The 72089-nt window shown below is 34.1% G+C and overlaps 1 long non-coding RNA gene across 1 annotated transcript; it reads right to left on the minus strand.

Moving 5' to 3' along the window:
* Positions 1 to 6934: 6934 nt before the first annotated feature.
* LOC136274846 (uncharacterized) lies at positions 6935 to 48396 on the minus strand. The gene is made up of 3 exons (XR_010713270.1): positions 46012 to 48396; positions 13675 to 13837; positions 6935 to 7128 (listed from the first exon to the last, which is right to left on the minus strand). It is a non-coding gene; the product is annotated as an uncharacterized lncRNA (long non-coding RNA).
* Positions 48397 to 72089: the final 23693 nt, after the last annotated feature.

Raw genomic sequence — 72089 nt, forward strand, 5'->3', positions numbered from 1 at the left:
ATATAAACGTACATCAACCTATGAACCTTCTCGTAAGGCCAAAGAATTGTCCTGGGGCCAAAGTCTTAACAATTATAAAGAATCATCTGGCTGATAAGTTTCTGAGAAGATTTTTAAAGATTTACCCTATATATTCCTTTGTAAAACTTTGACCCCCCCCCCCCCATTGTGACCCCACCCTACCCTGGGGATCATGATTTTCACAACTTTGAATCTATACTACTTGGGGATGCTTTCACACAAGTTTCAGTTTTCCTGACTGATAAGTTTCTGAGAAGAAGATTGTTAAAGATTTACTCTGTTTATTCCTATGTAAAACATCGATACCCATTGTTGCCCTAACCTACCCCCAGGGTTATGATTTTCACAAATTTGAATCTACACTACCTTAGGATGCATCCAAACAAGTTTCAGCTTTCCTGGCTAATTAGTTTCTAAGAAGAATTTTTTAAAAGATTTACTCTATATAATCATATATTAAACGTCAACCCCCCATTGTGGCCTGACCCTACCCCCAGGGGTTATTATTTTCACAATTTTGAATCTACACTACCTGAGGATGCTTCCACACAAGTTTCAGCTTTGCCGGCTGATTAGTTTCTGAGAAGAAGATTTTTAAAGATTTGCTCTATATTCCTTTGTTAAACTTCGATCCCCAATTGTGGCCCCACCCTACCCTCGGGGGTCATGATTTTCACAACTTTGAATTAACACTACCTGAGGATGCATCCACACAAGTGTCAGCTTTCCTGGCCGATTAGTTTCTGAGAAGATGATTTTTAAAGATTTACTTTATATATTCATATGTTAAACTTCGATATCCCATTGTGGCCCCACCCTACCCCTGTGGGTCATGATTTTCACAAATTTGAATCTACATTACCTGATGATGCTTTCACACAAGTTTTAACTTTCATGGCTGATTAGTTTCTGAGAAGAAGATTTTTAAAGATTTACTCTATATAATTATTCATTTGTTAATCTTCGACCCCCCATTGTGGCCCCACCCTCAGGTGAGCTAAAAAGGTTAAGTTTACAATACAATAAGTTGTTAAAGTTGGTTTCTGGAAGAACAGACTTTGAAAATTTTCTTAATAAATATTGACAATCTTTTTACTTTTCTAATCTTTAGTTTTTAAGATCTGTGTACAAACATAGAGAATTGTGAGCAAATCTCTGTATCTTGCTTATAATTCGAACCTTAACACTCAAATATGGTTAGTAAATAGAAATTGTAAACAATTAAACACAAGAAACAAGCACTAAATGTAGGCCCTATAACAAATAAAGAACACAATTTATTTTTTCGAAATGAATCATATATATACATATATATACCTACATATTTCCGTCAGCGATATCAAACTCTATCTAAACTGAATAAACTCGAGAAAATGCCGAGCTTCTCAACAAAACCTATTGCATTAATCTACCATTACGCAAAAGATAATGCCGAATTACCGATAGAATGAATTGTATTTCAGTACTTTTTTTATACATCAGATTTTGCTTAATTTGCGCAGGTAAACAGTTAACTGTTTGATTTACCGAAGTCTCTGTTTGATTTGATACGTAAAAATCACGAAATACAGACGATACTTTCCAGGTTACAAAGCATAAATAATGAAAACGAAACGAAAAGCAGAACAAGCTAACACCAACGTCATGTGTGAAAACTGTCAACGCATTGAAATATTTAGCCTCAATTTACTTCACAAAATCGGCACCAATATATTTTGCATGTTTCAAAAATTTCCCTTCATACGCGAACTGTTGCACAACAAGCAAATTCATCATAGTCAGATCGACCCTTTTTCGTATAATGTCATGGCTGCTTTAAACAAAGAACCTCGTTTTAGAAGTATGGAATACGAGTCTTGGTAAAATGGGTATGCAAACCCGGGCCGTGGCAAAATAAAAGCCGGGGCAGATCGGCAATCGTCAATTCCAAATACGCATTATTTTGCAGCAATATTTACAGCGAATACAAATATACTAGTCCATCAAATATCCTGAAATTTTAATGAGATTGGCAGATTGATAACTGCCAATCTTTTGTTTTGCCCTGGCCAAGTCTTGCCTACCCATTTTACCGGATGCCGAACGCGAAGCTAAAACACGCCTTTCCTTTATTATTATTTTCGTAATAACTCTGATTTGAAACAGAATAAGCACTTAATTTTTGCAATTTATATTTTCCTTCCCATAAGGATAATTTATGCTAAACTACGTTGAATTTGCCTCGGTAGTTCTTGAGAAGAAGATTTTTAAAAATGCACCCCCCTTTTTCTACAGTGTCAAAGTTTTCTCCGCTTTGAATAAAGATCAGACTTTTATTTCTGCAATTTATATTCGCCCTCCCATAAGGATGCTTTGTGCTAAATTTGGTTGAAATTGGATTAGCGGTTTTAGAGAAGAAGTTCAAAATGTAAAAAGTTTACAGACGGACGGACGGACGGACGGACGGACGGACGGACAGACAGACGGACAGACGGACGACGGACAAAATGTGATCAGAATAGCTCACTTGAGCTTTCAGCTCAGGTGAGCTAAAAACTGAAGTCAAATTTTTTTTCAGAAATTAGTTTGTATAACGTAGATTTACACATTGATGACGTCATGACTAAAAGTTGAATGTCGTGTGAATTTGATCGGAAAGCATTGTAAACATATTCAAAATATAACTAATCTAAGAACTCTAATAAAATATTGTGGTGTGATTTATTGAGAATGGAACATAAGAATACTGGGAGAGATAATAGTTTTATCAATCATTCGCTAGAAGGTATGTAAATTTGCTTTTATTTCTCGGCCAGGCTTTCCTCTGTTGTTGTTTATGATATAAAAATCCGACTAGAACAACACTACCCGACATATATTGAACTTGGAATTTTATATGTATCGTTAGTTTGATCAATGCTTCAATTGAAAGTGCTGCTAGAATCCCATGCTGTGTGTTGTTTTGATGCAACTTGCCGTTTTCCGTACAAACTTTATTAAAGTTGGGAAGGTTTTACGAGAACTGGATGAATAACTATTGAATTAAGAAAAACATAGGATTCTAGCAGCAGTTTTGATTAATCTGAGATGTTTTGCCTTCACTTGGTATGTTTATTTTATTTTGGAAACTGCGGGGTAGTGTTGTTCTATCTCATTTTATGTTAAGGAATATACGTAAGCTATTTATAGTTGTCAGGTGATAATGCACCAATGTGGCAGTAATGTACTACCCGATTTTATTGCACTGACATCTATTTCAAAGGATAATACTAAGTTTTTGATCGTATTTAAAATAGTTATTTAATTTCCCGATTTTGAATATAACAGTCAAAATAAGACGCTAAATTGCCCATATGCTTCCTTAACACCCCCGCGCAAACAGCTCTGCTTAAGTATTAGCCAAATAGGGCTTAGTAAAGAGTATTTATATATATGCTCTTTTGTGTGATCCGATATTACCTTGAAACATGACCTACAAATATCATTTAAGGTCACTGTATACTCTTTGATCAAAGACAGAGAGTATGAGCCAGATTGCAGCAAATCAAAAGGCACAACAATTTGTAGTGCACCATTTTTCTTGTTTTACAGTATCTAGGAGAAACAAACTCATTCTCATTGCAGATGAGTCTCCGGTCGATTGGACCACAGTGCGGGAATCTGAAATTGATGACATCACCTCTGACACAGACAAGAAACCCATGTGTCAAGCTGACATCTGTGGATATCCTATTGAGTCAGCTGTGGCCATAAGACATTCACAAATGTTTTCATTTGTTCATGATTTCACTTACGTCTATAAGCTTTGAAATCTTCAACTACAGCAACCACACTTATGAGCACCCACTTGTTGCTTTGTAGGAAGCTAAAATTATTTTATCAATTGTTTTAATTTTTTACTCACCAGACAGAAACACCACTTTCCCAATATTCACTGGTAGTCTCTTGACAAGTACTCTGCACACTTTTAACTAAAACATTGAGTGATGTAACAGATTACACACTAGCAGGTGTATCAATACCAAAATAAAATTTTTAAAAATCTTGGAAAATTACACAAAATTAAATTAAAGGTTGCTTAACATCAATATTTTCAAAACCATTGACACATTTATCATTGAATATTGATTTAACTTAAATAAATATCAATATCAATATTCTTCAGTATATTACAAAATAATACAGTAAAACACGGTTATAGCGAACACGCTCATAATGAATTGACGCTTACAGCGAAGTGAATTTCATTCCCCAAGTCTCTATTTCATGTTGTAAACTTGACGGATATAACGAATTACGTTTATAACGAAGTTAAATTGGCCGTCCCTGGGACTTCGTTATAAGCGTGTTTTACTGTAGTTGTGATTGAAAAAAAAATTCAAGATAATATACATGTATACTTACTGGCAAATCTTTTTTCGCACAAAAAGTTTCTTTTTTTCCTTTTTTACATTCTTTACCCTAAGAAAAAAAGGAAACCAAATAAAAAAGAAAGAACTAATTCTAATTGTATTCAAATATTTTTAGAGCAAATGTATCAAGTAAAAGTTGAAAAATTATTTTAGAGGTGTTGGCGCATTTGATAGCATTGACCGATTTAGACACGGTAGCCCCAGGTTCTAGTCTGGTCTGTTGCTATTGCAGTAACATTGTAACCTTGGGCAAGTTACTTTACTCTACTAGTGCACTCTCTCCACCCACAGCTTAAATTGGGTACCTGGCACATGAGACGAGCTGGCTATGTGAATGTAAAGCATTTGCACCAAAATTTGGCAGCTCTGCTTGTATGCTTCCCAGGGGGTTGAGGATCCTATGGATTGTACAGGTAATATGTAGAAGTTGTGCGAGGCAATGTACTTTGTAAGCAAGACTATAAAGCCCTACCTCTACATTATACCTTTTTATTGTGTAACGGGGTGGGAGAAATAATGATGGACCAGACCGGGATTCGAACCCTCTAGTCAGGTGCTCTACCAACTGAGCTATCTAGCGTCGGTATTCGAACTGGTCTGACAGTCACATTCCTACCCCCTTAAATGATCTTTGCCCTCTAAGATCACCCCAGGCTCTTCCCCTGGCAGGAGTTAACCTGTCAGTTGCAGGGGTTGGTCACTGCACCAAATGTAACGGGATGGTAAAAATAATGACGGACCAGACCGAGATTCAAACCCAGGCCTCCTGAATATCTAGTCAAGTGCTCTACCAACTGAGCTATCTGGCGCCGGTATTTGAACCAACCGGTCTGACCATCACAATTGCTTTAAATATCATCTAGATTTTATGTATCTCAGCAAAAATTATACAGAATTATTTTCTTCCAAATTTTTATAGCGATATAAGTTTTAATATAATATTTTCTGTCATGTAGATATAATGATGCTAGATTATATAATGGCGTTTAAAAAGCTTAATTAGTGGTTTAGATAGACTGCATGATTAAAACACAGCTGTTAGTAAACATTCTTGTTCTTGGACAACTGTCAATATCAATGTGGAAAAAAGCCCATTATAATCAAAATTCTTTTACTGTTTTAGAAATTTTAATTTTACAATATTTAATTTTTTTTTGGAAATAAATGAGGTCGAAAACGGGTTAAAATTTTTAAATGGCATGTCTACTATAGAGGGAAGCAATCAAGATTTTGCACTTTTTAAATAAACAAGAGATGTTTGTGAAACACTTATGCCCCCCTCCCTTGGAAACATCCACAAAGAAAATGAACTAATAATTGGAATTTTTCTTAAGTCCAAAGGGCATAACTCTGTCGAAATTGCACAATGGTACCCAATATCGAACTTGACCTATATATTATCATAATTAATCTGTATACCAAATTTCATTTCAAATTGTGCAACCTCTGCGAAGAAAATGAACGAAAACTGCAAATTAGTAGATTTCTTCTACGTCCAAGGGCCATAGCTCTGTTGAAAATTGCTCTATCATACCCAAAATCATTCTTGACCTAGATATGATTTGGATAAACCTGTGTATCAAATTTCATATCAATATGTGCATCCTCTGCAAAGAAAGTAAACAAAACTCCAAAAAAAAAAAAATTTTTACGTCCACGGAACTAAACTTTGTCGAAAATTGCTCAATCATAACCAATATCAAACTTGACCTAGATATTATCATGATATACATGTATATCAAATTCCATTTCAATATGTTCACCCTCTGCAAAGAAAAGCGGAAACTGCAAATAACTGGATTTTTTCCAAGTCCAAGAGCCGAGATCGTACCTAATATCGAACTTGACCTAGATATTATCATGATAAACCTGTTTACAAAATTTCATTTCAACATGTTCATCCTCTGCGAAGAAAATGAACGGAAACTGTAAGTGGACCGACGGACATACTAACAGGCAGAAGGACAGCAGCAAAGTAATATGCTCTCCGTTCCTCGAAGTAATAATATATGAGCAGACTGCTGTTCCAGTTTCTTTCATAGATGTGAATCACATATTAAAATGACTGTTTCAATTACAAGTTGTAACATTAATATGCTTAGGTAGAAAACAGACTTTCAAAATGTGGGTATGGCCTAAAATCTACCAGAAACCAATGTAAACAACATCTCCCTGCTATATTAATTGAAGTAATGTGTAATTACAGTGTATGAGGGTAAATAAAAAAATAAATGATTTTAAAAAACTTCAGTGTTTGAAGAATATAAGGATAGTGCAATAAAATGTTGAAAACTTTCAATTCGATTTTTACTACCTTGTAAAAATTGGGGGGGGGGGGGGGGGGGGTTAGATTTTGGATGTTTAGAGGATTTATTTTTTATAAGGTTATACTTGATTTTGATTTATTTATTATGATATAAAGTATTTAGTGACCCAAGATGTGGGAAGGTGTTCAATATACCACCTTAATTAGGTTAAATTTACACAGAAAATGTTCAGCCCTTGTGTTCAAAGTACCTGCTTTCTCCATGGAAGATCTGGAACCCCGTAGTCATATCTTATTTCTTCCCCGATTTCTATTTCTCTATCGGCAAAGAGAGCCAAATATGGTTTTCCTTCGCTGGATAAACACTTAACTGAAGCATTACGATGGACATCACCAGGTGCTGCATCATTGGCAAATCTGCCTTTTCTGGATGATTCTGTTGCATCCAAACTGTAAATAAAAAATTGTAATTACTAACATGACTAAAGTAACTCTATAAAATCAATATATCTATTTTGTATTGCCCGATTATATGCATCCAGGTATACAAGCATCATGCTAATTACAAACTAAATTTTTTAATCAGTGGAAATATGATACAACTTCTATGGATCACAAAGGTTTTGTCACATTCATGCTCTAGCTATAATTTAAAACATTTGCAGATAAAACAAACTTTTATTTTCCATTTAATGAAAGTACAGTATTTAAGCTAAGTTGATCGAGCAACCATCAAAGTATAGGATATACTGTAGATTCCCTATTTTACGCGAGTACTTAATTCCGCTATTCAACGATTATCTATCAAATCGCAAGAACATAAAATTGCAAATGCCGAAACTTTATCATAGTTTCATGTAGTTTACACATGTCCGAAAATTAAAAGCGAAATTTTGAAATTCGCGAGACTGGCTTCTCGCGGTTTTACGCGGATATTAATTCCTCGCATATAATTAGGAATTTACAGTACTGTTACAGGGATATTTCCCCCCGTATTATTTTCACCCTTCTACACTTGCAAACGCTTTCACACTGTCTTAAATTCGCCCAGACACTTGTTTACTAAAGAGATAACTTAGAACATTTGAATTCGCCCAGTCTTAACCTTTTGTGTGCGGCAACCCAACATATTGGGTATGGAATAGCCGACGTTACCGTGCGGCAACCCAACATGTTGGGTTTGAGAAAGAAATCAGCGCTTAGTTACTTTAGCCTAAAATAAGATAAAAACTGTCGAGTGTTTTTGTTGTGAATCAATAAATTTAAAGACAATAAATGATTTGTTTAAAAAATGAAAAATATAAGCCTATTTTTAAAAGAATATAGCTTAAAAGATGATTTTAAATTCGTCATCTAATTTTGGAAATGGGGAAATTCCGTGCCATTACTTATCTCTAAAACAATCGCTCAATCTAAAACTCTAACAAAGAAAACAAAATCAATAACATATATAATCAAGAAAAAAACTATAATTTTGATAAACAAGAGGCCCAGGGGCCACATCGCTCACCTGAGCAACAATTGCCTTAACTCTGATCAAATTAGCATTACAGTATCAAAATATCTTGACAACTAAGTACAGTAGATCTTGCTAAAAAAAAATTGAAAATCTGCCAATTTTTATCCACCTCTTTCTTTTGGTAAATACCAAGCCCCTTTTGTTGTTGTACCTGTAAGAAGATTTTTCTCTATTCCTATATACCCCCACCGCCCCATTTTGTGGCCCCACTTTTCTCTAGGGTATCATGGTTACATCAAACTCAGATTTGGGCTTTCCTGGCCTAATAGTTTTGAGAAGAAGATTTTTTAGAGATTTTCTCTATGTATAAAAATGTATCCCCCATTGTGGCCCCGCCCTACCCCCAGGGACCATGATTTGAACAAACTTGAATCAACACTACCTGAGGATGCTTCCATTTTAATTTGATCTTTTCTGGCCAAATTGTTTTTGAGAAGAAGATTTTTATAGATTTTCTCTATATATTCCGATGTAAAACTTGATCCCCCCATTTTGGCCCCACCCTACCCCCGGGGACCATGATTTGAACGAGCTTGAATCTACACTACCTGAAGATGATTCCATTATAATTTGAGCTTTTTCTGGTTTAATAGTTTTTGAGAAGAAGATTTTTTAAGATTTTCTCTATATATTCCTATGTAAAAATTCATCCCCCTATTGTGGCCCCACCCTACCCCCGGGCACCATGATTTGCACGAACTTGAATTAACACTATCTGAGGATGCTTCCACTCAAATTTGAGCTTTCCTGGCCTAATAGTTTTTGAGGAGAAGATTTTTAAAAATTTTCTCTATATATTCCTATGTAAAACTTGATCCCCCAATTGTGGCCCCACCCTACCCCGGGGACCATGATTTGAACAAATTTGAATCTACACTACGTGTGGATGCTCCCATTTTAATTTGAGCTTTTTTGGTCCAATAGTTTTTGAGAAGAAGATTTTTAAAGATTTTCTCTATATATTCCTATGTAAAACTTGATTCCCCAATTGTGGCCCCACCCTACCCCCGGGGACCATGATTTGAACAAATTTAAATCTACACTACCTGTGGATGCTCCCATTTTAATTTGAGCTTTTCTGGCCCAATAGTTTTTGAGAAAAAGATTTTTAAATATTTTCTCTATATATTCCTATGTAAAACTTGATCCCCCAATTGTGGCCCCTCCCTACCCTCGGGGACCATGATTTGAATAAACTTGAATCTACACTACCTGAGGATGCCTCCACACAAGTTTTAGCTTTTCAGGCCAAATAGTTTTTGAGAAGAAGATTTTTGAAAAATACCAACAAATTTTCAATAATTCTCAATTATCTCCCCTTTAAAGAGGGGGGGACCTTCATTTGAACAAACTTGAATCCCCTTTACCTAGTGGTGCTTTGTGCCAAATTTGGTTGAAATCTGCCCAGTGGTTCTTGAGAAGAAGATGAAAATGTGAAAAGTTAACAACGACAACGACGACAACGACAACGACGACAACGACAGACAACGGACAAATTGTGATCAGAAAAGCTCACTTGAGCCTTTGGCTCAGGTGAGCTAAAAAGTAAAAGATTACTTAAGTTAATGTATAAAAAGAAAGAAGAAGAAGAAATTTGGAGACTTTCTTAACATTGACCTTAACTGTGTTAACCTTGCGTATTTAAAACGAAAGTTGCAGGTTGTTTTTGTTCATTCGTGATATTTTCGCTAAAAAATGATTACACCAATGTGATTTATTGTTTTTCGGACTGTGTGTAATTTGATTGTTTCATCCTTGCTGTAAGTACGACATATGCCTTCATGATAATTATAAACACGTTTTAAAACGCGCGAGATATCTCCAAACAGAAAACGCGAGTTATTTACATGTTATCAGTGTTTTAAAATAAAAGTTTAACCACAATTCTTTCATCTTTTGTCTTTATTATTTATACTCTTTTAAGTGAAAAGTTATTATTCATGAAAATATTATTTAAACCTAGTATGAACACAGCAAAAATCATGGAAAATGCTATAATGAATGTTGCTATGCATACGTCAACAACAGCACTCGGGTGCCAAAAGTATGTAAGTTTTATCCCATTTCATTATATATTTCATTGAAAACCAACATTTTTTTAAAGAATCATTAAAAAGTAAACCCTTGACCGATTTTGAAAAGACCTAGATTGATAAATTCAGAATTTCTCTAGCTTTTTTGCATCATATTTAAATATTTTTTTCAATCCTTTGTTTCTGAGATTTGGAGTTACATGTAATAATCCAAAGGCTTGCATATTGCAAAAGATATATTGTATAGCTCTTAAAAAATATCTTTGTGTTGTGTTTGAAATATCAAATTTTACAAATGAGTCATAAAAAAAATATTTCAATGAATGCGAATTCAATCTACTTTAATCAATATAAATTTCTTCAAAATCTGTCAAAAAATAACAACAGAAAACTTTTCTAAAAAATAAGTCTTGCTTTCAATGAAATATATAGGTAAAAAATAAAAAAAATTGACATACTTTTGACACGCAAGTGTACATGTAAATACTTATCTTATGAGTGTACTGAGCAGAAGATAATTTAATGGCAACAACAAGGAGCATTGATTTTGAAGCATTTTTGAATGGACAGTGATTTTGAATTTGACGATTTTGATTTGTGAGTAGACCTACCGAAAACTTAGAAAATTTTATAGATTCAGACAACTGGGTGGCAAGAGACGAGGAGCCCCCATCCCTTGACTATGCAAAAACTCCTGGCTTAATACAAGCAATTAATGAACAACAAAGGCTCACCTCAAGAATATTTAAATCATTTTTCAATGACAGTTTTTTTTAATTTCTTGCACAACAGACAAATCTGTATGCACAGCAATTCTTGAGCTCTGCTCAATTGACAACATGTAGTAGGTTTCACAAATAGTATGAAACAAATTCCTCAGATATGAAGTAATTCATATCACTTCTCATGCTGGTGGGACTTCTGCATCAACTAGACATCAAGAAGTACTGGAAAACAGAACTGCTTACTGCAACACCCTTTTTGTGTTGTGTTGTGTCCATATGAGGCATCCGGCAAATGCTTCCACGTGCGCACACATTCCGCTTGCATAAGTAGTTCTTATAAAAACTTGAAGTTTGGTTTAGTATTTATATAACATTTTACCCAGTTTTATTTCAATTCATTTACCTTAAGAAATGCAAACATACATAAAATACAGTTCGACCTGTTGATTCAAGAATGCACATTTTGTCTCACGCGTAAGAATTTCGATCGAAAGATTCATTTAGTAATGCAGTTGACCTCAATGAACTGACCTCAATCATAAGAAGATACTCCATGAACTGACCTCGATCTACGCGGGTAGGTTAAGGCAACTCCGAGTTTAATGACCGTCAAAATTATGATCAATTTAAAAACTGTTTATTTTTATGAAAACAGTGCTGAATATTAATACCAAGTGAATGTGTTAACCAAGATTTTATTTTTCTACTTCGGAATCGACTCGATCTTTGAAGCTGCCGTACCATGGTATCACTTGACAGTTAAAAATAAATCACTTTTTTACCTTAACAAAAATTCAAAAAGTGTAACACCACCCCGAAGTTCATTTGTATGTTTGCTACAATAATTCGATCGGCAATTAGTTCATGTTTATTAGTATTACTGCTAGAATCCTATTGTAAATATTTATCGGAAACCCTCTCAACTTCTATAATTTCATTGAAAATACTAGTATGTATTTTTCGTTTAAAACAACTAGCACAGGATTCTAGCAGCACTTTTCAAGTACTTTAGGTCATATACCGTTGATATTTACTAAAGTCATCTTTCATAATATCCGGGGTAGTGTTACACTTTTGCCTTTTTTGTACACACTGGCAAATGAAAGGCTGTTCAAGCCATATAAATGTCAATCTGCTTACCTTATAAAACACGCCGCCTGAATAAACAAAATATCCATGCCTGTATTATCCTGATAATATCCTAACTGATACTCATCTAAATCTTATGTATCTGTATTGAATAAGTCTTATTTCGGCATTGTTTACACTGCATTCCGATGATTTGTCTCCCGACATGATCTTCTCTCTTAAACATGCTTCTCATGACGTCATCAATGATAATTATACGTAATAGAGAGAAATCGAAGATATATTCAGTTAGAAGAGTTTCTTGTGATATTTAATGCCTGTAGTTTTTATAATTTAAACCAGAGATAAAGTTAAAATCGTCAAGTTTCTGAGTAAAATATGACATCATGCTGCTTATTGTGACGTCATATTGATCAGAGGAATTTGATCGCTGAAAATTGCCTTATCATACCCGCGTATTGATGTTGCATAATAGTAGCTAGGAAGACGACTTGATTTATAAACAAGGTTACCTTATAATGCGACCTCAATAGCGCAAGTTATGATGGCATTCAATGTTTTTCAGTCACATTAAATTATTTTAATACAACTCTTTCTTTGTACACGTGTTAATGCTCTTTGAAGAGCCCTACTCAGTATTCTGTAGAAGAAGAAGAAGATACATTAACATTTAATAATTACGTTAAAAATATAAAACTAGACAAGGAGTTTAATTTCAAAATTAAATTTGTTGACGGTTTATAATGATGAAATTATGGTGTACAGATTCACAAGAATAGAATTCCTGGGTCCCCCACCGGTCAAGCAGTATCGATAAAGGCTTATTTAGAAACTTGACCAAGGTATTAGTGGTATAAACATTTGGTATAAATTTAATGAAAATCCGTCAAAATTTGTAGGCATGAAAGCGCTTACAAGGTCAATTTTTGGATAAAACGGAGTCATTATTGTGGTCAAAGTCCCATAACTCCAACAAAAACTATCGACCACTGCTGATTTTCGAACTTGACCAAGGTAATAGTGGTATAAACATTTGGTATAAATTTAATGAAAATCCATCAAAATTTGTAGGCATGAGAGCGCTTACAAAAAAGTGTGACGGACGGACACACGGACACATGGACGCACGCCCGGCATTTCTATGTCCCCGCACCGCGTTGCGGTGGGGGGCAAAAATATTTTGTAAGAATACAGTACTTTTTTAATTATTTTACATCAAACTGATCATGTTGATTGCTTCTAGCTAGTATCAATATATCATTATTGCCGATCATTCCTTTAAAAGGAATACTTGTTTCCAAATGTCATGCCAAGGGACAGGTGTTTGTCTTTGATGACTGTTTGTTCATCTCAATGACAACTCCGAATATGTGCCACATGGGGAAGATGGCTATGATTCTCTCTTTAAATTAAACTGGGTCCATTGTATCAAAAGATTTTGGAGGAAATACAATATATCTAATCGTAAAATTGCAAAAATTATATAAGTAATATGGAATCATTCTTTGAGTATTATGAGATGTTAGATGATTATTTTGGTCGGGGTTTGATAAAATGTATCATAAAGCCCTTCGAGATTAATTGTATTTGATCACGCCCAGACCAAAATTATCACCTCAAGAAAACCTACCAGTACTTTTTGCTGTTCCAGACAAAAAAGAAGATATAACTTCCTCTCCTGGCAGGGTAAGACTTTTCTCGTCGGAGTCCTTCTTTGCGACTGATGAGGTCCCCAGCATATTCCACTATAAACTCTCCTCTCCGATAGGATTTTTCAGCAAACAATCCCTTTCCTTAAAAAAAAAATTTAACCCCTCTCAGTGATCTTGGCATTATAAAGTGCAAACGCTCTGTGACAAATACCATGATATGCATCAGCAAATCATGGAAAACTGACAACAGAGCAAATGCAATTTATAATGCCAAGATCACTGAGAGGTATTGATAGAATAAATCATTTATTTTGAATGTTACAGTTTTTTAAATACATTGCAAGAATTATATTACATCATTACAATCACAGTTTAGAAATAAAGCACTTAAACAGATGAAAGTTACATGTATGTTACAAAAATATCACATGATTAAAATGAAAACAAAAAACCTAAATATGCATCTGCATTACCATAATATTGTTACATTGTTCTCAATTATTGCTGACTTATCTAAAATTTCTTTGCACAATTAAAGGTTAATCGAATAGTATGTATACACATTGTTGCTCGAGATATAGTTAAAATCAATTTGCCAATTCATCATTCCATTGAAAGTATCAGATTTTATAAACAGTTTAGCATGTAGTTGTAAGGTTAAATTCAGCCAATTCTATGAAATACAATATATGTCATATATAACTGTTTTCAGGTTCAAATTATACAATTTCCAGGTATTGTATAATATGGTTTTAATGTTGTAAAAACATCCAGTGGTTTTCAGACTATCAAACTATATGGTTTCAGTAATTTAAAACCATTGAATACCATGTTGGTTTTCAGTAACACAATATGGGTTCCTGGCTGTGGTGTTTTATCGAATGGCTTCATTACTGGTGTTTAGGTTTTCATATCATATGGTTTCCAGTTTGTTATATCATTGGTTTTAAGGATGTTATGTCAAAAAGTTACTAGGTGGCTAAAATATCAATTGGTTTGTAGGTTAAGTGAATTGGTTTCCGTTGTTGATTCAAATAATTTCTGGTTGTAACAATCATATGATCTTTCTTTTGTATAACATTTTTTATAAGTAAAATTGTATGGTTTTCAGGTTGCTAACTCACATGGTTCAATGTTGTAAATTCATTGGTTTTCAAAATATCAAATATATTCCAGGCTGTTAAGTCATTCGTTTTCAGATTATTGTATATCATATGGTTTCTAGGCTGTTATATTGAATAATTTCTGAGTTGTCATATAATATATGGTTTTCAGGCTGTAACAAAATAAAGTTTCCACATTGTGAAAACTTTGGTTCCATGGTTGAAAAAGCACATGCTTTCCATTTTATGATATTACAGTAAAACACAGTTATAGCAAACTTATGATGAATTGACGTTCCCCGTGACTTATTACATATTGTCAACTTGACATTATCGTGCATTATGCTTATAACGAAGCAAAATTGCCCTTGTCTGGCACTTTGTAATAAGCTTGCATATTATGAGACAACTTCCAACATCAAACAACAGGCATATATGTGGAACTTTGCTCCTGTGCTCCAGAGAGTGATACGATTGCATCCAGATCATAAATGTAAAAATATCAGCTAGTTTTCAAGTATCCTCTTCCTAATGTATGGTTACGAGTGATCATGAACATGGTAAGTATCGCTGAACGTAAAAGCAACAGATTATTCTTTAACTTTCCCTCATAATTTACACCACTACATTTCAAACTTAACTGTCTTAAACTTCATGACAACAAATAAAGCTCCGAGATCTATGGTCGATAAAAACGACCTTGTCAGCAAATACAATCTTCCTCTGTGTCTCGCATGCTGACTGACCTTTTTCATACTAATTGTTAGACCATTGTTAGACCATAATTAATCGCATAATTGTCTACAGACTTTTCCGGGGTTTTTTTTCGATTACGACAAAGAGCAGACGGCGGGTGTGACCGGTCAGCAGAGGATGCTCACTCCTCCATGGCACCTGATCCAATCTCTGTCTTTTTAGAGGTCCGTGTTGCTCTGCTTTGAATCTGTATTTCGTTTCATGGATGGTTGACACTTTGTTATTGTCATTTTTCATATCTGACAAATCTTGGGTTAGTAAAAATACTACAAATTGTTAGGACACCAATTTCACTTCATTATGTCCATAGGCTTTGAAATATAGGTGTAAAGACCAATGTTTATATAACTGAGCTACCATGGTTTTTCTGGATATTCCTTACAGCTGATGGTTCATGGTTTGTCTGGCAGTCCTTAGTGTAGAACTAGGTGTGTATTGCACTTTAGCATACTCTCAAGGGACTCAGTTCAGTTGATTAAATTTTTTTTGCATTAGAGTAACAATTGCCACACTATCTTCAAACATGTCATAACAGATAATTAAAGTGAGAGACATCTTACACTGGCAAGAGGAAAGTTGTTGTCTACATTTCTGTTTAGTATTATAAGCAATATACTCAATAATATTGAAAATGAGTAATATGGGTCCACCATCTAACTTTGTCAACAACCTCTTTTTGCATCTAAAATAATGGAAATTTTGCTTTTGGAATCCCAAGTCACTGTATACCATGAAAATAACATCTGATTGTTTTGTTGGGGGAGGTGTCTCTCAAACTCAATTTGTTTGAGTTTTTCACAGCTTCTTTATTGATATTAAACCAGTACTCCATTAGTCATGTCTCTCCCAAGTGTGCCATTTTTCACTCAGGAGATAATATTCTTAATATCAAAGCCTACAGATGAATGATGCACAAATCTGCATGATTGTTGTGTTTTTATCCTTTTTAGAGAATTTCTTGTGTCCAGAGAAAAATAATTGCTTGAATTTTCATGAACAACAACCAATACATAATAAGTGCACTAGCTAGCTTGCAAACCAGATTGAAAAAAACAATTCTGTTATAAAGCATGCTAATAAGTTATTATTTTTCAGATGGCAAAAAATCTTTCAAATTAGGAATGAATGTCTCTCAATATTTCTACAAAAATATCTCAAAATCATATACTAATTATGACCAAAGATCATCAAATTGAAACAAGAAAAAACATTTTAGCATGAAATACAGTGAAAAAAGAGGAGTCATATTAAAGGGGAAGGAAAGTCAAAAACATATTTTATCTATATTAATAAAGTTCATGGTTTAAATTATCAAATGTTACAAAAAGTCATGCTGTTTTGAAAATAAGCTTTAATGTATGGTTGAAATTACAGAAATCGTATTTACTCAAGGTTGACATGATATAAAATTCTTTTGTATCAAAAACCAAAAATTAATTATTTTGAGGTCACATATCATCTATTCCTTTTGGTTTACATATACAATATACACAGTGCTGAGCTATATAAAACACTGGTTCATGCCTTTCTGTCACTCAAGTATCCAACTAAACAAATTGATAATGTTTAAGTTCACATGTCAATTTAAAGAATATACATGTATGCATATATACTAGTATATGCATTTTTAAAAAATAAATGACAGCTGTTAAGGTGGAATAACACACCTGGAAAGAGTCACTCAAATTAACAGAAAATGATTTGATTATGAAAGATATAATGATAAATAAACTGTACATATGTCAAATCAGCGAAAAAATTGCAGTTTTTGGATAAAAATGAATATCTAAAAAATTCAATTCAGTAAATTACAACAAAAGCCCCTGCAGGGATTCGAACTCGGGATGTACGGATCACAACCCCGACACTTTATTCACTCGGCTATGAAGTAAGTTACATGTTGACGTCGATAAAATCCTTTAAAAAAACAACATTTTGTTTCGATAAGAGAACAGCCATTATGTGATGATGTGTTATTCCGCCTTAATCTGCTATCATTCAAAATTGAAAATGACCTCGAGTAAATTTTTATTCCAAATCAAGTTCTTTGCTAACTAAATAAGTCTCTTATAATTGAAATATGGATGCTTAAAATACATTCTCTAAAGTCGGAATTAATAACCATGTCAAAATAACAAAAACATATTGTAGGATACTTGACATCTGTTAACAATTTCCACAACTACGCGGAGATTCAATCGACACTAACCTCTGCTTTAAGATTTCAATTGAACATTGCTCGGTTTAACGTTGGTTTGTAATTTAGTGGAAAGTTAAAAGTAAAAGAATGGTTTCCAATCGATATTCTTTCAAATTTTCCAGAACATTTAGAGCAAAAATCATGATTTGCTAATATTGATGCTATGTTGATAAAACAAACCATAATAATAGATGGTATGACGTCATAGATTTATTAATAAGATCAATGGCAGCTCCCATAGATGATAAATTTAAACTAATTAAGCAATCAATTTTCATGATTTATTCATTGTTCTAGGATTTTTAATGAAAATAAATACAATTTGCAATTATAGTAGATGATAATTGATTTATTGTACAACATATTTTTAGTTTCTTTACCCTTTAAATTACAATTATTAATTATAAAATACCAATTATTACATAGAACTTTAAAAAATTTCCTTTTAAATAAATTACTAAATAACCCTTTATAGCTGAACATATCATATCTTCAAATTTAAGGTAGATCTGACATGGGAAATTTTGTTGACCACACAGGCTATTAATGCATTGTGCTATCATCATATACCAAGGTGTGTGAAATATAAACACCTACTATAGAAAACTTTAATCTAGCTAACTCGTTAAATAAAAGTGGTGAGCATTTGTGAATTTGTGTAGACCAATGTGGTGTACTGAGTGAAAATCTAAAGAGGGAGTTGTAATTATAGACAAAGATTTGATAAATTTGAGCTTGTTTTTCTGCTTTTTTTAATAGCCCAGAAATAAATAAATGGAAATTGCAAAGTATTACTTAAATTCAACTGCAATTGTAATTCAATGAAGTACCGTATATTTCAAAGTAATTGACCCCAGTATATGAAAGTAATGGTAACAGAATGTAGTGAAAAGAATTTCAAGATTACAATTAAATATATGTAAACAATAAGTATTTGATAATCTCAATGTATCATTCATTGCAATAGTTTCACGTAATTTCGTAAAATTAGAAAATAGGCAAAATTCAATTGTAATTGAAAGTAATGGTCATAAAATCCTGCATATTTAAGGTAGTAATGCATTACATTACAGTTACTTGTTACAAATTACATCCCATTACTTAAAAAAATTCAATGATTACAATTCATCACCATTATATACACATAACAATTACCCAAGGTCTGCCCCAAAATGCCTCCTTATGATGCACAGGCCATATATCCCTAACACTCTTCCCTGCTGGGCTACCCTCAAGACTGTTTTTGAATAAATATATTACAGGTCTAAACAAATCAAAATGGCTGAGATATTGGACATCACTTACTATTGATCAGCCTACAGATTAGGACTCTAAAGAACATTGCAATTTAATTAACACCAGAGGACCAATATACAATATTTGAAAAAAAAGACATATTATTGTAACAATTAAAATTACTTCATATATACATATTGCTAACATCAGAAAAAATGCCAATGAGAAGTCTCAGTAAACAAAAAAACCTGCACACCAACAGCAGAATATAATGCCAACAAGATCACTTAGACCATGCAGTTTTCCATCTGCGAACAAAGAACTATTGGCTATGTTTTGGGGCAACAAAGATTACATACATCTAATTAGGGCCCCTTGGGACAAAATTATTGCCTTCCATTAACATAATCAATGTTGCACCCAACCCTAGATAGTCTGCTCAGACACCATCAAATTAATAAGCATATTAAAATAAACAACTAAATTTTTTTTATTTGTCTATTTACTTATATTTTTTTTTGGCCTTATGATGTTCAGTTATTAAACATAAAATATGAAAAACTCAGGAACTGTCAAGAAGCACATAAAAAAAATAGACTGATAAAGTAAAGAAAACAGTTTACAGAAACGCTTGTTGTATAATGAACAATAATGCTCAAACCATGGCAACAGTATACTCATATTCAACAAAGAGAACAGATCAGTCGTTTCAAGAAGACGAAGAAAGATGCAGCAGCTATGAAATTTAGGTGAAGATTGGAACAGCAGTAATAACTTCAAAGGCATCTGCTAAAAAACAATAGGTAGCAAGGGACAGTTCCTGATAAAACACCTGTCAATACTCAAACTATTCTCTGCCTTGTTAAAGGTATTTGTGCTAAAGGGGAGCTGAGAAAATTATAGTTACAGAGTTCTGAAGACACGTAATATACCCCAACTACTGCAGTGACTTGTATAGAAAAACAAGAGGCCCCTATGAGCCAAATTGCTCACCTGAGAAACAATAACCAAAATGAGATCAGTTTTATGGAGTCATTACGACACTGGACAAAAAATGATTAGAATAGCTGACGTGAGCTTTCAGCTCAGATAAGGTCAAAACCACTAAGAGGGGCTGTTTATAAAAAGCAGGAAAAGCAAAATCACTGAGAGGTGTTAAACTTAATTGTCTTTAAGGAAAGGGATTGCTTGCTGAAAAAGCTTATCGGAAAGGAGAGTTTATTGTGGAATATTCTGGGGACCTCATCAGTTGCAAAGAAGGGCTCAGACATGAAAAGTCTTACCCTACCTAAAGAGAGGAAGTTCCCGAGTACGTTAAGGCAACTCCGAGTTTAATGATAGTTGATATTATGGTCATTTTAAAAATTAATGTTTATTTATATAAAAACAATGCTGAACATTAATATGAAGTGAGAGTATTCACTAAGATATTATAATGCTTCTACTTCGGAATAGAGTCAATCTTTGAAGCTTCGTGCCTTGGTATCACATGACAGTAAAAATATATCACTTTTTCACTTTAACAAAAAATCCAAAAGTATAACACTACCCAAAAATTCATTTGTTTGTAGGATATAATAATTCGTTCAGCAATTAGCTCATGTTTATAAGTATAGCTGCTGTAATCATATTGTTAATCGCATAATTTATTATTATTTATCGAAAACCCATCATCGTTTTAAATTTCATTGAAAATACTATGCAATTTTCATTTTCAACTCCAAAGCAAAGGATTCTAGCAGCACTTTTTAAGTATTTAAGGTCATATGCTTTTGATATTTGCCAAATTCATCTTTCATAATATGTGTGGTAGTGTTACACTTTTGTCCTTTTTGTATACACAAACAGAAGAAAGGCCAGTCAAGCCACATAAATATTTATCTACTTTATAACCTTATAACACTTGCTGATAAAACAAAATAACCATGCCTGCATTATCCTTATCATATCCTAAATGACACTTATCTAACTCTTGGGTATCTGTATTAGATCAGTCTTATTCTGGCATTCCGATGATTTGCCTCCCGACATTGATCTACGTACTTTATCAAACATACTTGTGCTGTTATCAATGAAGACTATATCGCTTATACAGAGAAATCGAAAATATATTCAGTTAGAAGAGTTTTCAGTGACATTTTACGCCTGTAGTTTTTATAATTTTGACCAGAGATAAAGTTAAAATTGACAGGTTTCTTGAGTAAAATATGATATCATGCTGCTAATTTTGACATCATATCGATCAGAGTAATTTTTAATAAATCGATCGCTGAGAGTTGCCTGCGTTATATCTACTTTTTTGTCTAGAACAGCAGAAAGTACTGGCAGGTTTTTTAGCGAAACAAGGAATTATTTGAACTTGTAATAGTTATTATAACTCCGCTAAGCGGAGCATCTCCTGGCGACATCAGTTATTGTGTGGAGGATGCATTATTTAGGAATATATAGTTATGTAAATGAAGAGACCACATTCTACTAACCCTACAAAACTACTTAGACTAGATCTAAATCCAAAAAATACCAAGTTGTTGATTTGAACTGCCTACTTTCACTTGGCTTCACAGAAGAGAAGCGGAAGTAGTTATTGTCAAGTCGTACATAAAATTTGTTTAAAATTGTGTTATTTTAACGATATATTAAAAAGTTCTTAACTAGTTGATTTGAAAATTAACAAGGTTTGTCCTTTTACCATGCCAAATAAGTGTACGAAGTTTGATTAATTTCTTTTAAACTTGCTTCCAAGCTGAACACACACACAAATAAACACACGCACAGCAGCGATGCTATATCCCCTTCGCAACAAGTTGCACAAGAGGATAATAAATCCTGAAATTCAAGAATCAGGCATAGTACCTGATCACTAACTTAGTTTTCCTGTTAAACCAGTTTTCACTGTAGTAGATGCTGTCTAACTCACTAACTGGGTGAATGTGTATATATACATAATAAATAACTTTATATAATTGAATTAAATAATGGTTAGTTTTTTTTATTTTTATTTGTTCATATTGTTTTAATTTCATATTCTTATTGTTCTCTTTTTTTCTTTGATAATCTGCTACTTCATATTCTTATTGTTCTCTTTCAGTTATTGTTGTTATTTCTTTGATAATTTACTACTTAATATTACGCAGTGTTTCTGGTATAATGCTACTGTACATCTCACTTGAGGGGTTAATTTTATATGTCTGGCATCGACTAACCATCTGCAGTCAAACGGTAATAATCCGTAATCCTCAAAAGATCGTCATTAAATTAAAGCTGTCACAACATTTTCCTTCCGAGGTCTAAAATCTTCGGTAAACATTGTCAACAACACACGGCTTCAGTCCCAATGAATGAAGACTTCAGCCAAAGAAATGACACCCCGAACGAAAATACATACCAAAGCATATTCAGCAAGACAACAGCAAATAGCAACATGTTTTCACAATTGTAACAACAATACTACTGAGGGTGTTTAAGGATCAGAAGGTGCATATACAGTAAAACTCGTTTAGTACGAACATGGATATAGCAAATTCTCGGATATAGCGAAATCTTTTTAAGTCCCCGGTAAAATTCTTTACAAATCTAAGCAAATTTTTAAAGTTAAAACGAATTCGGATATAACAAATTTAGGGATATAGCGAACTGATTTTGAGTCCCGTAGAGGTGAATTATAACGAAATTTAACACTTTTATAACGAATGCCTTTACAGTTTTAAAAACGTTTGCACTACCCTAGCTTTAACATGATAGTTTGAATAAATTTATTTTCAAATTAATTTTTCGACTTACAATCCAATTATAAAAGGTATCAAAGTAATGTTTAAAATGTTATTCTAAGCCTCAATTAGCAAAAAGTATAGTCTGGTCTAAGAATACATGTATATAGTGAATTCGCTATACCGTAATGTCTCGTGTATAACACGCACTTTTTTTCACCCCAAATTTACTCAAAAGTGGGGGGTGCAAGTTATACATAGGACCTAATTTCTACCCCGTTTTTTTCAGGACTATCCCTAGCACAGTAAGACAACCCATATCATGTCACGTACTGTGATCTACCGTTTACAAAACGATCGGGTCGATTAAAACATCTTATTAACGATCGGGTCGATTAAAACATCATATTAACGAATATTTACAAATCCTTTAAAAAAACGTACATTAACAAATAAATTTAGCAAACTTTGTTGTTTATTGTAATTGTATTCCTGTGTTATGTTCAAGATCGCCATTTTGACAAAGCACCTGATGCGTGATCAATAGTTACGCAACAATTTCCGGTAGCATATTTTGTGTCTCGTGCCCGACGATATAATGTAGTATAGTGATATTATATACATGAACTTTGGTAAGTAAGGTAAAAGAAGTTTTAAAATAAAATTGTGTTTCCCATTTTGTGTTCGATTTCTTTTAACTTATTGAATTATGAGTTCAACTTAAAACGTTTACCGGTAATTAAATAGACAGTGTCACTGATAGGGACTCATTATATGCTCCACTTCACATAGAACACCGTTATACTTGATAATTGTTTATTTAGCAATAACAATAGCACAATAAGAACACTGTAAGACAAGGGATATCTTGATTGTATACATATAATACACGACACAATCAAACATTATGTAACTCGTAAACACTCAGCACTAGCTTTGATGTACATGTACCGTTAATACACTTTCAACATTTATTTCGTTTATTTCACTGTCGACCCATCGCCACGTCTTCTTCTGTGAATCCGTAGAATACTTCTTTCTCACACTCGCTGTCACTGTCAAATAGATGTTCGTATTCTTCCTCTGTCCATGGGAAATCGCTGTCTGTGTAGATAGGATCCTCGTCTTCACCCTCGTCTTCTTCTTTCTCGCTGTCGCTCTTGTCATCCCAAAGCAGGTCGTCCTCAGTCCTGTCCATGGCGTTGGAGATCCCACACTTCTTGAAGGCTTTAACTATGATCTTCTTAGGAAGCTCCAACCATGCGTCTAGAATCCACTGGCATATGGTAGGGAGATCTGGCTTCCTGCGTAGTCCCCCTTCGGTGTAGCTATGGTTCCCGTTCAGCATCCACTCGTTCCATTTTCTCCGTAGACTGTTCTTCATGGGCTTGTTGATGCTCACATCTAGTGGTTGCAGTATGCTGGTCATTCCTCCGGGGATGATCGCTGGTGTCGTCTTCTTCTTCTTTAGCAATTTCTTTGTCTTCTCTGTCTTGTGACATCTGAAGGCGTCCAGTACAAGGAGGCTTGGCTCGCTGGGTCTCGTCCTCTTCCCCCATACAGTCTTGATCCAGTCGTGCGTCAGCTCTTCGTCCATCCATCCTTTTTCGTGTACTTAACTACCACTCCGTCAGGAAATTTCTCTTTTGGCATGGTTTTCCTCTTGAAGATGACGTATGGCGGCAGCTTCCCTCCATCGGCTGTACATGCAAGCATGACCGTGAATCTGTTCTTTTCATTTCCAGTTGTCTAAATGTTGATAGTTCTGTCTCCTTTGGTGGCGACTGTAGTGGTGTAGGGAATGTCGAAGGTAAGTAGCGTTTGATCAGCTTTCCCGATCTGATCAGGGGCGTAGTCGTTCCTTTTTCTTTGCTGTATAACGAACCGCTGGAATTCTGTGACTTTGTCCTCGTAGTCTTCAGGCAGGTGCTGGGCTATGTGCGTTCTTCTTCTCATTGACAGATTGTGTCGCCGGAAAAATCTGTAACACCATCCCTGGGAGGCCTTGAAGTTCGCAATCTTCATCTGTTTGGCGATGATCTTTGCCTTGATCTTTACTTCTCCCATGGAAACGCCAACCCCCTGCTGCCGCACGTCCTGGATCCAGGCGTTGAGCTGTTCTTCCATCTGTGGGTGGAAGGTCTCTCTGCCTCTCTCTGCCATCTTCTTCTTTGGGAGTTGTTGAAGCCGGTCTTTCTTCAGCCGCCACTGTCTGATGTTCGCCTCGTTGACCTTAAATTCTCTACCCGCAGCTCGGTTGCCGTTCGTCTCAGCATACTTAATGATCTTTAACTTCTCCGCCGTCGTGTAGGAAACTCTTTCTTTATCCATCATTGAATTCTCAGATGATGTTTGATACCGATGTAAATCATACCCCCATATTTATGTTAAATTGTAAGAACGAAAAACAATTCATATTTTGTAACTCCGCCCATTTTATTATGAATAACAGCGGCTTGTGTTTTTTTTAGATGAGACACTGACACTAATATCGCTTGGGCTAAGTTCCGATCACGAAATTGCAGTAATGGCGCTTGGGTTTCATTACGATAAAAACGGCTTGTGTTTTTTTTAAGATGAGACACTGACACTAATATCGCTTGGGCTAAGTTCCGATCACAAAATTACAAAAATTGCGCTTGTGTTATAAAATTATTATTAAACATCGATAGTTCTGTGGGAAAAGTACAAAAATTGCTCTTGGGTTATAAAATTATCATTAAACATCGATAGTTCTTGGGAAAATGGCGGCCGTCGATTTTCATTGTATGTGCTATGTTCCGATCACAAAATTACAGAAATTACGCTTGGATTTTAATATTATCATTTAACATCGATAGTTTTGGAGGGAATGGCAGTCGCTGATTTTTGTCATTTTTTGGGTGCGTGTTATACATAGGACCTGCTGTTTTTTGACCAATTTTTGATCAACTTTGGGGGTGCGTATTATACACGAGTGCGTATTATACACGAGACATTACGGTAGTTATTATTACGAATTTGTTATACGGATATAGCGTATTACGGATATAACGAAGTAAATCTATCGGTCCCTAGGACTTCGCTTGACCGAGTTTTACTGTACTACAAAATCACTTGCTAAATATAAAGCAAAATCTACAACGGCAATAAAGGCGTGAATCTGCAATTTTTCTATATCATAATATTATAATAAGTATATCTTAAATAGGCAGAGAAAGAGAATCAACAAGACTGTTTCAGGAAGCACAAAGAGCATTGAAAACATGAAGAAAATTGTTAATTCCAATCTTTAAAATTCAGAATTCAAAAATGTTAAATTCCTCCCATGCTCAACAAGATTCACCTATCACCAGATTGAAAAGAGCAACTTTTTGAACAGTTTGATTCACTGTTGGCATTTGAATGTAGCTACTGGATCTTTTCAGTACAGACCATTAATCGAGAACAGTGCATCATCACAAATATAGACACAGAATATGTTCAACTGTTTTGCACCCTTTATGCCGCTATTTCTGCTGATTTCAATTAAAAATAATAGTATTAATGTCTTTGACAACATGCAAGACCACATTCTTGCTTGATTTATTGTTCCTTCTCACTGGTCTTTTTATCTGCTTTTTTTTTTAGAAATTATATGGAATCTTAAATCATCACAGAGTTTGTTCTTTTAATACGTGCTGTCTAGCACTAAGTAGAGAATACACTACCCCTTTTTGTGGTAGAGTCTCAAGTTGAAGCTTACTACTACAGCAGCCAAACATGAAGACTGTAGCAATGAAGAAAGCCAACCTTAAGAGGACAGTCTCGGAATTGCCTCTCCAAGATGAAGACTTATTAAAAAGAGGACAGTTACTTAGCTCCATTTTATTACTAAGTTGTATTTCAAGATTTAATTTTATTTTTGAGTAGATTTGTTTAACTGAAGTGATATAATTAGTGTTATAGGTTTTTTATTCTTATTCCATTTGCTGTATGGATATCTGTGTTTCAGTGATGGGAAAATAATAATAAATAAGAAGTCAAGAAATCACGACCAAGTCAATTAATAAGCTCAGATGAAGAGGGAAGCCAAATAGTTACTTCTTAGGTTGGTAGGAACATGAAATGCTGCAATTCTGACCATAGTTTGATTTGATGTGTACGGCTGTTTGCAATTGGTCCTTCAAATTTCACAATTTGTTGTTTGTTCCATACATTACAGTTTTGCACGTTATGTACCTGAATATATAACAGAGTCCAGGGTAGAAATTACCTGAATATGCCCACCCTCTGATCTCAAATGAAAAGGTCAGATTCTAAGAGGAAATATCAAAACTTTCGAAGTCTAAAACTGAAGATGCCTGAAAGTTTTGTTTTTCTTTCGTCAGAAAGGCAAAACATGCTACACACACTTTTCTAGACAAAGATTAGGTATTCATTGTCCTTATTAAGTTAGGGATGGATTCTAATAATAATTTGCTTTTTATCTTAAATTTATCTATTCATCTTTTTACCAATTTTTTTTATTTATGAGTACTTCAATGAACTCCCCATTAATTTTCATTTATTAATTTATTCATTCATTTTATCTATCTTTTTTTAATATTTGCTTTTTTTCATGTATGAGTAGAGATTATTTATATTACTACGGTATCTATTTTATCATTTTATTACATGCATTATAATATCATTATCAAATTTTATTTAATATTTATTATTAAAATATATCAATAAACAGAATGATGAAGTCACCAGCATCGGCAAAGTCTACATATACCAAGGAAGCAAAAATTATATCAATTCACTATCAATATCAGCCATCACACATCAATTTTGATTTTTTTAAATTTATCTATATCCTTAATATTTATTTATTTATTTTTTAAAGCTTTTTAGACACTTAAAACCAAATTAGAGCCAGTTTTTGCATTGCATTGCTGCCATTTTACTAAAAAGACTAGATATGGCGATATTCTTCATTGCAGTGCGGCAAGTCCTGTAAAACAAGCAAACAGCAAACAAGAGGCCCATGGGGCCACATCGCTCACCTGAGCAACAATGGGCATTCAAAAGATATTGTGCCATATGGTCCCTCGGTAAAATAACAAAAAATAAATATTCTTAGGAATAGCAATAATTATTTTATCCCCGCAGTCAGAACTATGGAAACTGTTTTAAAGATGTCGTTTTTATTTACTCGTGTCTGAAAAACTATCAAAATTGATGTACATTTCACATTATTTATTGTATAAAGAGATGGCCCCAGAGAGTAGGTATATACAGAATATCATTCTTTTATTTTGTTTGTACAAGTATTTAACATACCGTATTTTTCGAAAATTAGGTCGATACGGTTTATTGGGCGAAGGAGGCCGTTTGTAGCAAAAAAATAAAAAAAAGTATAAATAGGTCAACTTTGAAGAATTGGTCAAAAACTACCGCTAGTTCTAATGAATGAATGGTTTAAACCAATAACGTTATCATATGGTAGCCTTTAATCTTATTGCACAGTTTTAAACAAAAGGGAAATAAAATCTATGTCTTTAAAACATCGTAAGAAAATGTCTGAAATTGCTTCAAAATTTTCAAACCAATTAATTCAGTACGGCCAGTTTTAATTTAAGAGCGTTTTTTATTACTTCCCTGCCATGTGTACAAACTGGTGTTAACCGGGGGATAGTAACCTAGCCTGGAGGCATGACTACGGTAGCACATGCCACCCCGTGTCTCTGTGTGACTCTTTACTGTGTATATACACACGAGTCAACCTCTGATCTTATTGAAGCCTGCGGGCATGAGTAGCACATGCCGAAAGTTCAACTGTGTATAAACAAAGTATAAGCACTACCCAGACTGATTTCAGAGACACCTGGCTAAAATTTCATCGAAAGTTTTATGTTGAATATACAGAAAAAAACTTGTTCTCTACTATAAAACAAATTGTTGTTTTTTTTTATTTCTACCCGATGATATTTTTTCCCCGTAAATGCCCTTTGTACGGTTCTCATTTTACTTTTACCGCGCGAAATCGATTTCCTGTTTATCGTAAGCACACGATCAAAATGCATGACAGCATATAATAGTGATCGAAATAAGATTCAGTCAGTGATCAAAGTAAGAAATGTAAGAAGAAATAAATCTATTTACATTTAATTTTGTTTAAATGATAAATTACTACAGTATATTGATTAAAATCCATACGATTTTTACACAGAAATTCAAGCAGTATTATAGTAAACACTCATGATTTTATTGGAAGGTTGCATAAATTTTTGCAAAATTTCACATCAAATTTTCCAACCAAAAAAAAAAAAACATAAATTGGGCGAAGCGATGAACAGGGCAAGGTCCACGTGTTTGGGGAAAAAAAGTATCGACCTAATTTCCGAAAAATACGGTACTCTAATTCATATAGAATTTCTAATATTCAACCAAAATTTCAGCGTCAATCGTAGAATTATAAGCAAGATACAGAGCTCACAGTTCGCCTAGGTTTGAGTCATATTTTGTTCACATGAGTTTATTACATTCAGCTTAAGATTTTTAACTTGGTATTTCCTATTCAGCATTTAAAATGGAAAAAAAGAATGGCCTAAGATTTTCAATTCTTTTATTCACTCAAGACCAGTTTACTGGTATTTGAGGTTCAAAATCAGTTTATACAAATGTACACAAACACAGTCAAGGATCACATGTACAGTAGGAGTAATAATGACGAAAAAAGGTTAAGTTTACAATACAATAAGTTGTGAAAGTTGGTTTCTGGAAGAACAGACTTTGAAAATTTTCTTTAAAAATATTGACAAATTCTTTACTTTTTTAATCTTTAGTTTTTAAGATCTATGTTCAAACATAGAATTGTGAGCAAATCTCTGTATCTTGCTTATACATGTAATTCGAAGCTTAACACTCAAATATGGTTAGTAAATATAAATTGTAAACAATTAAACACAAGAAACATGCACTAGAACAAATAAAAAACACAATTTATTTTTTCGAAATGAATCATATATATACATGTATATATACCTACATATTTCTGTCAGCGGTATCAAACTCTATTCAAACTGAATAAACTCGAGAAAATGCCGAGCATCTTAACAATACCTATGCATTAATCTACCATTACGCAAAAGATAATGCCGAATTACCGATAGAATGAATTGTATTTCAGTACTTTTTTGATACATCAGATTTTGCTTAATTTGCAGGTAAACAGTTAACTGTTTGATTTACCGAAGTCTCTGTTTGATTTGATACATAAAAATCACGAAATACAGACGATAGTTCCCAGGTTACAAAACATAAATAATGAAAACGAAACGAAAATCAGAACAAGCTAAAACCAACGTCATGTGAGAAAACTGTCAACGCATTGAAATATTTAGCCTCAATTTACTTCACAAAATCGGCACCAATATATTTTGCATGTTTCAAAAATTTCCCTTCATACGCAAACTGTTGCACAACAAGCAAATTCATCAGTCAGATTGACCCTTTTTCGTATAATGTCATGGCTGCTTTAAACAAAGAACCTCGTTTTTGAAGTATGGAATACGAGTCTTGGTAAAATGGGTAGCAAACCGGGGCCGTGGCAAAATAAAAGCCGTGGCAGATCGGCAATCGTCAATTCCAAATACGCATTATTTTGCAGCAATATCTACAGCGAATACAACTAGAGGTACTGTGAGGAAGCTCACAACTGATACCCCCCGCCAAGAAAAAAATCATAACGCGTATTTTTTTGCTATTATAGAAAATATTAGATGAATCTATTTCACTGACCATATGCTATAAATAACAACTGCTCTATTTTTTAAAACTGTTAATGATAATGGGAGTAAACAAACCAATTAATATCCTTTAATTCCATTTTATTTTAAGTTAACTGTTAATACATGAGGACATTTGCATCCTTCCTTTAACAACCATGACTCAAATCAAACGTAATCCACATGCCAAGCAGCCATTTAATATTTAAACATTTTGAATTATTGGTATACTGAGCCCGATTTTTTCCGAAATTTTTTTTCCACACATTTTTTTTTCCAAATAAAAATTTCATCGGGGCTGGCCATTTTCAGAGAGATGGGGATGAAAATCTAAAAATAATTTTATGTGGCCTGAGAAGAGCAAGCTTTGTGTCAAATTTTAGCTTCTAATAATTCCATTAACACAAGAAATGAAAAAATTTAGCATTTTTGAAACAATGGCCTTGAACTTCCTCAATTGACCTTGGGTAAAGGTCATGACACACCCTTACGTCATAAGCAATGTTTGTGTGAAGTAAGAATATTCAATGCTTCTCCATAAGGAAGATATGGACCATACACAAATTTTGCATTTTTTCTGCCAGTGACCTTGACCTTGCATGAATGACCTTGGGTCAAGGTCATAACACACCCTTTGGTCATAAGCAATATTTGTGGGAAGTAAGAACTTCCGATATTTCTCCATAAGAAAGATATGGACCGGACCCGAATTTTGTATTTTTTCTATTTTTTCTGCCAGTGACCTTGACTTTGCACGAATTACCTTGGGTCAAGGTCATTACACACCCTTAGGTCAAAAGCAATTTTTGTGTGAAGTAAGAACTTTCAATGTCAATGTTTCTCTATAAGAAAGATATGGACCGGACACGAATTTTGCATTTTTTCTGCCAGTGACCTTGACCTTGCCCGAATGACCTAAGGTCATGGTAATGACTCACCCTTAGATAATAAGCAATGTTTGTGTGAAGTAAGAACCTCCAATGTTTCTCCATAAGAAAAATATGGACCGGATACGAATTTTGCATTTTTTCTACCAGTGACCTTGACCTTGCCCAAATGACCTTGGGTCAAACAGAATTATTCCTTAATTTTTGCAATTTATTTTTCCTTCCAATAAGGATAATTTATGCTAAACTACGTTGAATTGGACTCAGTAGTTCTTGAGAACAAGGTTTTTAAAAATGCACCCCCCTTTTTCTACAGTTTCAAAGTTTTCTCCGCTTTGAATACAGATCGGACTTTTATTTCTGCAATTTATATTCACCCTCCCAGAAGGATGTCAAATTGGGTTGAAATTGGATAAGCGGTTTTAGAGAAGAAGTTCGAAATGTAAAAAGTTTACAGACGTACAGACAGATGGACGGACGACAGACAAAAGGTGATCAGAATAGCTCACTTGAGCTTTCAGCTCAGGTGAGCTAAAAAAGAAGCAACACCCAAACAACAGGCCTATGGGCCATATTGCTCACCTGAGTAACAATAGCCATAATGAAGACAGATTTATGGGTTCATATATACAAAATATCTGGACAATGAAACAAAAAAGTTCCTGCAAAAAAAAGATTTTAATTTTTCTCCAGATATTCTTATTTCAATCTTTGAGCCCCTTTTGTAACAGGGTGACTTCACAGTCATTGAGTATTGCAGTTCTCAAGAAGATCTTAAACAATTGTTAATATATCTATAAACCTACATCAAAGAGCTAGAGCCAGGAAGCATCAAAATGTGCCTTAAAACTCAAGTTTGAAACAATACAAATTGTAATTACTTATAATGTAGGGCACAATATTCTGCTTCTATGCTTATAAAATTATTTTCCAAATTTGAATGTGGCCACACTTGAGTACCTCTTTGAAACTTTTAAAACTGAGAAATATTGCATAAATGCTTCTGCCTGCAAAATTTCGTAGAGGTACTCAAGTGTGGCCAATGTGTATTTTACAAATTTTAAAAACTTTAGTAGCAGAAAATAAAACAGTCCCCTCTGTTTTAGGGTAGTTATTTGCTTACTTTTTATTAAAATAGCAGAATTTACTTAATAATGATAAAGAATTATTTGTGATTATTTACAAAATCATCATTTTATTTAATATTTAAGGAAGAAATGTATAAAAACTGAACTTTAAAATGCTTTATCTAGTAATTTTATACTGTGTAATCATGCTTACATCGTGCATCATCAATGACATCATAATTTGACGTTTGCGACGTCAGTTGAATCTGTACTTGGAATCTTGAGTTCTTTTTAAAGCATTATTTCTATGTACCACGGTAGTATTGAATTGCAGCAGAATATGAGATACATGAACATTGCTAACAAACAGAAAAAATTAAATTATGGCAATGTTAACATTGTACTTTCGTAAGTAAATATATATTCCTATACCTTTATGTAGAATACATGTAAGTGATAGCATATTGTATAAGTAGCTAGTTGTGGGTTTTTTTGTCAAACAGTGAAATGCATTAAACAAAACGAAAGATGCAAGCGATTTTTTTTTTACACAAGTGTTTCTGAATACCACGGGAGAAAGACAGTGGATATCACTTGTAAACATGTATATATATGATAAACTTAACTTATTCCGTCAAAAAACTTGATTATTTAATTCCCAATGCATACGTCTTTTCGTGAGCAGCCACATGTTGATCAGTGTTGATTCGTCGCGTGGTCAATGTATATCTGGTGAACCGTTACATGCATTTACACTCCTTTTCCAAAGATCAATTGTGTCCGTTTCGATGAAGGCGGCTTTTGGTATACACAGCATAGAATACATTATCAGCATGCGCACTATATTAAAGTCTAATCCTAATTATGATGTTTTTGTTGATAATTTGTCCAATAAAATAAAAAATCATCCTAAATGTGTGTACACTGGTGACTTTTGTCTATAAAATTCTCGATTGAAATTATCTTCGATTATTTTAACGTTATGCGTATTAAATCTCATTAATGTTTGTCTTGCATGGCATATAAAAAAAATTCAGAATGCCGGGCCCTTTTCTTAAAAAAAAACAACGATGAGTGCAGAGAGATTGTTTCAACCCCCTCCCCTACCCTCTGAAAAAAATTGATTTGCAGCCAAGTTCATTACAAATCTAAATACATATCTATATCATGTATATGATAACACAAATTCTACATGCTTGCTATGAATCCAGCTTTTCAAAACATTTTAAGACATTATTCATGTGCTACTGCTTGGCTTTAAAAAATCAAATGTTTTAAATAAGAATGTTCATTGTAACCTATCTTCCCTTCAAAATAGTAAGCCATCTCTCTCTCTCCCTCTCTCTCTCTGAAATATGATCTTGATTCTCAAGACATTTACGGATAGTTTGTCTTTTATAACAATTCTCAAAAGACATGAATATCACTAGAAAAAATGAAATGTAAATACAGCTTACTCCACTTATATTGAACTCGCTTATTTTGAAATTCCGCTTATTTTGAAATAGAAATAAATCCCCAGTTTTTACCTCTCATATTCCTTGCATTGATTTTACAGATATAATGAAATCGGTTATTTTGAAATATCGCTTATATTGAAGCCACTGATCGGTCCCCAAAGGTGATAATTAGTTGTTTTTATAACGGTTATATTGAAGTTCTCCCTGGCGGCTGTCATCACGGTTGGTGACAGTAATTATGCCAGACTGACCGGTTGATATACAAATGTGTGAATTGATAAGTTCTCATTATGTGTGTTTTTATACTTTTATCAAAAAGTAAAATTTATTCACTTTAATTTTTTGTTTTTACGAATACGGATGTATTGAGGCTAGACGTAATATGGAAACCCCACGGAAAAGACATACCTTATCTCCGGACGCTAAATACAAACTAGTTATGGCTATTGATGAAAGAACAAAGCCTAAATTCGAAATAGCTAAGGATTTTGAGATTATCGCGTGTACACTTACGATGATATACAAGCAGCGTTCAGCAATATTTGAAGCGTTTGAGTGTGGTGATTTTTCTCTAACGTTTTTCTAAAACGTAAAAGAATGCGATCCGAGATTATGATGAGGTTTAAAATAGCAACAAAACGAAACTTACAAAACTTTCGGATATAATTTTATTCAAACTTTCAAGGACAGTAATCCATTTATTGTAATAGATAAATGATGATCTAATAATTTGTTTGGGTTTGGTTTTCTATGCTTACATCGGGATTGAACTTTCAAAAATGGCTTATATTGAAATACGGATATATTGAAATAATTTGCATGGTCCCCTGAATTTCAATATATCCGGAGTAGGCTGTATTATGTTACGGTATTTATAGGAAAAGATTTAAAGATTTTAAAATATTTTCAAAGAAATCATTATTCTTTTTTCATTTAAAACACTGCTGTAATGTCATTCCCTTGTTCCAGCAGTCAAAAATTTTATTTGTGACAGTCCGATATATTAGTGAGCTTCTTAATACCAGACCGTTACCAGTGGTTACAATACTGTTAGTCTTTAAAATTGGGCTGTCTCAGGGAAATCAACAAGCAGTGGTTTAAGTACGATATATACGTCAAACACTTCTGTATAAAAAAATATTAGACAGTTCTCGGCCCTTTAACGGGCCTCAAAACTGTTTTATATTATTTCATACAGAACTGCTTTCGGCATACCAGTATATCCATTACATATACACAGTCCCTGAAAGGTTCTATTTTTCACTGGAACAGTTCGTGAACAGTGAGCTCACGCAGAGTGGAATTTGAATAGCGCTTATGAACAGTGAACTATGAGTGAATGCAGAGCCCAAACGGAAGCGCAAAGTGAACAGTGAACGATATTTGAACTCTGTGTGAACACAAGATGAACGATTTCTTCGGAATGCCCTGGGAGGTATTGTTACATTGTGTTTCATTGGTAATCAGGAAATAATAACAATAAACTACATGTATGTATTGTTATTAGCCTAAATATAATATTATCTGACTAAACAATAAGTGAACACTGAACGAACGGTGAGCACAGGGCGAACGATATGTGAACGCATGGTGAACGCACGGTGAGCGCTTTGTGAACGATGAGCGGGAACGGAGCAGAGCGGAGAGCGCAAGTGAACGCACAGTGAGCGCACATGAACGCACGGTGAGCCCACGGGAAAATAAAACATTTCAAAATACTGAATCCTGGCATCCAATTACCCAAGGTCTGCCCCAAAATGCCTCCTTATGATGCACAGGCCATATCCCTAACACTCTTCCCTGCTGGGCTACCCTCAAGACTGTTTTTGAATAAATATATTACAGGTCTAAACAAATCAAAATGGCTGAGATATTGGACATCACTTACTATTGATCAGCCCATACATTAGGACTCTAAAGAAAATAGCAACATATTTAACACCAGAGGACCAATATACAATATTTGAAAAAAAAGAAGACATTGTTAGATTAAAATTACTTCATATATGCATATTGCTAACATCAGAAAAAATGCCAATAAGAAGTCAGTAAAAAAAACACCTGCAAACCAACAGCAGAATATAATGCCAAGATCATAATAATATTATGATCATAAGATCCTAATATACCATGTAGTTTTCCATCTGCTGACAAAGAACTGTTGTCTATGTTTATGGACAACAAAAATTATGTAATTAAGCCCCTTACAGACAAAGTCATTGCCCTCCGTTGCATAATCAATGTTGCCCCCAACCCTAGTCTGCTTAATAATTGGTGGACAGACATCATCAAACTAATAAGCATATTAAAATCAATTACTCTATATGTATTTTATTTATTTGTTTATTCATTTACTTATTTATTATTTTGTGTAAAGATAATATTTGCCTTTTCAGGATGTTCAGTTATTAAACATATAATATGAAAAACTAAGGAACTGTCAAGAAGCACATAAAAAAATTATGGACGGATAAAATAACGAAAACAGTTTACAGAAATGCTTAAAGTTAATTGTATATTTTTTATGAACAATCATGTACAAATCATGGCAACTATACCCACATACAACAAAAAAGATCATTTGATGAAGACGAAGAATCTACCAGTCATAAGATGCAGCAGCCATGAAATTTAGGTGAAGACAGGACAAGTAATAACTTAGATATAGATATGGCAATCAAAGGGCATCTGCTCAAAATCTTATGGTAGCAAGGGACAGTTTTAGATACAGTGCCCACCGATATATTTGTAAAATTGATGCGCAAAGTCATGCGCACTCGAACTGTACTCGGCCTCGTTAAAGGTATTTGTGCTGAGTGGGAGCTGAGGAAATTCTAGTTACAGAGTTCTGAAGACACACATACCTACCCCAACTACAGTAACTTGTATAAAAAACAAGAGGCACATAAGCTACATTGCTCACCTGAGCAACAATAGCCAAAAAGAAATCAGCTTTATGGGGTCATATACAACACCTGACAAATAGCTCACTTGAGCTTTCATCTCAGGTAAGCTAAAAAATTACAAAGTGGGCTGTTTAAAAAGCAGGAAAAGAAGGGATCCTGTGCTAAATATAAATCAAAGGCCAGATCTAGAACGGCCACACAGGCATCAATCTGACATTTTTCTATAACACATAATATTAAGTATATCATATAATATGAAGTATATGTCACATTATTTAAAATAATGCAGAAATTAAAAATTAGTATTGATAAAAGCAGAGAAAACTATCCAACATTTGTATTTATGAGATGGATGCCAAAATTTTGGGTGCATGTCTTAAATAGACAGGGAAGGAGAATCAACAAGGCCATTTCAAGAATCACAAGAGCATTGATGATAATATGAAGAAAACTCCAGTGATGTAAGACTGATCTCTACATACAAATCCAACAAGATATCTGTGAGCCAATGCTCACTAGTGATACCCCCGCTCTGATGTGAATATGCAAAATAAGCAAAGTCGACATTTAACAGAAAGCTGGCATCCGATTGGTACAGAAATATATCCCATAATATGGCATGCCTAAACAAATAGTGTGTTAAAATTTCAAGCATCTGCGATTAATAGCTGCTGAGAAATCTTTGAGGAAAATTTGTTTGAAAATTTTGGCTAAAATAAACAAAGTACTCATTTAACAGGAAGATGACGTCCGATTGGTACAAAAATATATCCCACGATATGGCATGCCTTAACCAACACTGTGTAAAAATTTCAAGCATCTGCGATAAATAGCTGCTGAGAAATCTTTGAGGAAAATTTGTTTGAAAATTTTGGCAAAAAATAAACAAAGTCATTATTTAACAGGAAGTTGACGTCCGATTGATACAAAAATATATCCCACAATATGGCATGCCAAAACAAATAGTGTATTAAAATTTCAAGCATCTGCGATAAATAGTTGCTGAGGTATCTTTGACAAAAATTTGTTTGAAAATTTTGGCAAAAATTAACAAAGTCGTCATTTAACAGGAAGTTGACGTCTGATTGGTACAAAAATATATCCCACGATATGGCATGCCTTAACAAACACTGTGTTAAAATTTCAAGCATCTGCGATAAATAGTTGCTGAGATAAATGCGACAGAAATGTTTGTTTCGGACGGACAGACAGACAGACAGACAGACACACAAGGGTAAAACAGTATACCCCCTCTCCTTCGGAGCGGGGGTATAAAAATTCAGAATTCAAAAATTTTCCTCCTATGCTCAACATTTCTCTACCAAGATTTACCCATCATCAGATCAAAACAGAGGAGCTTTTTGAACAGATTGGTTCACTGTCGTCATTTAAATGTAACTACAGGATCTTTCCAACAGACCTCTAATCGATGAACAACGCATCTTCATAGTTAGACACAGAATATGGAGACACAAATGAGTTACACAATGTGTCTTGTCTGTCATTTCAGAGTAATGACGACCCGCGTATCTGGATGAGTTTTGATGACAACAAACTACAGCTCTACAGACCTGTGAGGGAAACTATCAAGTCAGTCCCAACAAAGTCGAGAAACAGGCCATGGGACATAGCGGTTACCAAGATTGGAAGATATAGTGTACAGAGACTATGAAGAGAGGGCTTCCTGGTCTACATAATTTTTCACAGATGTGTTGGAGTAGAGAAGATTTTTGCCTTGCCCCTAGAGTCCCTATGGGGCAAGAGTCATGAAATTTGCAATTTATGTTCCCCTTACCCCAAAGATGCATCATATCAATTTGCTTTGGGTTTGCTCTTGGTCAGCTTTTAAGTTCCATTTTATGCACTGAAGTAAAATTAGCAAACCTGCATGTTCCTTACTGCCTGTAAGCCCTGCCACTTGTGTATCAAAATTACACACTCACAGGTAGTCAAGTCACATACAGTAAGCACACATACATTTATTTAAAAAATTTAAATCAAGGACCTCAATCAAATTAATTAAAATTCACTATACTGGTTAAGAATTATTTGTTCAAGATTAAACTATTCCTACAACAACTAAAAAATCCTTGAAACAATCATGAAAGAGGATTATCATTTTTTTTGGTAACTGCATAATTCTCCATGGTAGTTGTGAACCTTAAATAAGGTAAACTAACCTTGTGTATTTTCATGGGATATTCATATCAGGTATCACAATTCTCAGAAGAAAGCAATGTGGTTCATAAACCTTATTTTCAAAATGATGGTTACATATATTACAGACTACATATATTCTGAAGATGAGTAGGACATTCAAAATAAAAATTTAAGCTGAAGTACTAAATAATGCATTGATCAGTTTATTTGATGTTAGTACTTTCCTGGCTTTAAAAAGTGCTCTTAATTTGATAATTTTTCGTGACCGATTAACACGACCAGGCAAGATGTGCGGCCACACAAGTGAGACATCTTCAGCGAAATACTTTTATTATAACTATTAAGAGGTATGTGACTTACAGACCCTGAAACGTGCTACTACACCAGTTGCACGGTTCAGTTCGTTACACTTTTTTAACGGTACGGTTCGCTTTGTGAACAGTACAGTTCCTTTTGTGAACAGTACGGTTCGCTTTGTGAACGGTACGGTACGCTTTGTGAACGGAGCTGTTCGCTTCTTGCACGGTACGCTTTGCTAAAAATAGCTGCACGCTTTGTGAAAGGTTTGCGCGCTTTATTAATGAGGTAGGCGTGGCCTGAAGCTTAGATTTTTCTCGATATAATTTCGTTTAGTTTTTGCCTGACCTACTTCAGCAAGGTGGTAATTATGACATATGATAATAATTTTTTTGTTTATTTATATGATATTTTACAAATGTATTTCAATCTATTTAAAATCAGAACTTTCATCCGTTCCCCTGTTTTTGATACGTTTTGTGAAACGTGTACTCAGTGACAAACGTGGAGCGGGGTAATTTTTATTTTGATTAGTCTGCTATTATTAGTATTTTTGGGAGTTGATTTTAATCAACTCTCCTATGCAGTTACTCTGGCAAACCGAAAGTGAAACAGTGTTTGGACCTAAGCACAAATCATCATCGCTGACAAGATTTAGTTCTTGAAAATAATCGATAAATTCGATGTAATGTATCTTGAAGCATTGGTTTTTAAGAAACTTATTTATGAATACCTTGAAAATAGTCAGGTGTTAAATAGTACGGACAATTTAGATATTTTTTGCAATCGTATGTATTCATACGCAAGAGTTCAATAAAGTCTCGTTCAACCATCGACTGTCTCCGTAAATCTCCGACAAGCAGAGAGTATCTGATAATCGGTTAATCTGACAATTTTTGCCCGACAAACAGACTATCAGATTAAGCGGAACCCTCTATATTGAAATACGGATATATTGAAATAATTTGCATGGTCCTCTGAATTTCAATATATCCGGAGTAGGCTGTACTTGTTTTTATTTATTTTTATGTTTATTTATATTTTTTATTAGCTTACTTGTTGATTGATTTATTGTTTAGGGCTTAGGTACTTGAAACCAATGAAGGCCATTCTGCCAATGCATTGCTGCCATTTTACATGACACAACAGGTATGTCTCACCAAAGAAAGCAGCTTTTCATTGTCAAACCAGCTAGGCCTACATTTTGACCTGGATTGATCATAAACCTTCAGACAACAAAATGGTCAACAAAATTTGTCTAGAAATATCTGAAAAATTAGAAATGGAGGCTGTCTGTCCTCTTTGTTTAATTATCTATTATTTTATGCATTAGACTTCTTTATAAAAATTTTTAATTTATTTCTGAGTTTATTTTTTAGACACCTGAAACCAAATGAAGACACAGTAAAGCAACAGTGAAAAAAAGAACAACACCCAGAAATCCTTAAAAAAGACAAGCTTTTGCAAACTATACAAGCTTTACATGTTAGGCCTGCAAGCAAACACTGACTTTCAATCCACTAACAAATTATTTTTCTCAAAATTATTGGCTACTTTAACATGTAAAAAGCATTTTCAAATTCTGATTTTAAAAAACAGAGAAGTATATATTTGTAGCCTTAACAAAATGCAAGGTAAATTATTTCATTATAAACTATTGAGAAACAGATTATATCTTTTTGTTGATAAATTATGTATTGAAACAAGTTGTATTTTATTCTATACCAAAATTAAATACCACAAAAACGCTAAATTGGTTAATCTGATAATCGGTTAATCTGACAATTTTTGCCTGACAAACAGACTATCAGATTAAGCGGAACCTTCTATATTGAAATACGGATATATTGAAATAATTTGCATGGTCCCCTGAATTTCAATATATCCGGAGTAGGCTGTACTTGTTTTTATTTATTTTTATGTTTATTTATATTTTTTATTAGCTTACTTGTTGATTGATTTATTGTTTAGGGCTTAGGTACTTGAAACCAATGAAGGCCATTCTGCCAATGCATTGCTGCCATTTTACATGACACAACAGGTATGTCTCACCAAAGAAAGCAGCTTTTCATTGTCAAACCAGCTAGGCCTACATTTTGACCTGGATTGATCATAAACCTTCAGACAACAAAATGGTCAACAAAATTTGTCTAGAAATATCTGAAAAATTAGAAATGGAGGCTGTCTGTCCTCTTTGTTTAATTATCTATTATTTTATGAATTAAACTTCTTTATAAAATTTTTTAATTTATTTCTGAGTTTATTTTTTAGACACCTGAAACCAAATGAAGACACAGTAAAGCAACAGTGAAAAAAAGAACAACACCCAGAAATCCTCAAAAAGACATGCTTTTGCAAACTATACAAGCTTTACATGTTAGGCCTGCAAGCAAGCACTGACTTTCAATCCACTAACAAATTATTTTTCTCAAAATTATTGGCTACTTTAACATGTGAAAAGCATTTTCAAATTCTGATTTTAAAAAACAGAGAAGTATATATTTGTAGCCTTAACAAAATGTTTTGTAATTGTGTGGCCTAGCGGTAGTGCATGGTTGTTTTGGTTTTGTGGTCGCTGGATTGATTAACCCCGGTAGTAAATATATTTTTGCTAGGATATAAGAAAGCTTAAATTTTATGTATCTAAAATGCTGGGTTTTGGAGAGCTAAAAAATGTTCAAATCCTTTTGTATTAATACTGAGTATGAGCACATCCAATATAAACAGGTTTCTTCAATAAAACTTAACACTCTAGTTTAGGCGAGAGAAATTTAATTTTTAGTTTTACGGATTTTGTTGTAAAAAAAATTGGGTCGAAGGAGGGAAAAAAAAACAACCCAGTGGGCAAACTTTTATTAATCAAAATTGCACATTATTTGCTTGAACTTATAATATTAAGTTTAATTTGTCCACTATCCACTGTGTACTTTGTGTTTGTTTCAAGATCATTGGTATTAACCTTACTAAACTTGTTCAAGATAACATTTTCTTTGCTATTCATGAAAACTTTTAAGCCAAACCATGCATGGCTGACCTCCATCTTAAATACTCCATGTTATAGAGATGCTTACACCTGAATTTAAAAGCTCCCTTTGTCAAACGTTTTGCAGATTTCAAATAAGATAGAGTAGTTTTAAAACCAAGATTGGTCAAACTTGAAAATTCCAGAAAAATTTCCGAAGATACAAATTTCAAAAAAATTGGGTCGGCGGATCCGTAAAACTAAAAATTAGATTTCTCTCGCCTTAGTTTAGAATATCAATTAAACTTATAAACATTGTTTTTAATTTTCATTTCTTGATGCAGTTTTCTTGAATTTATGGACATCCAAAAGGTACTTTTCTTTCAAACATGGGTGCAGGCGAAATAATGGGGAAATCACTTAAGCTTTTCACAAAGCACCTTGCTCCCAAACTATAACTTGTGCTCATTAGGTAAGCCCAGATTTGGACTGACCTTGGGGCCTTAAGACTTTAATGATGAAGCTCAATCACTTTTAATCTCAGTCTCAATTTTCCACTTAAATTCCGTTTGGTTAAAGTGAAACTGATCAAAAGTTAAGACAGACTATGGATTGGAATTAATGAAGAAATGAGATTTCCTGTTTTAAAAAAAAATCTAATTATTCTTTTTAACTTATGTCAAAAGAACAAATCTTACTGACAAGACTACAATGTTGAAGGGAAATTGATAATTTGAGGTGGGAATGAGAAAACTAATTCATTAGTCTCTCTTGCTTACACGGCAAAATTCATCAAGACATGTTCAAAACATTGGTAAACGCCCAAGAGCTAGTTGACTGCTAAGGTGTTCCATAGTGATTGACTTTGGAACTACCAGTATTAGTTTACAAGGTTAGCTTTTAAAAAAGCTAAGGAAGTCAGTCAGCGGAACATCAATTTTAGGACAAAAGTTAATACACAATTTAACCTATAAAAATAGAAGATATACAGTTTCCAGAACAACCATTATATATACAGGACTGATGTACATTTGGTTTACACCTTTATTTTTTAAGGCTGTATGTGAGGAGACAAGCATGTAGGGGTGTACATACAGTGTATAGAGTATAACTGCACATCTACATATACTTAAATTTGTAATTTTGCAAAGATTGCTCTCTGAATTTTATCTAGCTATGAGAGTCGGGAAGATATACCAGTATATGCGGACTCGGGGCCACGACTGCGGACGATACCCATGGACAAGTCTTCCAAAGCGATGATGCGCAGTTTGACCTAAAAAAACTGACCTGTTTCATAACTTATATGAATTTCTCTAACATGGACTGTCTAATTCCAATTTACGCAAGCACAATTGAAGCTTCATCCTAACTTAATTAGTCAGCCTGTGGGCTGACTAATTAATTTACCTAGGTTTATTACCTACAAAACTATGCACTGTTTGGTTCTTGGTATTAAAAAATCAATACAATCAACAATAATTAATAAAGTTAGCAATAAACTTCATTATGAACTAAAATAAGTTTGTATTCATTGCATATCATTTGGATTATTCTAACTGATAACAAAATTAAGTTAATTTTCTTTAGATGAATAGCAAGCCAACATTGGACAAAAATACATTTGCTGCAAAATTGTGAATATTCAAGTATTGACCTCCTTTCTTCCAATTTGCTAAGAGAAGCTCATCAATATTTATAGACTGTCAAAATCAGAATGTTGTTTGCCAAGATCTGCTCTGACTAGATGAAGTCAGACGAGTCTGTCATTGCATTCAATGTATTAATATCTATTAGCCAATAGCCAATGACAGGAAAGTTAACCATGAGTAGACCCTGCCTTCATCAATTTGGAGTTTGTCATGTACTGCCGAAAGTCCAAGCTTGTGTTAAAATTGTTGTAATATTAAAATATTGGTCGAAAAGAAAGATACCTATATAGCAGAGCCTCACAGTCATTTTCAAATTAGTAACGTGCGAGTACCCATTATTGCCAAAAAAATAAACAAGTTTTCTCTATTACTCTCTTCAAGTAAGTGTCATGTAAAAATTTCTAGGCAAATCTCTGCACTGTTCATTTATTTAATTTGAGGAATAATTTTTATTTTATTCTCATTAATACCGACTTACTTCTGGCTAAAATTACACCCTGTCCATGACCTTCGATTTACAGGAAGTTGAGTACCTATTATTGCCACTCAATCTTTTCGTTATTTTCCAGTAATTAATCGGTAAAAGGTCAAAATTTTAAATGAATCTAACAAAATAAGATAAAATGTAAGAATATAACATTATATAAATAGTGCCTGTTTGGGAGGGTAACAGTTGAAATTGACACCCCGAGAAAACCATTGTCAACGGAGGTTGACAATGGTTTTCTCGGGGTGTCAATTTCAACTGTTATCCTCCCAAACAGGCACTATTTTTTTCATTATACTGAATGTCTTAACTTTAGAGAATTTTTTACTGCTATTAAATAGAAATGACGTGAATTCTACGGCGAACCGTACACGCATGATTTATGTGCATGTAACAATTCGTTGTGTTACCCTTTGCTAAGTGTGTTTCTAACGCTGAGGGTAATAGAACGGATTAATAACTGCATCTAATCCAATCAGATTTTAGTATTTAACATGAAAGTATAATTTAAAAAATTATATCATAAATGCAATTTAATCATATTATAAGCCATATTCTTTTCGATGTCCCTGCAGCCACATGCACAAAAACTGAGGAACATGTGCTTCACATGTCTTGGGAAAATGATTAAAAATTAAATTAATGCATTGTTTATTTATTAAAAAGCTTTTTTAAATAAGTTTTAGTGTGTCCATTAAAAGAAATAATGTGTGTGAAACTTAATAGCAACACCTCTGATTTACACCGAAGGTGCATGTGGATGAATCTTTGATCTGCCTCAGGTTGGAAACAAACTGGCGTCTTACAAGCAAGCAGACGCTCTGTTTTCTTTCTTAAATATTGTGTAGTAGAAATGATATCTTGCTTAATTTTGTCAAATATCATAACACGAGTAACTTCGAATTTGGACTTAACCAAAAAATGCCCTGTCATCAAAGTGGATTACAAGTCAAACATTCAATGGCATGTGTCATCGCACGGATACAAATGTGATACGTTTCCATAGGCTTACCTTTGTTAAGGTAAGTTCCGAGATGTTTGAAGTAAATTTTCTTCATTCCCAACTCTTAAAGTGTCTTTAAAGTTCTATTATTTATTTATTTTTGTTAGTAGCTAAAAATAACAAATAGATAGAGGAAATCTTGCTGTTTTTATAGCAATCGGCAATAATAGGTACTCAGCAATATTGGGTATAGTTGCGAACAAAAAAGAAATCTTGAAAACCATCAGGCTAGACTTTCTTTGATTTTTTGCAGACAAATGATTGAATAAAAGACAGAGTATCAGAGTCACAGAACACCATATAACTTGCTGCATTGAAAAAAAAATACCACAGACCAGGAATACCACTTGATCAGCTGTTGATGGTCATGTAACATGGCAATTTTTAAATTATATAAATGACAGTAATGAAATAATCACAAATAAAATAAAAGCAAACAAGAAATAAAATGACCGACTCTCTCTCTCTCTCTCTCTCTCTCTCTCTCTCTCGTAATTTTGTCTCAGGTCAAGTGACTCGCAATAAGGGTTTGACTTCATTCGCGATTGATGTGTTAAAAAAATAAGTAGTTTTGCTTGAATTTAAACCAACCATGAGTGACGACCCGGAATCTTGGCGACTTCCCATATTACGACAAGAATTTAAACTGACCTGTTGAGAAAACGAAATGTTGCTTATTGACAAGTGAAATTCACCAACCTGTTAGGCCTACCACTCCGCAATTTCATTTTCACAATTTGTCGTATCAGGTTACATCGTGTCCCTGTAGATCGAGCACATTACTGATGTAGTCGCGTGTATCTAAATATAGAACAGTGCTCGCACGGAGTGAAAATCTCCATCTCCAAGGTAGCAAAAAAGGCCAAAGAAATCAGTTTATATTCTATTTTTCATTTTTATTCCATACTGGAGGCTTTCGCACTCTATTAATATATATTTATTTATTCAATCATTTCTTCATTCACTCATTTATTAGGGCTTTTTAGACAGCATTTTTTTTTTAAAACGTGAGGGGGAGATCACGGTCACATCGGTAATCACTTTCAAATACACACAGTGAAATACAGTCTATATAATGTGAAGATCTACAATCAAAGATTTCAGGGTAAACGTCAAGATTAATTCTCACCCCCAAAATACACATCAATATTAGGCCTTAAAAGTAAATATGAGACAAGATGTATCCTCCTGTGGAGAATGTCAATGTCCCGGTATTCAACATGGACTAACTAATAAGACTGACCTTGGATTAGCCAAGGTGCTGAGATTCACAAAACAAATTAATTAGTGCACATGTGGGAAGTGCTATGAACTTGCAGACCTGAGCAGTGAGATATCGTTCTCTGGGAGAGAGAGAGAGAGAGGCTGAAGGTGAGGTTAAATAATAAAATATTTCATTCAAGGAAATTAAAAAGCAGTCAAACTTAACAACTCAAAAAAAGTTCAAGATCCCCATAAGCAGAATAGAAATTAGTTCTGTTGAGAGAGAAAAAAATTCTTAAGAAAATTGATACGCACGTACAGTTTAGATCGGGAACGACAGTCAAATTAAAATCTCAAGAATTAAAAAAAATATATTTACTTTGAATTTAATGCAAAGGAAATCTGTAAAACCCGCTTGCATATATAGCATTGTATTAAATTTTAAAAATGATAAAAATGAAGCTGCAGCATCGCAATCTACAAAATCAAAACTCAAATAATCTCTAAAGGTGGTTTTTTTTTTTTACACTTACACTGATCAAATTACATTTGAAGCAGAACTGAAATTGACAGCGTGTACTTTTGGCTTTTTACATTTTTAAGATATAGTACAGATGTCAGGGAATTCAACACTCATTATTTCTTTGGAACAAGAAATTAAAACCTCTCCACTCGCATGTTTCCCATGAATATTAAGATTAATATTCATGTTAACATACAAGCTGCTTTTCTATTCATATTTACATGATATATTGAACTGATTTTTTTTATGTACTGTGGTATTTATCATTTACAGGTTCAATACTTTTTGCATCCTTAAAAACTAACTTCAAGCAAAGTGCAACATGTGATACTCAAAACAACCTCAAAGGAAATTCTGACGTTGAGTGAAATATTTCTGATAGTGGTTGACCATGACAAAAAATAGATATGTCAGAGGTTGGGGCAGAGCTTGGCACGTAATCAAAATGAGTGAAAATCATACATGTGCTCTAAGTAGTGCTTTTATGAATTAATAGATTCTATAAATATGAGACTTCATACCAATTAAGACATACGCTTACACCACCCCTTTCAAAAAGTGTGTCATGTTCCTCAAAATCAAGAATAGGTTTTGGATAAAAACAGATGCTTTTCATTATCTGCTTGCACGAGGAATAAACCCACGACTGACTCATTAGTAAATAGTTTTTCAAATTTATGTGACACATAGTGAAGAGCCAAATGTGTGAGTTATCTGATCTAATTCAGCTTAGACTTGATTAGCGTAGGGGCCTACCACAAGTCGCTTGCAGTATGGGAAAACAAAAGAAAGAATATTGCAGATTTTAAAACAAAATCAAAAAAGTTTTAGCACAAATTAAAAAGTTGTTAAAAGTATTGATAAAGTTCTTCATTTGTCTAAAATATTTGCTCATTCAGAAATCCCCATGTGATGAAATAAATAATGAGACGAATCAATTTTATAAATCTTAAAATTTTGTCCCTGTCTCTACAAAGCTACATGTAGAGTTATATTTTTGTCAGAATCCAACGGTAACTATGAATAATAATTTGCAAGTTGTTGAAAAACAGAAAAATATTAATTGCATTCTAATTTTTCATTTTTTTAAAACGACACCAATACTAGTATATACTTGTTCAAAGAGCTGCATTTTTATGAATTGAATAAAAACGATGTTAGCTGCTTAAATATATGGCTTATTCAAATAAACAATTAAACATTTAGTATAGAAAGTTATACATGTGCTTAAAGTACATACATAATTATTACAAGCAATGGTTTGCAAACATTTTGTATTAAAACTGACAACAATAACCTTAATTAAAGACTCTCTCTCTCTCTCTCTCTCTCTCTCTCTCTCTCTCTCACACACACACACACTCACCGATTATTGAGTTGACGTCTTTTTCGGCACATCCTGGCTTGTCTTCTCCCCGGTAAATGAATGCCATTGCTTCCTCTTTTGCAGTAGCAAATGGAATTACCTAATTCAACCAAAAAAATGAAGAACGTGTCACCTGAGTAATTATTTATGAAATATCTTCTATATAATGATCAAGAAAATCAGATCAATTTTATACTTACATCTTGTTGAGCTCTCTTTCTGCTTATTGCCATCTGGAACATAAAAGGGGATTTGTAGAGAGAGAGAGAGAGAGAGAGAGAGAGAGAGAGAGAGAGAGAGAGAGAGAGAGAGAGAGAGAGAGAGAGAGAGAGAGAGAGAGAGAGAGAGAGAGAGAGAGAGAGAGAAAGAGAGAGAGAGAGAGAGAGAGAGATTGATCGATTGACCGTATTACCTTTTGGAAGTCCTGGAGTGAATGTTACACTGAAATATCCAATGAAAGAAAAACAAAATCCCTCCTACAAGCACGTTCACAAAAAAAGCAAACAAAAAATAATTATAAAAGATCATACAATTGAAGCTGAACTAAAAACGTGCAATACAAAGCTATATAAAAAGTATATGGTTGCAAAAATATAAATAAAAAGCTTTTCTATAAAATATTTTGCAAAATAGGAATTATAAAAATCTTCCAAAAAATGGCGTCCTTGTTCAGTTTTTTTCTAAATCAGAAAGGACTCATCTAGAAAAAGAATTGCGCATGTGCATTCTGGAAGCTGGCTTTTACGGGGAAAATAAAACAAAAAAAACAACAACAATGTGACAATATATCGTATAATAGTATTCTTAAAACTGTTGGAATATATCAGTTTTATAATTATTAACTATCGAGGGAAATTAATATAGGAATAAGTATCCGCTTAATAATAATAAAAAAAAAAACAATCCCCTTTGATACCCCCTAAGACCCTCTTCTCCTGGTACACAGGATTCGTCATTGAAACTTTGGCTAGTCTTGACAATAAATTTAAAGGGAGTTCCTCCAGATTCATGTAAACTGTTGCAGCTAAATAAGATAGAATCAGTTCTAACTTCTGTGTTGAAGCAATTTATTTTGCAAATCTTATGAAACTAATGCATATATATCGTATGAAAATGTTTGAACTACAAGTAGATTTCACCCCTTTTCCACACAAATCTAATCTAACTGCATCAGTAAATGAGACAACAATTAAGGTTTGTTCCATCATTCCTGAACCACACTCATAGTCTGACAACTTAAATCGCAATCAAATCCTCATAAGCTGTGCAATTCATTTTGTTTATGAACTTATGTAAACTTAAATCACAAAGTACCCTTTCTGGTGAATTAGTGTTGATTTAAATAAATTCCTAACAATCAATTAAATTGTCATATTTATCGTAAACGTTTAAATCGATTGATTGTACCAGAAATGATTTTGCTAAGTAAATGTTCAAAGTAAAATTTTGATAAGAGTATTAAGCTGCATGTATTTTTAAATATCAACAATGCTTAAATCACATTTTAATTGATAGAAAAGATATTGATCAGAATTATGAAGATAATTTATTGATTTAAACATAACGATTTCAAATTCAAATGAATTGGGTATCAGACATAGTCTTTGTAAACCCTCCCCATAAAAAAACGTAAGTTATTAAAGAAAGAAAATTCACAAATAAACTCTAATTTTTATTTTTGTACACTTCATTCATTCATCTCCAGCGATTAAAAAAGAAAAATTAAGATTAGAAGGATTAAGTATCGTTCATTCACGTATATCCCTGAGCTTCACTGAGTGTACATTGAGGTCATGCGTCTTATCAGCACATCGTAGTAGAAGAGCAGGAAACTTGCATATTGTTATTAGATGGATACAAGGATGGATGTGAGATTGTTGGGTTTTTTATGTCATGAGTTCTTTAAGAAATTTTTCTTATCGTAAATAAAACGATTTTATTGCAAAACGACGTTAGTGTAATAAAATAATTAAAGTAATTTTTACTTGTTAAAAAAAATGACTTACTAGTATTATGATAACAGTTACGCGGGTAGGTTAAGGCAACTCATAGTTTAATGACCGTCAGAATTATGATCAATTTAAATAATGTTTATTTTTATGAAAACAGCACTGGATATTAATACCAAGTGAAAGAGTTCACCAAGATATTATTTTTCTACTTCAGAATCGACTCAATCTTTGAAGCTGCCGTGCCATGGTATCACGTGACAGTTGAAAATAGATCACTTTTTTACCTTAACAGAAAATCAAAAAGTGTAACACTACCCCGAAGTTCATTTGTATGTTTTCTACAATAATTCGATTGGAAATTAGTTCATGTTTATTAGTATTACTGCTAGAATCCTATTGTTAATCGCATAAAATAAATATTGTAAATATTTATCGGAAACCCTCTCAACTTCTAAAATTTCATTGAAAATGCTACGTATTTTTCGTTTAAAACAACAAAGCACATGATTCTAGCAGCACTTTTCTTGTAGTTTAGGTCATATACCGTTGATATTTACCAAAATCATCTTTCCTAATATCCAGGGTAGTGTTACACTTTTACCATTTTTTGTACACACTGACAGAGGAAAGGCTGGTCAAGCCATATAAATGTCGATCCGCTTACCTTATAACACTCGCTGATTAAACAAAATATCCATGCCTGTATTATCCTGATTATATTCGAACTGACACTTATCTAAATATTAGGTATCTGTATTAAATAAGTCTTATTTCGGCATTGTTTACACTGCATTCCGATAATTTGTCTCCCGACATGATCTTCTCTTTTAAACATGCTTGTGACGTCATCAATGATCAATGATAATTATACGTAATAGAGAGAAATCGAAGATATATTCAGTTAAAAGAGTTTCTAGTGATATTTTATGTCTGTAATTTTTATAATATAAACCAGAGATAAAGTTAAAATCGACATGTTTCTGAGTAAAATATGACATCATGCTGCTTATTGTGACGTCATATCGATCAGAGGAATTTGATCGCTGTTAGTTGCCTTATCATACCCGCGTAGATTTTAAGAACTCCTCATGATTAGGATCCAGAAAAAATGTTCTAAGAGTTTAATAGGGCCTATAATGTTATAGAGAAAATTAAGAATCCGAGATTTCTAAATTAATCATAAAAGGTGTCAATCTATTAAACAAATCATACACAAGACACATAAGTAAAAGATCGACAGTATTGTAATGGAGAGCGCTTATATGCATGAGTTCTTGTACGAGTTGTGAAGATTGTTCTACGAGAAATATATGTGTATACGACGTATTACGAATTGGCTATTCATTCGTTTGTTGGGTCTCATTGATAATTTTCCTTATGGCCCGAAAAAAGGTTCAAAAACCTATGCAATGGTGGTAGACGTTGCTAAAGATGATCCTATGATCATCCATGTAAAGTACTGAGATAAAATAAAAGAAAAGAAAACAGCTCAGAACATGTACAGATTCGTACAAATGTTGAGCAGAAATCTTTCAAACTCGTTGCATACCGGGCGCATGTCGCGTAGAGATCGTATAAATGTCCTCGGAACTAGCAACGCAGCTCGTAACATGTCTAACTACTTTTTCACACGGCGAGAAGCGCCGACATAATACGAATTATCGCCGACGTGCACACAGGATTGGACGACATCAATTCAATATGTCTTCGATATTTGTTCGATACTAAAAATCGCATGCGCGGGAACTCATAACCTTGTGAAATTCTCCCGGTGGCTAATTGGCGAGCACTGGTGACATATTTAGACATTTATTTGACATGAACATATATGTGTTCGAGTCCTACACGATACCTGAGGAGTTGTGGTGAGTTTAAACTGGCCACAACTCGTAGCTCCAAATAATGACAGTGTGACCTGAGCTCCATTTAACAAAGCATACTTATGTCTAAATAATATATTTGCTTCTACGGGTGCGATCTTCAATATAAATTGAACGCACATTGAACAAACGTCACATTTTCGTCATGCGTGCACCAATTGCTCGTGGTGCGAACGAATCGCTCATAAACAAGATTTTTATAAATATCGAAATCAAATCAAAGATTCTAGTAACGACTCTCTAGAAGCCAAAATTAAAACAAAATAGTACACCCCCCCCCTCCAAAAAAAAGAAAGAAAATAGAATGGCAAAGAAATGAAAATAGAACAATAAGGAACTGGATATTGAAGTAGATTGTGGAGAAAGGGTAAAAGATTCCCTTATCACTTGACTTGCAAGTGTGCTAGGATAGAATCATACACATTTTCGGAGTAAGGAGAAGAAAAATGATATTAACGGACAGAACGATATCTTTCACTATCATCAACTACACAAAACACTACAACACCTCCTACTGCAGAAAAGTGTTGTTTTCGTGAGTATGATGTTTATCCATTGTATATAGAGTATTTTCTCCATTTTGAAAATATTGATTATCATCTCATATGACCATTAAAACTTTATAAAACTGTTTTCATAATTGTATCAAAATCAGAATACAAGAAAAGAATTTGTAGATTTTGTTATTTAAACGAATGAAGTGTATTTAAGAAATAACATATGTAAAAGCAAACGAATTCGATGTGGCTTTTTACTTTCAGTTGAAAGTTTCGTGAACACTTTTTCGAAAATCTTGTTAAGTTCAGCAAAGAGTAAACAAAATTGTAAAATCTTTTTAAACTATTACATTGGCAAGGAAAATTATCAGTTGATAATTAATTTGCTGATGTTAGACTTTTGCGCCGACTTCCTTTTATATTTAAGAGAAGTTTTCAATATCTATGGTATCAGGTTGGAAAGTTAAATTATGTTTTCAAAACATTCTTCATTTGTGTCGTCTAGTGTTAAGCTAGTCTGGTCACAAAACAGCAATTGCACGAGAATAGTCTCCTTTTTCTACGAGTTCTTTTGACGTTTCAGTATTTATTTCAGTATATAGATGCCCAAAGAAAAAATGTTTTTTTAATTGAAAACAATAATATTTGTACATGTATGTGGTGCAGCCGCCGTGAGGCAAAGAAAGACATATGTCGGTACGATTGACTTGCGAGTGATCTACGACGCGAATAATATTAATGATTTTTATCCCGTTCGCAAGCCTAACGTACGTTTTGAGCACAATAAATGTAAGACGGAAGTACGGTTCTTACGGGCATCGCATATAGCAAATAGCAACCCGTCTTTATTAAACAGAATTGTACATGACTCCTACGACCTGCACGTCAAACGTCTGTTTGTCTTACGTTGCACTCTTAGTAACTTCAACGGGAATTTTAACGCTACGATCAGCCAGGGAGTCACTACTGGCAAAATCAATCGTGCCCGCACCAAACACATTTACGTACGGCCAGTTGTGATCGAGGCTTTAGGAAAGAATTTTTCCCTTAGTTTATTACTTATCCGTTACACGCGCAGATGGATAGGTGGTATAATTATAGGTATAGTGTACTTATAATGATTAAATTACACATGCCTAAGAATCACTGATAAACAATAAATACACTTAACTACAGAATGACTTAAATAGTTTGTCCTATCTCTCCACGAAATAAGTTTTTCTTTTTCGAGAAAATTTTTAGGTGTTTTTTTCTGTGCGTGTACAGGGGGGGGGGGGTATAAGATTTATTGTTGGGGGAGGGGGGGGGGGCAGGGTGTGGGTGACCGGGAAGTAGTTTAGGAATGTCGATGCTAAATCCTCTATGGAAATTCGGTTTCATCCAGCAGTTGTCGCTTCTTCTATCAGCCGAGGTATATTTATCTGCGATGTTTCTTTTTGTAAGAGAGAAATCATCACACTTGTATCAAATATACAAGAAAACAGGCATTACGTTGAACTTCGTTAAAATTTCCACATCTCCTCATTTCAGATCTTACTTGTCATTGTATGCGACTATTGTATTCCATTTAGAATATACCGTATGATAAAGTAAAATCATAAAATTTCCATTTCTCAACTAACGAGTTTAATTAAATTTAATTTAGGAGTAAACATAACTCTATATGTTAACATATGTACAATGGACCAACTAGACCAAAAAATGCACTCTGTCATTAATAAAGAATAACAGAAGTTCTAGCAATGGTCAATGTTTTCAATTCATTCATGTGGTTATATCTAAAAAGAGATAATAAGCATTTGAACGTGAACGTGTAGTAGGTGAATCCCTTATTTTATGTGTGTAACGTCATAATGTCTGCATACCGCATCATTCTACATCGAATCGAATGAACTCCTACAGAGACTCAATAATTTCTGAAACAGTCACAAAAATACAGGAATGTAAGCCGTTCCCTAGTATTTAAGTGGCCCATAAGATTTTCAGACAGAAGGGAGAATGTAATGGATGATGTGCGGGAGGGAAGACCATCATTTTGAAATAGTGGAGCCGTGAAAAGTAAAGTTCGTGACGTTATTGACGGTGATCTGTGAGTGAAGGTACAGAAAAACGCAAAGTTTCAAAGACTTCGGCACATGACATTTAACTCAAGATTTGAATATGAGTCGTGTCTGTACACGATGAGTTTTAACACTTTTGACAATTGAAAATTTGAAAAATTAAGAGAGTAGAATAGTTGAGAAAGAGGCAGGCGGAAGTTTTTTGGACATGATTGTCACAACTTATGAAAGTTGGTTCCACTACTATGATCCCGAAACAAAACAACAGTCCGACCAATGGAAAAATACGAACTCTTCTCCACCGAAAAAAGCGAAAGTTACTAAACCTTTTGGAGAAACGCAGTACCCGCAGTACCCGATGGCCAGAGACATGAGAAGTAAACTCCAATCACTTTTGCAAGGTAATTTAAACTTTTGAAAATAAAATTATAATTATAATTGTTACTTTTTATTTGAATAAAATAAGTAGCAAATAAAATGTTTCACTTTATTTAAAACAATATTTACATTCCATTAATTAGCATTTTAGAAATATAAAATGTTATTTAAATTGTTGATGTGGTATTAGCAGTGATTTGTTTTCTTGTTAGGTTTATAGGAGAGAGTGGGTACAGGCATGTGGAAAGAAGTGCCCATACCTAGCGGCTCACTTGGATCAAGTTTTACTTCACAAAAATATTGCCCCCAGCCATACATTTAAGATAAAACAGGTTAAAAGATTGATTTACTGGGGTTCTATTGCCTTCAGCATCTTCCATACAGCTTAATGGACTTTGCCGTATTCCCCCTACATGAAGTCAATTTCGCGCGGCTTAATATGTTTGGGGTTGGGTAACGTCACAAATTTTCGATTTGATGTTCCGGGTATAATTCAGTATCTTTTTGCATTTGCTGAAATTATCACTATTTATTCTTTGTTTGTGATAAAAATTCGTATATTTAATAAAACATGAATTGAATGAAAAAACATTTTATTTTCTGTTTTCCCGTTTTTATTAAGGTTTTACACGAACTTTACGGTGAACCCTCGTACATCTATTAGGAATAATTTTACAGCCACAAATGGAGCCACAAGCAAACACCAGCACCCGTAACCATGAATTTAATTATTTTTACAAACTTTTAAGTATTCAGTTTTGGGTGATTTTTGGTGGTTGGGGTAGTTATCGGATAAGAATCCATCGTTTTCAATTTCATGCTACGTAGCTAAGGCTGGACATGCTATGTTTAAACAGGGGCGTCGGAATGTATTCTATATTAGGGCGGCGAATTTGATCGATATGGACGGAGGATAGGAGTGTGGTTGGATGACTTGACCATGTTGAAATTAAGATATTTAACGGTATATTGTCACTTACATGATGGCAATATAAAAACCAAAGCAACTCTGTATTTAATGTTAAATTTGTCTATTTACACATATGTGCGTAAAGATGTGTTAAAGATATGTAATTAAATCAAAAGTAGTTTTAGATGCCCTAATAATTTTCAAAATACGCCCGAAACAAGTATATACCCCAGTAGTGCTTTTGTAAACAATCGAATTCACACATTGACACTTCATTATTTCATATACATAGTTACAAACCATACAAGTATAAATGACTTAGGACAAAACGTTACTGTTCAATAGGAGCCATTTTATTTTACTCTGATTAAAATGCTCCTAAAATATGAAATAGCATAAGCATCCCAAAGTCAAGATCGGATAAAACCTACCACAACTCTTTTTTCATATCAATAGATATAAATTATTAAAGACTAGTCGTAATCAAAATGTATAGAGCTGTGATAATCTGTCCTGCTATAAACTTTATCATTCCCAAAAACACGCATACTCGAGATTTGAAACAATCTCTTTACTTCATATTCATAGTTACACCAATGTTGCTCTTTGAATAGGCTGAAGCCAATAGGTTCTTATAGATGAAACACATGTGTGTCTCTAAAATCCCTGTCACACCGGGGCTGCGTTCTCACGGCGATCCCGCTGCGTCCTTAATTAATGTAAAACGCCAAAGTAAACGCAGTAGAGTCTCTTACAGCGCCATAACTTCGTTCGTCGCGGTGGGATCGCCCCTAGAACATTTTAGAACGCCATGTGACGGCGCGCACTTTGAACATGCACAAAGTACGCACCGTTGCCTGCGTTCTAATACACATGCCGTAAAAGCAGAGTGGGGTCGCCGTGACAGCGCCATGAGGTCTCCAATAGCGCCACGAGAGCTCCGTTGGCGCGCTCAAGGTACGCAGCTAATCGCAGTGTAGACGCAGGGATAAGTCAATTGCGCTTGCACAGAGAACTCTCGGAGTCCTTTGGGATCTCACTGCGCCTCTATCGCGCTCTCACTGCGCATCCACAGCGTTTGCACAAGTTTTTTTTTCATTTGACTGCGTTCACACAGCGACCCCAAAGAGCTGTTGCTGCGTTCACTGCGCTCTCTTGACGTTTCTTAGATGCGTTTATTAGCGTTTGTATCGCGCCCCCCTGCGTTTCTAGTGCGTTGTCATCAAGACCACGAAAACTCGAACAATGGCTGGTGTACAATAACAAGCGATGTAGTAATGTGGATGATTATGTAAAAAGCAGCATTTGCTAATATTCCAGGACATATCAAATGACGTAGATGAAATTCATGCCATTTGGTGCTGATGTTTTCATATCTTTTCTATGTTTTCTTACAACTAATAACGGACCTTTTTGTAGATCTGACTATACTTTAATAGACCATCACAAATTGTTTAGAAGTAGTTACGTTTCAATTACAATGTACCTATTCATCAAAACAAAACATTTTTATCATTTATTTACTAATTGTAAATTCTTGGTTGTTTTCCATACAAATGTACAAATTAACATTAACCTCCCAAGAAGCAAAGAACGTCTTGTGCACGCAGTCAGCGCACAGAGCACGCCGTGGACGCGCGGTAAAAACTCCTAGCACGTCCTGAGCGCTCGACGAATACTAGTACCCAGCAAGAGCGCAGTCAATCGCCAAGTAGAACTCTGTGGAAACGCAGTTACACGCCGTGGGAGCTCCGTAAGAACGCCTCGGTCGCCGTCAGGACGCCGTTACATCTCCACTTGTAAAATTTTCAAATAAAATTGTACATTTGTTCTGAATTTTCCTTTCGATCCTACGGCGATTCCATGAATTTTACAACGCCGTGAACACGGCTTGGGAACGCAACTTGGTGTGACAAGGCCTTTAGCTATCACACAGATTAAGCGGTCACAAATGCGACGCATTACAAATATTAAAATATGAACCGTTCATTTGAACGCTGTATGGTAAATATCTTAAAATATGCCATTGCAGGACACGTATACAATGTACTTAAAGCTTTAATTCATATCGTCAAAATCATTTACGACCTCCAGCATCCAAAATCGTCACCTGAGTAATATGTACAGTAGTAACCAAGTTTTGCAAATACATCACAATATGCATATAGTTAAAGACGTAACCGGTGATAAACATATAGTCACAACGTACAGATCACTTACATTAAATTAAAGAATACAAAACCAATTTCACAAGTCATTATCATTCAACAAATGAAAAATGCTTTTCATGATTTTTTATAACCAGTCATATAAACAGTCATACACCACTTAAACATAAATGTGTCCATAATCTTAACTTTCTTTAGAATTCTTAAGCAGGTTTAAATCTACGGTGAAGTAAAAATTTAAATAAATTCAGATTAATGAATCATTTTAAAGTTGTTTTAGCAGATGCTAGTTCAGAGATTTTATGTATTGTAACATTTTCCCCCTACAGAAATGATTATTATATAAATAGTGCCTGTTAGGGAGGGTAACAGTTGAAATTGACACCCCGAGAAAACCATTGTCAACCGACGCGAAGCGGAGGTTGACAATGGTTTTCGAGGGGTGTCAATTTCAACTGTTATCCTCCCAAATAGGCACTATTTATTTTGTTATACTGAATGTTTTAATTTTTAATAAAATTTTACTGCTTTTATATAGGAACAACGTGAATTCTACAGCGAACCGTACGCGCATAATTTTCGCGCATTTAACAATTTGTAATGTTACCCGTTGCTAAGTGCGTTGCTAACGCTGAGGGTAATAGAACGGATTATTAACTGCGTCTTAACTAATCAGATTTCAGTATTTAACATGAAAGGATAACAAATTAAAATGTAGTACGTATTATGGTGCTAAAAGCTCTACGCGCGAAAATTTAAATGTCCCTATGATATTGTCATACTGTTTATTGTAAATGTTCTTGGTGGGTGCAAATACACATTTTACAGTATAATGTATGTTTTATATAAAATTGTAATTTTCATATATTTTATTTACATCCTCCTTGTAAATTTACAGAAAAGTTTACAGGGAGGAAATTCAATATCGCCCAATTAACACATCCACGAATATATGTCCGAAAAGTAATTTCAAGTACATTCAATTCGTGTAAAGCATGCAGTTCCACGCAGTTAAAAGACAATTCAAAACTCGGTAGGTGTAGTTACGTGACGCTGAGCCATGAGGACGTGTTTGTTCCACGCTCCGTGTTTTTGGCAATTTTTGAGGGATTTAAAGGCTTTTGGCTGAATCTTCTTCGCAGATTTTGTATATATTGTGTTTGTGTATATAATATTTCTTTGAATCGTCATTTTCTTTCACTTTTGGATTTATTTTGACCGGTTTTTTTAAACAACCTGTGTACAACATTGTGATTTGTATTCAACGAATCGATCACCGAAAGTGTTGTGAGTGAAACTCTTTTACATAACGGGAATCAAACGGTTACATTGATTGTCCTTTGATTCTCCTTTAGAATTGGAGCTTCTGAAACCTTTTTATTTTAAGGACAAAGAGATCCACGGGATTATAACAAATGAAGCTAATCGTGTTTCTGATTATAAACTCTCTGTAGCAACAAGCAAAGTTGTGAATGATATTCAATGCATTAAAAAAACCAGAGGTCTTTGACGGGTCTAATCGTCCAACAGCAGATGAAAACTTCTACAGGAAGGGTTTGATATCAGAAATAGGCACATTAGTGTATATGACACTTCTCCGCAGGTACCAATGAACCGTCTGAGCAGGTGCTCAAAATTACGGTCAAAAGAGTCCCTCTGTCCGTAGATGATGATAAAATCATGAAAATGGTAAAACAGTTTGATCTAAATTTCACCAGTGGCTTAAAGTATGACAATATTAGACACCCCGAAACAAGAAAAATGACAGGAATTTTGAATGGTAAATACTTCATCTAAGTTAGCGCTCTTCCGGACGGCAAATTTCTGCCCCGTCAATGCAAATGCGCAAGGTTGCAGTGTTTCATATATCATGCACTACGGTCAACCTTCAAATAAACGCACCCCACTTTGTACTAACTGCTGGGAGGCTACCCACTATAAAAGAGACTGCCCTAACTCGGCCAGATGTAAGGTTTGTAAGAAGGGCGGACACTCCCCGGGTGACGATACTTGTGACCTCTACACAACACCTTTAGCCAAAGTTGTACCTTTTGCGGGGGCTTCTGATACCCTATCCAATTTCCCCATGTGAAATAAAAGTATTTGGTGTTACTCACAAATCGTTAGAACACGCGTTTCAATACGTGAAAGCTGTACGAAGTAGCGATATTCCCAAAGCAAACGCAATTCAGTCTGCGATTGCTGCATTAGATGCACAAAAAAAAAATAAAATTGGAAAGACCATCTCGAACTCTTACCGTTACAAATCAGAAAAATTAGCATTGATGACAGAAATAATAGACGCGAAATTTGACCAGGTATCGGCTTTCCGTTAGGCTTTGGTCAAAGCAAAAAAATCAACAATCTTCGTTGAGGCAACCTACGATGATTTCTGGGCGTCCGGCCTTGACAAAGAGGGAACGATCCACACCCATCCCACTGCCTGGCCCGGTCAAAACAATTAAGTAAGGAGAAATTCTGGCTATCGTCGCTACATCTCATTCTAAAGACAATCGAACCACTCAGCGCTCAAATTCAGCACCGAGAATGTCCAAAGACAGCTCCCAGCAGGCCATCTCCAGTATGCTCAGCGATCTCAGAGCCCCGAGAAAACGCGATTGCTCCGGTACACGGAAAAATTCACCAAAGTCACAGAAACAAGCTAAGTGATGGCTAACATTTCATGTGAACTTTTACAAATAGTGTCAATCCGACTATCTGATCTCTTGAAAAAAATGGCCTTACAAGAGGATACCTGGACTTTTGCATAGGTACACATATTTACTATTCTTTGTTATCTTAAACAACAAATATGGGTATTCAATTTTCAACAATGTTATTTTCTAATGGGTAGAAAGCTATTGAAAAATGACCGAGGGCATGAATTCAACAACTTTTAATTTTCAACAAAAAAAAAACCCATCCCGGATCGATAATCAACGTTGAAATATGACCCCGGGTCAATATTCTTCGTTACATCTGTTTTACCACAAGGGTGAAACTCTAGCTATACTGATTAATTGCAGAGGTGGATTTACCGGTAGTATAGTGGAACACTTTTTATAAATGGAAATGAAACGTTTTTTTTTTAATAAAATGATACATATATGTGTAACAATAAAATTAAGGAAATTACGAATGTATTTTAGTTTCTATTCGACGTATCTTAGTATTGTGAATAAAAATATTACATTTCCATTGAATATATTTACTAAGATTGGAATTTATTTATGTTTGTTTCATTTCACTTTCAGAAATAAGGAATCATTCTTCTAGCATTATGACTTTTGGTCGGCGCGTGGTCAAATCCGATAAAGTCCGAAAAGCTTTATGATATATATGATCACGCTCCGACCGGAGTTACGATCTTAAATATATAATGCTCACAAAATGATTCCTTATTACTTATATTTATAAAATTTTCAGCAATTGTACGATAATAGTTAATATTACATGTAGAATATTGACATATTTAATTATTCAAACCCCGCTGCACCCCAACAGCACGTCAATTGAATCAATACAAAATCGATTCGCAGTGTTATCACAGACATGTTAATAAACCGTAGATCAAAGAGGAGGTAATTCATTGGGGCAATGGAGAGAGAGAGAGAGAGAGAGAGAGAGAGAGAGAGAGAGAGAGAGAGAGAGAGAGAGAGAGAGCGTCTGTGTTTTTAATTAAGGTAATTGTTATCAGTTTTAATACTGTAATCCGGTAACAGGAGGGGGTCTTTAACCGCCCAAGGGAAAGTAAGCTAATTTTGTGCAGAGGTGGGAATAATATACTGGGGTGCTTTTTCCGCCCGTAGAGATACTCCAAACAGGGTCCTTTTTCTGTGGAAAAGAACTAAGCGGATGGGGGATCTATGCTTTAACATCCACTACAAAAGCTTTTTAATAATGGAAAATTCAACGCCAATTTTTAGCAGATACAGCAATAAGAGACCATGCAAAATTTATCACAATGATGGGACCGGTACAAAAAGAAAATTTTAATTGATATGTCCCATGGCTTTCACATTAAAAAAAATCTGTGTCCCATGCCTGCGTGCTAAAAAAGTTACTTTCCCATGGATATTCATGAGATTGTAGCAACAAAAATTACCAAAAATATAATGTAAACAATTATTTCTCTATTCTATTAGTACAGTGTATGTAGATGTACATGGAAGGGAGTACATGTAACCCCCTCTTTATTGTACAGAATGGCCACCACTTGAGTAAATTGGCATAGAAAGTAGGAATTTCCTATTCTGATGACAATATTTATCATATAGCCTTAAGTTAATTAATGAGATAAGAATAAATGCTTTAAAACAGTTTTTATGAATTGAATCATTAAATTTATAAATTTGCAGCAATTTTGCTGTCTGATTTTATGAAATGACACTAGGCAACCAAATTAATTAATAAACTCATTTTTTTGGAAAGAATATTTCTCTTTCAGATGTAGTTTACATGTAGACAAATGCAGTAACCATAGTATACAAAATCTCTAAACACCTACATTTACATGCATGCATGTAGTTGAAAAATGCCCCCCCCCCCTGTTTTTCTAATTGACTCCATTAACACTACGTGTAAGATGTGTAAATATATACATTTAATAACATTCAAATAACATCTGCTATGATTACTAATTTTGAAAAGAACAAGAATCAACATCTTTTACCCTTTTATTGTATACTAGTATATGCATTAACAATGTAAAATATTAACATTTTTCATGAAATTTTTATTGGTCTCCACTCTCCAGCTACCCTGGTGTGTTTGAATTTTAATTTAATTTAAGGCAGGCTTCACACTTGTAGGTTTTACTGTTTTAGCATTGTTTGATAAAAGGGGACTAGAAACCAGAATAGATAAAATACTCACAAAATATGATTGCTAGCTTCCTTGTTCATGGAAACAACAAACCACGTGCTATTTGTATTTAAAAAAAGCTAAAAATCATCCAATTTACCTAAAAAGAGCGATCAATTCTTAGCATCAGTGATGATATTTTAAAATATATGTGAGAAATGACTTAAGGAAATTTCTACAAGTTTCATGATATCAGGTAAAATATTTGAAATTATAAATGCTTTTTATGAAAATCCAAAGATAGGGGGAGGGTATACATGTAAGGTTATTTCTAAGTGATGTGATGCTTTTATCATGATAATATCATGTAGATGTATGTAGTATTGAATAAGGTTTCTTATTAAAATAGGTTGAACAGCAACTGACCTCAAAAAGATCATGTAAATATGTTTTACTGAAGGAGAGCTCTGTGATGCTGGGTTAAATAGAGGAAAATGGAAATGGTGGGTTCACTGAAATGGTCATGTTTTTCTTAAACCTCAATGAAATTGGCAATATGAGGCATACTTTTTCTAAGAATTGCATAATCTTTCTAATTCTAAGACAATGTATCTTTTCAGAGAATGCTAGTGTAAGTTAGAGGTAGCAAAGGACAGTTTCGGTTAACAAGGGGAGTATAATAAAAATAAAATATGTTTAAAAATAATAAATGTTAATCTTTAGATAACAACTGTAACTCATTTTTGAAAAATGTTCATCACATGAGTACTAAATACTAAAAAAAGTTTTTGTCCCATGCTTTTCCTTTATGAAAAAAGTCGGTGTCCCATGCCTGTTTGTACAGCAGGTCCCATCTTTGTTATAAATTTTGCCTGGTCCCTAAGAATAAAATAATAGAATATTTAAAATTATATTTTAGGCATTTTTCAAAGTATCTAAGTATCTTAAAGTAAAATGTTTCACTATTGTTGATTATATTTACCAAGATTAGAATTTGTTTCTTTTTGTCTCATTTCACTACATCTTACCAAAATTCCATTGGTCAAAGAGGAGGTAACTCATTGGGGTCACCGTGTACAGACGGTGGAATGTAAACAATGAGAGAGAGAGAGAGAGAGAGAGAGAGAGAGAGAGAGAGAGAGATGAAAACAAGATCAAGAGTTTACCAATAATGCCGAACTTAAGGATCATTTACGTGATGTTTTGTCTCTCATTAATACAATCCAGACTAGGATTTGAACCTAGATACCCCATAAAAATTATGGTTGCTTTACTTTAAGCTATCTGGATTTAAGATAAGAAAGAACTTTGAAACATCAGAGGAATTTAGAGAAAATAGAAACAATGTTTACCACAAGCTAACGTTCATTTACCAATTAATACATTTCGTGGGTTTTTAAAAACATCATTCTAGATCTCAGTCGTAATGATATCAGTGGGCATTTCTCAATTCTGATTGTCTGTGTTTTCCACATGTTTATTTTCTAAGCTACGTTATCAGCCACAAAGAGAAGATAACTTTACCATAGCCGCATAATGTAAACAAAAGCTCTTGCTTAAGAATTCGGCCAAGAAATCATAGTAAATACATTCTGTATTGATCCTTATTCAAGAAACAATTAAGTTTGTAAAAAAAACTGTGTGTCTCGATAAATCTAAAATCATGTCGTTCTAAAGCACGAGATACATGAGATATGTTAATGAACCTGTATGTTTACGCACATTATTTAAAAGAATAAGGACGTGATAATACAAGAACGATTTTTGGTTTAATTGTATTTATGTATCGGATTTCAGAATGTACATGAGATCATAATAAAAACATTTTAGAGAATTAAAAAAATAAAATAGCGATAAAAATGTGGTATTTTTAACTTCTCTTTGTGTTATGAAACCCGCTTGGTTCGATAAGTTCAGTTTCTGCCGAGTACCATTAAAATATTGTAAGCTCCCAAATCTTTTTTCTATAGAACTTTTCAATACCTTCCCCCATTTAAACAAACAATGACAACGTTTACTTACTGTAAGGACGTAATGGTTTTTCCTTTTTGTAATCCAACGCAGAATCTAAATCTAAAAAAACACAAATCCGTTGATCTAAAACACAACTCCCTTGCATTCACTTTCTTCACACATCCTTATAACATTCCGCAATTGTAACAGATCAGTAAAAATCACAAGAAGCCGAACATTTCGATCGCCATTTCGTCTTCCATCTCGATAACTTTATTGGGTCAAGCATGCGTAGAAGCTTAAAATTATATACAAAAACAACACAGCTGAAAATGAGCACTAAAATTTCTGTCGACGGCGATATCTTTTGAAAACTAGATACATATGCATAGCGCAGTACCTCAAAAAAATAAGTCATAATATTAGCCAGTTACTCTGAGCTTTTTGTTGACATATGTATCAAATTTTAGAAAGAAATCTTCAAAAAACCGACGTTTGCTCCTAAATGACATCTCAGACGGAATCGCTCGGCCGGAGATATATACTTCCTGAATGGGTACCCTCAAAAAATTTACTGGCTTTAAGTTATTTTGTATCAAATAATTATTTCAAAACTGAAATTTAACGTCTGAAAGAACTCTCCTTATCATGATTAGAGTTTACCTGGTGTCAGTTCGCGATTCGCCGAGTTAGAGCGATTTAAAAAACCCGATCGGACATAGGTGCAAACCGTTTTTTCGCCCCAAGTCCCGTTGGCACCTAAATGACACGTCAGACGGTTTCGTTTGCAGCTATGTGACAACATTCGGTTATATATATATATATATATATATATATATATATATATATACTGTAAAACGAGAAACTATGGCGCACTACTAATTTTAGCGCCTTTGGCGCAACTGCCTCTGAGCGCTAAAATTAATAGTGCGCCAACGATTTTCATATGAAAAATGGACTGACGTTATTGTTTTGCAACTTGAAGAAACAAAACAATAACGTCAGTCCGTTGTGTTCACGTGCTTGAGTGAACATAGAACTACATTTTGGGCGTGATCGTTTATCAAACAACAACATTTTTTTGTATTCTTTTTTATAGATAAGATGCATGCGCTAAAATATAATTGCGCTAATGTACTCGCACTTGCGTTTGTGCTAAAATACGTATGCGCCAAATTTTCTCGTTTTACTGTATATATATATATATATATATATATATATATATATATATATATATATATATCAAACAAAGAGAAAAGCTAGGTACATAACAGGTGCTTGGTCACGATAATTACTATATAAACACTGCATGCCACAGGCGATAACGGTCATTTAGCATATTTAGAGGCGTAGAAAATCCTTATCACTGTATGTACAAGTTCAATGGACATTTTAAGTTTTAAAACCGATGTTTTAATGTATTATTAAATAAACTTACAAATATTAAAAAATATACATCAGAGTAACCGAGTACCGATTTTAGTATTCAATACTCTGACGTTCGATCGAGTACCCGGTTAACCGGGTACTGATTGACATCCTTACTTTATACATGTACCTTGATTTTATATGTGATATACACTTTACTTATTCCTATTTATCTGGGTATCATCATTGATGTACACCATGTGCTCGTCTCAGTTCGATTTACCGGGAAAAAAAGAAACTCCATTTCAAAAAAAAATTATCTCTCTCTTTCTCTCCCAACCCAAAAAGACATCTAGCTACTAACGTGGATGTATACGTGGCTTTAAAAAATACTCAAGACTGACTGAAAGATCTGAACTGTTATCACTACCTGACCAAAAACGCCCAAATATACCTACATGTACATGTACATGTACAGCCGTCAGGGACTGAGCTGAAGGTCATGAACATTACTCTTATACGTACGATGTAGAATTTTACGTGCGGTGTTTTTTAACTTCTGTGAAAATTTACGCGTTTAATTTTTACGGATTTATATAACTCGTAAAAATTAGTAAAAATTAGCAGCACGTAAAAAATACCCGTTATACGGGTCGGCAATTTCCAAAAAGCAAAAAAGAATGATTCTAATGAATTGATTCACCTCCCCCCTTCCCTCCAAAAAAAAATTTTAAAACATAAAAAAACAAGAACAAATTCAAAAAACAAGGAAAAAGAAAACAAAAAGAAACCTGAGAAAAATATATTCATGCAAAATTGAACATAATAAAAATGAAATTAAATCTCTTAGGCGTAACTTATCATACTCTATTAACAAAAAAGTTCTGAAATTAAACAGCTAACGGCATATAACTGCATTAAAAGACTGCCAGGTCTAAAATGATTCACTGTTCTGCAAAATTGTTTATACATAATTGGTACACGTTCAAAAAAGACGATTCTTGAATATAGCATAATTTCACAAAATAAAACCACCTTAGCCCTCCATCTTTATAAAGTAAAACATCACGAAACAATTAAAAAAGTATGTTGCACTTTGTCATTTTGTTACTTTATTATTTAACGAAATGTAGTTTGCACATAATCAGGAAAATGACAGTACATGATTATGTAACAATAACTTGTTGTTATGTAAAATAACTCATAAAATTATGGTTATTTGATTCTTTATGCCATAAATCTTCACATTTAAAATAATAAACCTTTACTCATGTAATCAACAATGTGATTGATTGAATTATGTATCAAAAAAGAATGTTGAGTCACGTTATGTCCGCCGTCACGATATGTGCGCCACTTTTTTTAAAAAATCGTCACGTTATGTCCGCCATCACAAAATGTTTCACGAGCGGTAACCATACATAACAGAGAACGAGATGAGAGGTCTAATTTAATTAGAATGCTTTTTTGAAAAATTCATCACGTTACATTGTATATCCGCCTTTACAAAAATTCCGTATATTCCCCCCGAATTCATTACCACATGTACGCCGCCTTAAGATATCGGGGAAATTGCATTTCATGCATGCACGTCGCTAAAAATGTCAAATTTGTTTTTTTGAAAATGTATGGTCTAATGCCGCCACCAGTGTTGAACACACTACTCTCTCGTTTTATTTCTAAATATCATATTTGCTATCCCATTGTGTAATATTATGTCTGCCTTCATTGATCTGAAATTATTTTAAGAATGAGAATTATATACACGTATGCACTTTCTTTTGCAATTTACACTGATTGTATTAAAAATATGCATAAATATACACACAATCTCGAAAGGTTAAAACAAATGTCCGTCAGAAATTCGAAAAGATCGTATCATGTCCGACGCGGAAATTTATTGCATAATGTCTGCACATAGGAATGCACGTTCAAATCTTAGTCGGAGCATTATGTCCATCGCCTTATATAAACTATAAACGTATAATGTCCACTCTAAAATGTGTGGAAAATTATGGCATAATGTCCGCAAACGGGAAATGTGTAGCAACATTATGTCCGCCATTAAAAAAATGTTCCCTTATTTTTAGCTCACCTGAGCCAAAGGCTCAAGTGAGCTTTTCTGATCACAATTTGTCCGTTGTCTGTCGTTGTCGTCGTCGGCGTCGTCGTCGGTGTCGTTGTTGTAAACTTTTCACATTTTCATCTTCTTCTCAAGAATCGCTGGGCAGATTTCAACCAAATTTGAGACAAAGCACCACTAGGTTAAGGGGATTCAAGTTTGTACAAATGAAGGGCCACGCCCTCTTCAAAGGGGAGATAATTGAGAATTATTGAAAAATTGTTGGTATTTTTAAAAAATCTTCGTCTCAAAAACTATTTGGCCTGGAAAGCTTAAACTTGTGTGGAGGCATCCTCAGGTAGTGTAGATTCAAGTTTGTTCAAATCATGGTCCCCGGGGGTAGGGAGGGGCCACAAGAGGGGGATCAAGTTTTACATAGGAAAATATAGAGAAAATGTTTAAAATTCCTTCTCAAAAACTATTAGGTCAGAAAAGCTCAAATTAAAATAGGAGCTTCCTCAGATAGTGTAGATTCAAGTTTGTTTAAATCATGATCCCCGGGGGTAGGGTGGGGCCACAATAGGGGGATCAAGTTTTACATAGGAATATATAGAGAAAATCTTTAAAAATCTTCTTCTCAAAAACTATTGGGCCAGAAAAGCTCAAATTAGAGTGGAATCATCCTTAAGTAGTGTAGATTCCAATTTGTTCAAATCATAATCCCTGGTGGTATGGTGGGGCCACAATGGGGGAATGGATTTTTACATAAGAAAATATAGAGAAAATCTTTTAAAATCATCTTCTCAAAAACTATTAGGCCAGAAAAGCTCAAATCAGAGTGGAAGCATCCTTAGGTAGTGTAGATTCAAATTTGTTCAAATAATAGTCCCTAGTGGTATGGTGGGGCCACATTGGGGGAATGGATTTTTATATAGGAATATATCGAGAAAATCTTAAAAAATCTTCTTCTCAAAAACAATTAGGCCAGAAAAGCTCAAATTAAAATAGAAGGATCCTCAGGTAGTGTAGATTAAAGTTTGTCCAATTCATGGTCCCTGGGGGTAGGGTGGGGCCACAATAGGAAGATCAAATTTTACATAGGAAAATATAGAGAAAATCTTTAAAAATCTTCTTCTCAAAATATATTAGGCCAGGAAAGCCCAAATTTGGTTGGAAGCATCCCCAGATCGTATAAATTCAAGTTTTTTTAAATAATAGTCCAGGAGTAGGGTGAGACCACAGTAGGGGATGATTTTTTCATAGATATATAGAGAAAATCTTTTAAAATCTTCTTTTGTTTGTTTCTTCTGTTTGGCCAGAAAAGCTTAAACTTGTGTAGAGGCATCCTCGGGTAGTGTAAATTCAAGTTTGCAAAATCTCAGTCCTTAGTGGTAGGATGGGGCCGTGATGGCGGTTTGAATTTTTACATAGGAATTAATAGAGAAAATCTTTTAAAATATTCTGGGAAATTTCAGTACTTAGTGTGAAAGCACAGGTTATGCAGATTTAATGAAACCATGATTCTCTAGAGAAAAGTCGGGCCACGAAATGGGAAGTAGGGGGGAACATAAATCTTCTTACAGTTACAACAACAAAAGGGGCTTGGTATTTTATTGGTATTTTAACAACAAAAAAAGAGGTGGATAAAAATTGGCAGATTTTCATTTTTTTTTTTTAGCAAGATCTACTGTACTTAGTTGTCAAGATATTTTGATACTGTAATGCTAATTTGATCAGAATTAAGACAATTGTTGCTCAGGTGAGCGGTGTGGCCCCTGGGCCTCTTGTTAAAAAGTAGTAACATTTTGCTTGCCGCCTTTAAAGTTTGAAAAAAAATCGTTTAATGCTTTCGTTATGAATTGTGGTATAATGTCCGCCATGATGAATGTATGTTTAAATCGTAAGTCGTTACGTCCGACATTAAAAAGTGTTATCCTATTTCTAAAGTTACGCCGCATTAACTTTTATAGAAATCATAAATGATTATGACAACGCCAAAAATTGTGGCATAATTTCCGCCCACTGTAATGTATGTCATACATATGTATGTCATATATATGTTCGCCATTTATAAATATTCACCTATTTTCCAAAAGTCGTAATATTATGCTCGCCTTTACATTTATATTACCACGCAAAACAATGTTAACAGTGTTGCAAAATGTCCGCCGAGTTCATTGTATCTCAAAAGATAATGTCTGCAATTAACAAAAGGTTCCCTAGTTTCTAAAAGCCGTTATATTTTGTCCGCTGCATTTAAGTTTTGAAGAAATAGTATTATGCCCACGCTAAATATTGTGAAAAAAGTGACAAATTGTCCGCCAACAGGAATGTATGTTTAAATTAATACTAAAGTTATAAGGAATAATATATGGCAAAATCTGTATCACGTCGATTATGGACCTAGCTGAGGGCTGATATTGGTGTCTTAAATATTATGAAGATATTTTTGTTTTCATTAGGAATTTGAGATTTTTGTAACTTGATGGGTATGCCATTTTGGGCCGTTTTCAGACATATTCTGTTTGCTGTAATGAGGTAACTTTTCGAAAAATGTGAAAGGCCCTTAAAAGGGCCGTTTATTGTCTACACCAAGGAGCGACTCTTTTCTGTCTTGCTTATAGAAAGCAGGAATGTGACAGTCCCAGCATCGTTGAAATGGATTTTGTCTGATTGATAGTGTCTGGGAAACCTGACGTATATTCTGATGACGGTTCTCCCAAGAATTTTCTTCAAATATTGTTGACGGTTCTCCTCTTCGCGTCGAATTCCTCTCGATGTAGAGAAGAACAGAATTTTCCTCTGGGGACTATCTTCTTGAAGAAAATATCAGGTTGTTGCGATCGGGTTGTGAAATCTCTTATTCTGTGGAAGGGGCTTGTCAGACAGTCGATGACAGTAGAGGGCTCTGCTCCACTGGAAATCGGTCTGAAAGAGCAATTTACTTCTTCAATTTTAAATAATAAAGTTCAGACCCCATTACAAACATTAGTCTCATATAAAAACATATAAATATTTTTCTTACATGTGCACGGATTTACTAAAATAAATGTCCCACCCAGAAAGATGCATTAATGTAACATTATATAAATAGTGCCTGTTTTGGAGGGTAACAGTTGAAATTGACACCACGAGAAAACCATTGTCAACCGACGCGAAGCGGAGGTTGACAATGGTTTTCGAGGGGTGTCAAATTCAACTGTTATCCTCCCAAACAGGCACTATTTATTTTGTTATACTAATTGTCTTAATTTTAAATAATTTTTACTGCTTTCATATAGGAATAACGTGAATTCTACAGCGAACCGTACGCGCATTATTTTCGCGCATGTAACAATTTTTAATGTTTGCCGTTGCTAAGTGCGTTGCTAACGCTGAGGGTAATAGAAAGGATTATGAACTGCGTCTTAACCAATTAGATTTCAGTATTTAACATGAAAGTATAACAAAATACTTTAGACTATTACTTATTAAGTTTGTTATTGGCTGAGTACAGTAGTATATCGGGTTGATCAATCTCATAGATGGCGAGTCGAAGTGTTTTGTTTTCCCGAGGACTACCAGGTGACACATTTATTAATAACAAAACGCAATAATCTACACAATCCCATTTACAAGCTGCCTAACATCTCTTTCAGTTTATCTCACATAAAC

Source organism: Magallana gigas, chromosome 4 (assembly GCF_963853765.1).
Source record: "Magallana gigas chromosome 4, xbMagGiga1.1, whole genome shotgun sequence".
Classification (NCBI taxonomy): domain Eukaryota; kingdom Metazoa; phylum Mollusca; class Bivalvia; order Ostreida; family Ostreidae; genus Magallana; species Magallana gigas.